The sequence below is a fragment of the Zeus faber genome (assembly GCF_960531495.2).
Source record: "Zeus faber genome assembly, chromosome: 8".
Classification (NCBI taxonomy): domain Eukaryota; kingdom Metazoa; phylum Chordata; class Actinopteri; order Zeiformes; family Zeidae; genus Zeus; species Zeus faber.
Window position 1 is genome coordinate 24,010,230 of NC_137195.1, and position 72,089 is coordinate 24,082,318.

A 72,089-nucleotide genomic window follows, 5' to 3' on the forward strand; every position below is an offset into this window, starting at 1 on the left:
GTGGGCCTTCGGGCCCGTAGGGTAGTCCGGTGCAAGTGTGAGCCGGACTGGTCGTTCCCCCGGCTTGACGTCGGGTACGAGCCGTGAGTCTGGCCTGTCGTCGGTTAGTATCAGTATCTTTGGGGCGCGGGGTGGGCATGTGTTTGTGCGACGTCCCAATCTTTTTTTCCAAGTCCGCTATTTCCCTTAACACCTTAGTTTCCTCGTCCTCTGTGTCATCATCGGAACTGCCCTCCTGGGAGGAGCCATCCGTCACTCTCACCACCCCTCTGTGGGTTCCAATCGTCCCTCCCTTTTTTTGCCTTCTCGGTTCCCCGTCGTCAGTGTCCTTTGAGTCGTCATAAATGCCTGTCAAAACTCCTCGAACAGTGACTTGACGGCCTCCTGTTTTAATCCCTCCCATCGGGCGATATTTGCGACACGCCTCCTCGCGGCCCGCAACTTCCTGTTGTTGTTCCCGTGTCTCATTGCTAATTCTGTGCAACGTCGTTTGCTCCCACGTCACAGTGCATGGCAGGGGCCCCTGGGGAAAAACTTCCCTGGGCGGCGCCTCCATTTCAGGGCCCAGCTGGTTTGCTGGCCTTGGCCCGCACGGAGGACAGTCCTCAGCCCTCATCGGTGGAGTCCCTGTCCCACACCCGTCAGACCCCCTTTCAGGACCATTCTCTACCTCTATTTGGAATCTGCCCGAGTCTATTTCCAATATTGGATACATCGCACTGGGCAACGGAGGCGCGGTCGGTGCCGCTTCGGCCTTCTGCTGCAAAGAGGCCTCTTCCTCCATTTTACTCTGTTTGTTCTTCAACTGATGAGCTATCCCCTGCCAAAACATGGCCCACGAAAACCACTTGCATCTGTGGCCCTCTTCCTCGTCTCTGACCTTATGCAACTTCTTTCGTGACAACCACAACTTGCCCTTGGCGGCCTCCTCCGCGTCTTCTACCGCTTTCTTATACTCTTTTTCCCTCTTCCACAACACTGGCCCCAACGGCAATTCGTCATCTTGGTTTACTCCCTGTCGCCCCAATGCGAGATTTAACTCGTCTTTCATGTCCTTCCTAGGACCCCATTCCGTCTTTTTGGCCCCTTCCAGAGCCGTCAACAACAACTTCACCTGTACACTAATCGGTTTATATCCTGCCGTCGACATATTGTCCAACTTTACCTCTCTGTCCTCACCACAGAAAAACCAGGGGTGCTCTACACACACACACACACACACAGGCCACACAGACACTCGGCCAAAACCAACCTCCCGGTCCACGTCACAGAAAAAACAGGAATCTCCTTAGCCTAATGGTTCAAATTTTAACAGTATAACGGTATCCGTTGTCCGCCTGTAACAGTATTTGGCCTGCTACAGTATAACGATTTCTGTTGTCCGCCTGTTTTATCGAAAGAATTTTAACAGTATAACGGTATCCGTTGTCCGCCTGCCACAGTATAACGGTGTCTTTGTTGTCCGCCTGTAACAGTATAACGATGTCTGTTGTCCGCCTGTTTTATCCAAACAATTTTGACAGTATAACGGTATCTGTTGTCCGCCTGCTACAGTATAACGGTGTCTCTGTTGTCCGCCTGTAACAGTATAACGATGTCTGTTGTCCGCCTGTTTTATCCAAACAATTTTGACAGTATAACGGTATCTGTTGTCCGCCTGCTACAGTATAACGGTGTCTCTGTTGTCCGCCTGTAACAGTATAACGATGTCTGTTGTCCGCCTGTTCTATTTAAACAATTTTGACAGTATAACGGTATCTGTTGTCCGCCTGCTATAGTATAACGGTGTCTTTGTTGTCCGCCTATAACAGTATAACGATGTCTGTTGTCCGCCTGTTCTATTTAAACAATTTTAACAGTATAACGGTATCTGTTGTCCGCCTGCTACAGTATAACGGTATCTAATGTCCGCCTGTAACAGTAAAACGATGTCTGTTGTCCGCCTGTTCTATTACCCGGCCAGGATTTCAGAGACCCCAAATTCTCCGTAACTCAGATCAAAAGGCCAAGTTCAACCACACGTCCGTGCTACGCCCATGCGCACATGCAGACGAGACCCCCCCAATCCTGCGCAACGCGGACAAAAAGGCCAAGTTCCTTGTTTCCCATATATGTTTTCATAAATGTCCTGAAAAACGACTCATATACTCATCAATTAAATTTATAAACGTCCTGGGCAAGGCTCATAGATTTTTATCAGTTGACTATGGGGCAATCTGATAAACGTCCTGGGGAAGGCTCATAGATTTATTATCAATCGATTAGGGGGCAAATTTATAAACGTCCTATAAAGGCTCATAGATTCTTATCAAAGTCCGTATACAGGCTCATACATGCATGTATTACCAGAGAGGCACGAGGGAACTAACCGCCACAAACTTCAAAATTCTTCCACGTGATCAACAGACCATGTATGGACGCAATGCCCTATTCTGGGACCTAATCGGCAAGCTTCTACAGCTTCCTGAGAAAACTGCGGCCGACTACTGGGGGTTCTATCCCAGTCCCACAAATAGTTTTAATACATGTCCGTGTGTTTCACAACCAGCGCACATCACTGCATAAAATCGTACATTGCAAACATTGCATTCACCTCAATCGTTGCTTAGCTTTAATTTCTCTCCCGGACCCCCTTTTACTTCCGACTCAAAATTTGACAAAGTCCAATTTGCACAGGTTCGATGTAACAGGCCAGTGCTTACCTTTTAGATGTGGTCGACCAGAGTCATCCGTAGGCAAAGGTCCGGGGCAACTTTCGGTCTGTCAATCTCTAAAATCTCCTCGACATCCCGGACGAGCCCCCAAAACCTTTTCGTTCTGAGTCCAAGATGGGAGTCGACATCAGACACAACAAGGACCGTAAGGTGCACCGAAAGGAGCCCAAGAGCCAAGATATCTACCTGAGGCTCCTGGTCAAGTTGTACAGGTTCCTGGCCCGTCGCTCCAATGCTCCCTTCAACAAAGTGGTCCTGAGGAGGCTCTTTATGAGCAAGACCAACAGGCCTCCCATCTCAATCTCCCGTCTGATCCGCAAAATGAGACTGTCTGGCCGTGAGAACAGGACTGCAGTGGTTGTGGGAACCGTGACTGATGATGTCAGGATTCAAGACATCCCCAAGCTCAAGATTTGTGCTTTGAGGGTTACTGATAGAGCCCGCAGCAGGATCCTGAAGGCAGGTGGTCAGGTCATGACTTTGGACCAGCTGGCTTTGGCTGCCCCCAAAGGACAGGGAACTGTGCTGCTGTCAGGATGCCGCAAGGCCAGGGAAGTGTACAGGCACTTTGGAAAAGCCCCTGGAACCCCTCACAGCCACACAAAGCCCTACATCCGCTCCAAGGGCAGGAAGTGCGAGAGGTCCCGGGTTCAAATCCCGGACAAGCCCCCAAACTGTTGGGATCTGGGAAACCGATCCCTCCCAGGTTTGTTGATGTCGAGAGATTCTTCAATCAGATGGAGACGGATGCGATGCAGAATGGATCCTTTATTGGCACAATGACAAAGACCAGGAGACGACCCCAAAGCAGGAGCGACCAAGCGAGAGAGAGCTCGAGTCTTTAGACACGCTCCTATATATACAGTGGGGCAAAAAAGTATTTAGTCAGCCACCAATTGTGCAAGTTCTCCCACTTAAAAAGATGAGAGAGGCCTGTAATTTTCATTATAGGTACACTTCGACTATGAGAGACAGAATGGGGGGAAAGAATCCAGGAAATGACATTGAAGGATTTTTAATGAATTCATTGGTAAATTCCTTGGTAAAATAAGTATTTGGTCACCTACAAACAAGCAAGATTTCTGGCTTTCACAGACCTGTAACTTTTTCTTTAAGAGGCTCCTCTGTCCTCCACTCGTTACCTGTATTAATGGCACCTGTTTGAACTCGTTATCAGTATAAAAGACACCTGTCCACAACCTCAAACAGTCACACTCCAAACTCCACTATGGCCAAGACCAAAGAGCTGTCAAAGGACACCAGAAACAAAATTGTAGACCTGCACCAGGCTGGGAAGACTGAATCTGCAATAGGTAAGCAGCTTGTTGTGAAGAAATCAACTGTGGGAGCAATTATTAGAAAATGGAAGACATGCAAGACCACTGATAATCTCCCTCGATCTGGGGCTCCAGGCAAGATCTCACCCCGTGGGGTCAAAATGATCACAAGAACGGTGAGCAAACATCCCAGAACCACACGGGGGGACCTAGTGAATGACCTGCAAAGAGCTGGGACCAAAGTAACAAAGGCTACCATCAGTAACACACTACGCCGCCAGGGACTCAAATCCTGCAGTGCCAGACGTGTCCCCCTGCTTAAGCCAGCTCATGTCCAGGCCCGTCTGAAGTTTGCTAGAGAGCATTTGTATGATCCAGAAGAGGATTGTGAGAATGTTATATGGTCAGATGAAACCAGAAATAGAACTTTTTCGTAAAAACTCAACTTTTCGTGTTTGGAGGAGAAGGAAAGCTGAGTTGCATCCAAAGAACACCATACCTACTGTGAAGCATGGGGGTGGAAACATCATGCTTTGGGGCTGTGTTTCTGCAAAGGGACCAGGACGACTGATCCGTGTAAAGGAAAGAATGAATGGGGCCATGTAACGTGAGATTTTGAGTGAAAACCTCCTTCAATCAGCAAGGGCATTGAAGATGAAACGTAGCTGGGTCTTTCAGCATGACAATGATCCCAAACACACCGCCTGGGCAATGAAGGAGTGGCTTCGTAAGAAGCATTTCAAGGTCCTGGAGTGGCTTAGCCAGTCTCCAGATCTCAACCCCATAGAAAATCTTTGGAGTGAGTTGAAAGTCTGTGTTGCCCAGCGACAGCCCCAAAACATCACTGCTCTAGAGGAGATCTGCATGGAGGAATGGGCCAAAATACCAGCAACAGTGTGAAAAAACCTTGTGAAGACTTACAGAAAACGTTTGACCTCTGTCATTGCAAACAAAGGGTATATAACAAAGTATTGAGATGAACTTTTGTTATTGACCAAATACTTATTTCCCACCATAATTTGCAAATAATTCTTTAAAAATCAGACAATGTGATTTTCTGGATTTTTTTTTCTCATTTTGTCTCTCATAGTCGAGGTGTACCTATGATAAAAATAACAGGCCTCTCTCATCTTTTTAAGTGGGAGAACTTGCACAATTGGTGGCTGATTAAATACTTTTTTGCCCCACTGTATATCCTCCTAGGCCAGTTGTCATAAAGGTTATTTGGCAAGTCGTCATAAAGGCTTTTTGGATGAGAGATGTCATAAAGAGACATTTTATATGTTGTATAATGGGAACAGCGTTGCGCTCAGTGGAAGCAGTGATGCTGTGCTTTGGACTGAAGGATGGCCGGCAGGTCAGGAGTAAATTTGGTGGTTGAGATGCGAAGGACATCGCAGAGATGGCCGTCGGTCATTTTGGTTCTCAATCTGCTTTTGTTCAGAGTTAAAAGAGAAAATGTTTGCTCACATATGTATGTTGAGCCGAACAGACTCATCATTCTTTTTGCGTGGCGTCTCATCGGAGGAAACTCGGCCTCTTCCAAGCTCCGGTAGAAGTCGGTAAGAGAGAGAAGCTGATGTTGCTTCTCCAGAGAATTATCACACTGCATTTCGATAAGTTCTAATTGCAGACTCTCTTCCACTTCTTCTGCATCCATCAGGAAGGGAGTCAAGAACAGCTTGATTTCTTTCTCGATGATAGAAAAATCTTGGATGCGCTGACTGAATTCTGTCATGAGAGATGTGATCACAGAAACACATTTCCGCTTTTTAGCAGAAAGCTTGGCCTTTTGGAAAAGCAAATTTGATTTCGGACAGCGTGGGGAAGTTTGCAACATTGAAGTTGCGTAGTTGTGTCTCAAAGAGACGGAGCTTCACACAGAATGCTTTCATGTGTGCATAAAGTTGTGGTACAAGCTGGTCTTTGCCTTGTAGGCTCTTGTTCAGTGTGTTTAGATGGTCAGTAAGATCAAGTAACAAAGCCAGGGCTGCCAACCATAGAGGGTCAGAATCAGAATCAGAATCAGAAATACTTTAATAATCCCAGGGGGAAATTACTTTTGTTACAGCTCCAAATCTACATACAACATATTTACATACAACATATAATAATTATTAAGAAACATATTTATATATAAATATATATATATAAACATATCTATATACACATGGTAAAGTGTAAAATGTGCAGTTAAAATGTGCAAAAAGAAGAAGGTGCAGAAGTGGAAGTCCGTGTTTTGAGGTCAGGTTACAGAGAGGGGGTGTCTGACTCTCTGAGGGAGGCTTTGTAGAGATTGATGCCCTCTGGCAGGAATGATTTCCTGTGGCGCTCTGTGGTGCATCTGGGTAAGAGGAGTCTTCTGCTGAAGGTGCTCCTCTGCTGGGCCAGTGTGTCGTAGAGAGGGTGTGAGACATTGTCCAAGATGGACTGAAGCCTGGACAGTATCCTCCTCTCTGCCACAGTCATCAGGGTGTCCTGCTCCTCTCCTACGACATCACCGGCCCTCCTGATTAGTTTGTTTAGTCTGTTGTTGTCTGCGACCCCCAGCCCACTGCCCCAGCATGTGACAGCGAAGAAGATCGTACTGGCCACAACAGACTCATAGAACATCCTCAGCATGGTCCGGCAGATGTTAAAGGACCTCAGCCTCCGTAGGAAATAGAGTCGGCTTTGGCCCTTTTTGTAGACTGCCTCGGTGTTTCTGGTCCAGTCCAACTTGTTATTGAAGTACACCCCCAGGTACTTGTACTCCTCCACAGTGTCCACAGGGACCCCCTGGATGGAAACAGGGGTCACGGGTGTTTTTGCCCTCCTCAGATCCACTATAAGCTCCTTTGTCTTACTCACATTGAGCAGCAGATGGTTCAACTCACTCCAAGTGACAAAGTTGCCCACAACAGTCCTGTATTCACTCTCATCACACTTTTTAATACAACCAACTATTGCTGAGTCATCAGAAAACTTCTGAAGGTGGCAGGACTCAGTGCAATAGTTGAAGTCTGAGGTGAAGAGGGTGAAGAGGAATGAAGAGAGGACAGTCCCCTGTGGGGCCCCAGTGTTGCTGACTACTCTGTCAGACACACAGTTCTGTAGGCGTACATACTGTGGTCTGCCCGTCAGGTAATCAACAATCCAGGACACGATGGGGGCCTCCACCAGCATCTCAGCCATCTTCTCACCCAGAAGAGCCGGACGGATGGTGTTGAAAGCCCTGGAGAAATCAAAGAACATGACTCTCACAGTGCTCGTCGGCTTGTCCAGATGAGTGTAGACTCTGTTCAGCAGGTAGATGATGCTGTCCTCAACTCCCAGGCGGGGCTGGTAGGCAAACTGCAGTGGATCAGTGAAAGGCCTGACCATAGGCCTTAGCTGCTCCAGGACGAGCCTCTCGAAGGTCTTCATGATGTGGGACATCACTCAGCTCTTTAGGAGGTCGCTCCTTCTCTTTCAAAAACTGGTCGATTTTCTGACCTCAGGGAATAAAACCGCTGCAGCACGGAGCCGCGACTTAGCCAGGGCACATCAGAATGGGATAGTAGGTCCCCGCATTCAGCATCGACATCAGATAGTAGAGGTTTTGCGGCAGATAGAAGATTTAAGTCTTGTCAAAGTGAAGAAATTTCAAGGCATTCTGTTGTTTTTCCTGGTGGTAAAACAATGTTCCGATCCTTTGATAAACAAGATAAAAATAAAAAATGAGAATGAAAATATGAATAAGGTAAATCATAAATACAAATCTATATAAAGCATCAAAAAGAAAAAGATACTGGATCCACTGCAACGATATGTATATAAATGTATATAATCATTTACATTGTGCAATATTTTTTGTGCAATGTTTGGGAACTGAGAATAATAATATAGAGGAATATAAATGTGTGCAAGTATTACAGCAGTGAGGTGGACACAGTATTTATGAGGTGAGTCCTAGTTTGTGACAGAGTTCATTGTGCTTATGGCTTGGGGGAAGAAGCTCTTTCTGAGTCTCTCTGCTCTGGTCTTGTGGCTGCGGAGGCGTTTGCCTGATCGTAGCCACTGGAACAGTCCATCGTTGGGATGGTGGGGATCCTTAATAATCTTCTTAGCCCTGGTCCTGCACTGCCTGCTGTGTGACGCTGCATTCACATGGAACCCAGCAGACGGGAGGCGGCAAACCGGAAGTCATATTAGTGGACGAGAGCATGACGGCAGACCGGTGTGGTGCCAAAAAGTGATTGCCGTCCACTGGGTGGCTGTAATCTGTCAAATATAACCCTTATGAATGACACCAAGTCATTTTGAGTCATAAACAACCTTTCAGTCACAAACTAGGAGCTGCAATCACTTTAAGACAAGTGCAAAACTGCATTTTGTGAGTTGTATTGGCCCTTCAAATGTATTTCAACTGGTAAAAAGGACTCTTCATCTTCATCTTCATCTTCTTTGTTTGATGGTGGATTGTGATCTTTGACTTTGAAGGTGCATATCGCCACCTACTGTACCGTTGTATGTCGAAATTATATTGACATTACATTATGAAGTGGAGAAATAGTGTACACCTCAACAAGATAAGATAAACCTTTATTATTCCCACAATGGGGAAATTTCCACAGTTACAGCAGCAAAAACCTTGTATCCTTAAAAAATTAAATCCCAGCTTTCCAGTTGTTCCCAGTATTCCCTCTCGGTTCCATTCTCTACCTGTCTCCCTAATCCTTACTGCAGGAGGAGCCGTTCCCTCTCTTCCTTGTACGTATTGCATTCCATGAGTATATGTTTGACATTGTCTGTGCTTTTGCAATGAGAGCATTCTTCTGACATATTTCTCCAAACCAGGAACAGTGTCTTGTTGAGTCCTGTGTGATCAAACCTTAACCTCGTTCAACTGACTTCCTCCCTCCTGTTTCCCCTCCTTACATCCTGGGCCTTTATGGATTTCACAACTTTGTAGTGTGTTCGTCCCTTATTGGCCTCATGCCATCTTTGCTGCCATTTCCTCATTGTCCTTTTTTCTTCCCCTTTCTCAAAAGGAATATCCAAAATGCTTGTCACTTGTGAGCGATGAAGCCTTTTAGAGACGCTGCTTCCTGCCCCGAGCCTCGCTGCAAACTCGCTGCCGCCACCGCGTGGTAAAGACAAAGCACTGCACCTTCCGCCATAACTAAAAACAACAACTGCACCCGTTGTTGTTCAAATGCAAACGAAACTGGAACCTGAGAAAACGTCAAACAAAACAACAAACTGCTTCTATCTCACGTCCCACCTTAAACTGGACAGCAAAATGATGATTTATTTATTTTATTCGTTTAGGTTTATTGTATTTTGTGTGCAACGGAAAAGGAGAACGATGGCGGCTTGTTTACGGTGAAAATGTCATTAACCCTCTGAAGACCAAGCTGTAGTCAGAGAAGCGTGATGAGTGTGATTTTGGTGTGGTCTGATATTTATCTAAATATAATCAACTTAACACACTCTGACTCCAAAGTGCTTGATATATCTATTTGAGGGAAAAACACAGCTGCATTGATGTGCCATCAATAGTTTTGTCAGTATCATTATGCAGCTTTTAGATAGATCTAAAACACACAAGACATAAAGAGAATGTTTTTGTATTTTGTGTTGCCGCCAGAAATGTTGTCATAGCAACACACGAGAATATATTAACAAACTGTTTTGTCAACACAAAAGTTGTTCATGTTGTTCAATGAAGTCAAAATAGTTGATCAAATCTAATTTCTAAATAGTTAAAAACAAGGTTTTATCACAACTGTTCACAACTTTATTTTATTTGACCCAAGGTGTGAAATGAGCCACGAGCTGAAAATGCACGACCCCCTGGTGGGGGCCATTAGAGGTGTGGCTCTGCAGCAGGCTGGGCCCTCTCTCTGGCACACTCTCAAAGGAATGAGGCTGTAGGCGAGTGGGAGTGGGGCAATTCAAGAAATGTAAGCAATGTTTTTTCTTTTGAAAGATTTATTGAAGACGTCACACAAACTATATACAAAAACCCCCAAAAATGGTTTTAGGTGAGAAGAGCAACTCTAGAACCAACAATCACAGAGAGAGAGAGAGAGACTGACTGACTGACTGACTGACCATCACACCTGGCAGGGCAATGCCACATATGACATACAGCTCACCAGCTTATGGACTGCACTCACACCTGGACGTGCTGTACAATGCTCAGCTTGCTCAGCAAAAGAAAAACTGAAGAGAAGAAAAGACGTTGCCGCCGCCAACATGTTTTTCTTTTTTGGTCAATTTGATTGACAAAAATTGTCTCTTAACTGGTGAACTTGCCAGAAAGGAGGCGGGGCCATGTGGGCGAGGCGTTTCCCAGTATCACAGACCTGAAACTAACCCCCGTCGCCCTTCATCCACTCCCATGCACTAGATTTGTAACAGCTGTTGCCATGCAAGCAGCACACACTCAGGCACAAGTAAGTGAGTCATCAATTTATTGACAATTGACGTCAACTGTGTCCAAATAAAGAGTTCCGGAAGTGATTTCCCTGTCGCAAAAATGAAAAGGCTTTCAACATCATTCCTTCTTTCTGTCACTGTTGCGATCATCGCAGACTTTTCAAACTGAAATCTGTCACTTTTTGCAGGCAAAATCAATACATTTGTCACTCCAACTTTGTTGACCTTGTTTAGCAACTCTTGAACAATGATCTGAACCAAGATGTTGCCAGAACAACTTGGTTAAGATTTAACCACAACAATGCAAGGGAATGGAGGGCAGGCCATCTGTCAGAAAATATGATTTCATTGAAGTTATTTCATGCTATTCATAGGGAGTGTGGTCAGGCCGGAGGATGAGTTTATAGACAGTTCATATTGATTTGCGTCTAATGCACAACTGCAAGCAAGACAGCTAGAACTAATACCCCTTTCCCACTGCACCAAAAACCTGGTAACACCTGCTAACATCTGCCATTTGTCATCAGTGGGAAAGGAAAATCCCTGGTCTCAGTCCCGGGTCTAATGACCCTGCGATAGACACAGGTTTCAATCGGTTCCACCTCTGATCGGCTCTGATGTGAGTAGGACACCCGGGTCCAGACGCTCATTTTGGCCCCTTTAGCTGCACGATGTGACGCACGTTGAAATTCTGGACGCTGGCACATAAATAGACAGGAGTATCTGTGTATCATTCCATCATTTAATATCCCTTTAAGAATCCAAAATCAAAATCAGAAGTTGGACTTTTTTTCCGCATGGGGGACCATGAAATGTTTTGAGTGAGGTGATCGCACCGTGGGGAGGACAGCGGAGAACCCCTATGCCCCCCGCCAGGCTCCTAGTCACTCCAGCACCGCTCCAAGCCGCTCCCCGGCGTCGAAGGACCGGTGTGCGAGTGCCCACCGGCAGCATGGAGCATCTGAAATAAACACCATTTCTCCTAGCAACGGGAAAGGGTTTACCCGGGTTAAAAAAAAAAAAATTGGTGTGAAAACGGTTTAAGCTGCTATGTTGAATGTGGTGGTTCTATATACAGTCAATAATTGTGAAAAAGTGGTTCTTTTTCCACCAGCGTTAGAAGCGCTGACATATAATAATAATAGACTAGGTTTTGGGCAGGTCGCCCGGGGACATGGCCCGGGACCTCCGTGGACATTGATGGGAAGCAGCGGCCCGGCCCCGGGGGCTAGGGCCTCCAAACTCGGGGTGTGTAACGGCCGGGGCTTCCCCCCGAATTGGAATTCCAAATTTATTCTCGAAAGGTTCTTTCGAGTTTATTCTCGAGTCGGCTACCAACTCGGAATTACGAGTTTATTCTCGAAATACAGGCCCATTTTTTGCGTTCTCTGCAAAGTCAGTTCTTCTAACTTTATTTATATCAGTGGTTTTAACTCCGACCGCTGTTTGAATTAAGTACATCTTTGTGTGAAGGTTTACATTTGTAATTGACAACAACGCTCTTGTCTTTGCATTGTGGAAAATGACATTATACGGTGAAAATGTGTCATTCCTGTCATTCAAATCTAAATGCCTCCATTCCTGGCTTTAGCGTAGGTAAAGTCTGCAGTATTTCCAAGAGTATTTTAATGAACATATGCAAGTGATATAAGCCTCTAACAAAGGATTTATGTTCTATGGAGAAAATGTTTTAGTTACTGTGAAATACTTGTTTGAACGTTACCTGTAGCGGGGAAATAATTGTTGTTGTGTAGTTATGTCTTTTATACTTACCGTGTCACCCTGAAAATAACTAACATCATACTTACCTTTATTACCTTCCTGTTGGAATCCAATTCCTATGGTGATTGATGTGTTTTTTACCTTGTATGTTTTCCCTTTCACCTTCCTGCATTGAAAAGCTGCCAGATGCAACAATCTGCCTGTTCCTTGGAGGGTTGAGTGGAGAACAGTTGAACTTGCTGTGAGGCCTCAGTGCAGCTCATCGTGACAACACAGAGACAACAGTTCACTTGGATGGAGTCCATGTATTTTCTAAAGCATCTGCTCTTTGTCTAAATGTCAATAAGTGTGAATTACTAGGTAACATGCATTCAATTTGTTCTATTCCAGTCAAAGATTGAGTTACCCACCTGCGAATGTTTTATTACTAAAGACCAAACAAGAAGGTGTTCTTTGAATTTCACTCTTATTCTAGAAAAAAACTCTGGAAAAAGTCAATGGCTGCAAAGAGCCTTGCCTTTAAAAGATCAAGATAAATACAAATATCTATTGAACCTTTATGTAAAAACAGCAAAGTTGGTTCCTTGTTCCAGAATGACATTGTGTCCGTCCCGTATGGACATGCATTCCGGAACACTGGGATAGATACTTGCCGGAAGAGAGTTTGGACTCCAACTGAAAAATACTCATTAACCAATAAGATGAAAGAGGTTTCATTTAACATCATCCACAGATGGTACCACTTCCATCTGTTCTTGTCACATTTAAAGGAAATTTGATCACATCCAAAGCCCAATTTTTAGTTGGAGAAAAAGAAATGGAATCATATATTAAATGTATTTGGGAAGAACCAAAAAGCATTAAAGAGCCAAAGAATATGCCTGACCCTAAATGTTGTTTTGTAGACTTACTGCACTTTACTGTCACCTGCTGGATTGTTAAGATAATTGATATGACTTTGTCCTTTTACTCTATGAATGTAGCCCTGGCCAAACAAAAACATGTCATTAATCTCACACCTGTCATCGCTGTCAATGATTTTAATCGTTTGACAGCTCTAGTGATGATCAATGATGATGTCAGTGATGTTTGCTAAAGAATTTGTCATTTCTCTAATACTTTTTTATTTAACAGTTTACTGATAGTAGTTTTATAAGTAAATATATAAGTATTGCAATAATAATAAAATGATAATGATAAGAATAATAATAATAAGCATAATCATAATAAGAAATACAAATGACTAATAAAAATAATGAAATTATAATTAAATAATAATCGTAATAATACATTGAAATAATAATACATTGTAATAATAAGAACAACTTTGATATATTAAATCAATCTTATTTGTTTTTTGGCTGCTGGGGTGGGCTGACTGTCAGTAAAAGGCGGAGCTATGTAGGTGGTGCTTCTCACTTTCAAGGAAATGAAACCTAAAAGAATCCAGTTTGTCTTTCACAGTCACACGAAGGATACAGGTCAGTTCTGTCTTAATTGTCTGATTCTTGGTCGGTTGTCACAGAAATTGAACTTAAAATAATTCAATATGATCCAATATTGATATGACTTCGTCCTCTTACTCTATGAATGTAGCCCTGGCCAAACAAAAACATGTCATTAATCTCATACCTGTCATCGCTGTCAATGATTTTAATCGTTTGACAGCTCTAGTTATGATCAATGATGATGTCAGTGATGTTTGCTAAAGAATTTGTCATTTCTCTAATACTTTTTTATTTACCAGTTTACCGATAGTAGTATTATTTTAAGTTAATATATAAGTATTGTAATAATAATAATAATAAAAAAGCATAAGCATAATAATAAATTCAAATTACTAATAACAATAATGAAATCATAATAATAATAATATTGATAATACATTGTAATAATAAGAACAACTTTGATATATGAAATCAATCTTATTTGTTTTTTGGCTGCTGGGGTGGGCTGACTGTCAGTAAAAGGTGGAGCTATGTAGGTGGTGCTTCTCACTTTCAAGGAAATTAAACTTAAAAGAATCCAGTTTGTCTTTCACAGTCACACGAAGGATACAGGTCAGTTCTGTCTTGAATGTCTGTGATTCTTGGTCGGTCGTTGTTTTTTTTTAATGAAAATATTTGATCAAGTGACGTGTTGAGCAGAGGGTTTTTGGGAGCTTTGTGGAGCATAAACTTGTGACGTTCATTGAGATCATCAACAGAAACAAGCAGTAGGGTGGAGGGGGAAGTGTTTTATTTTTGCAGTCATTTTAGTAAAATGGTCAAATCCTGTTGCATTTCATGTCAGTCATCATGTAGTTTGAGTATTTTTTGAAAAAAGACTGTTCTGACAACACAATTCACCACCAAATATATGTTTGAAAGGTTGAAGTTGGTGACCTTGTGAATGAGCTCCTGGTTCTAAACCACGGAAACAAAAATAAGCTTTGCTGTTGTTGTCATCTGCTCCCCATGTCTCTGTGTCATTCTCTCCTCTCTCCTCTCCTCCAGCCATGGCCTCAGCCACCGATCTCCTGGACCCGGAACAGTTCATATGTTCCATCTGTCTGGACGTGTTTGCCGAACCTGTTTCACTTTCATGTGGACACAACTTCTGCAAGGCCTGTGTCACCAAATATTGGGACGAATGTGAACAGTATAATTGCCCAATGTGTAAAAAGTCATTTGAAAAAAGACCCGATGTCTGTGTCAATACTTTAATATCTGAGGTGGTGGCTGCTCATTTCAAGATGGCTGTTCATGTTAAAGCTGCCGGTTCCAACCACCACAACCAAGAGGAAGGGGCGGTGCTCTGTGACTTCTGTCCAGGCACCAGCTCAAGGCCCTGAAGTCCTGCCTGGTGTGTTCAGCCTCTTTTTGTGAGACTCACCTGGAGCCCCATCAGAGGGTGGCAGCCCTGAAGAGACACAAGCTGATCAACCCTGTAGAGAACCTGGAGGACAGGATCTGTAAGAAACACGATAAGCTTTTAGATCTCTACTGCAGGACTGAGCAGCTCTGTGTCTGCGTCATGTGCACGGAACACAAGGGTCACGAAACGGTGCCCGTAGAGGAAGAGTACGAGCGCCGCAAGGTCCAGCTGGGGAAGAGGATACCGGAATATCAGGAGATGATAGAAGAACGACGACGGAAGGTGAAAGAGATCGAGCGCTCGGTGGAGGAGGGTAAGACAGTCGCAGAGAAAGAGATAGCGGAGTGTGCGGAGGCCGTCGCCGCTTTGATGGCCTCCGTCCGGACGAAGCAGGATGAGCTGATCTCAGCCATCGAGGAGAAGCAAAAAGCAGCAGAGAAACAGGCTGAAGAGTGCATCACAGAGCTGGAGCAGGAAATCACAGAGCTCCAGCGGAGGAGCAGCGAGATGGAGCATCTCTCACACGCTGAGGACCACCTCCAGCTCCTCCAGCGCCTCCCATCCGTCTTCTCCTCTCCACATGCCAAGGACTTGTCTGATATACCCGTACGCACTCATCTCCATCGGCCGAGGCTTGGATTGGCCGTAGCACAGTTGGAGAAGACAATCACTCAGGAGGTGCAGAGAATTCTGGTCCAGGAAGATCTGGAAAACTCAGCGATAGATGTCAGACTGAGGCTGATGCAGCAGCTGTACACAGTGGATGTGACCCTGGACCCTGAAACAGCACAACCACTGCTGATAGTGTCTGGTGATGGCAAACAAGTGACACGTGGAGACAAACCTCAGCAGCTCCCTGATAATCCAAAACGATTTGATTATTATAGTTTTGTTCTGGGAAAAGAAGGTTTCACTTCAGGGAGATTCTATTATGAGGTTGAGGTGGAAGGGGAGGACTGGCGTTTAGGAGTGTTGAAAGAGTCAATCAACAGGAAGGGACGTTTATCTCTCAGCACTGAAGATGGCTACTGGATTATACGTGGAAATAAAAGAACTTGTTCTGGTGTTAAACTATCCTGGAAACAAAATATGTCCAAAGTTGGGGTGTTTGTAGACTATGAGGAAGGGCTAGTTTCCTTCTACCATGTGGAGGCAAAGGATCATATCTACTCCTTCACAGGCTGCACATTCACCGAGAAGATCTATCCAGCGTTTAACATATTAACCACTAAAGCGTCACTGAGGATCACAGCTCTGAGGTGAAAACAATGAGCTCTCATCCAGCCACAGCACATTTGTATCTTTACACTTTGATCTCCATTGTTCAGATGCTTTCATCCAGAGCCACTTGCAGCCACAACAATGAGTGAGTGACATGACAAACATTTACAACATGTTGTGTGAGGTGTTCTTTACTTTGATGTCATCACTTATAATGTTTGTAAAAATAACATGGACATCATTCTTTTTTTCCTCCATTTCTCCCTTTTTTGGTGTTTTTCTCTTGTTTCCATCGTAAAAGCTTCTTTTTAAATGTTTAGTTTGATGTGAACAGAACTGTTTTTGGACTTGATGACGTTGGTTTCTTTGTGCTTCACTGTGGACATTTGCTTTTTGGTTTGAACAATAAAGGCTTCAAACTACGAATGGAATCGTCTCCTCATCTCACCTAATGCTAATGCTAATTCAGCTCATGGTTAGACGGCTAATGCTAAGACGGCTAATGCTAATACGGCTAATGCTAATTCAGCCCAAGGTTAGGCTGCTAATGTTAAAGCAACTAATACTAATACGGCTAATGCTAATTCAGCTCATGGTTACCCGGCTAATGCTAAGACGGCTAATGCTAATACGGCTAATGCTAATTCAGCCCATGGTTAGACTGCTAATGCTAAAACAACTAATGCTAATTCAGCTCATGGTTAGACGGCTAATGCCAAGACGGCTAATGATAATATGGCTAATGCTAATTCAGCTCACGGTTAGACCGCTAATGCTAAAACAACTAATGCTAATTCCAAGACGGCTCATGCTAAGACGGCTCTTTCTCAAACGGCTCATGCTAATACGGCTCATGCTTATACGGCTAATGCTAATACGGCAAATGCTAATACAGCTCATGTTAGACGGCTAATTCTAAGACAGCTCATGCTAATACGACTCATGCTTATACGGCTAATGCTAATACGGCAAATGCTAATACAGCTCATGCTAATTTGGCTAACGCTAGGACAGCCCATGGTTAGACGGCTAATGCAAAGACAACTAATTTTAATACGGCTCATGCTAATACAGCTAATGCTAATTCGGCTAATGCTAGGACAGCTGATGCTAAGACGGCTAATTCTAAGACAGCTCATGCTAATACGGCTCATGCGTATACGGCTATTGCTAATACGGCTAATGATAATACGGCTAATGCTAATTCAGCTCACGGTTAGACCGCTAATGCTAAAACAGCTCATGTTAGACGGCTAATTCTAAGACAGCTCATGCTAATACGGCTCATGCTTATACGGCTAATGCTAATACGGCAAATGCTAATACAGCTCATGCTAATTTGGCTAACGCTAGGACAGCCCATGGTTAGACGGCTAATGCAAAGACAACTAATTTTAATACGGCTCATGCTAATACGGCTAATGCTAGGACAGCTGATGCTAAGACGGCTAATTCTAAGACAGCTCATGCTAATACGGCTCATGCTTATACGGCTATTGCTAATACGGCTAATGATAATACGGCTAATGCTAATTCAGCTCACGGTTAGACCGCTAATGCTAATTCAGCTCATGTTAGACGGCTAATTCTAAGACAGCTCATGCTAATACGGCTCATGCTTATACGGCTATTGCTAATACGGCAAATGCTAATACAGCTCATGCTAATTTGGCTAACGCTAGGACAGCCCATGGTTAGACGGCTAATGCTAATACGGCTAATGCTAATTCAGCCCAAGGTTAGACTGCTAATGTTAAAGCAACTAATGCTAATACGGCTAATGCTAATTCAGCTCATGGTTACCCGGCTAATGCTAAGACGGCTAATGCTAATTCAGCCCATGGTTAGACTGCTAATGCTAAAACAACTAATGCTAATTCAGCTCATGGTTAGACGGCTAATGCCCAGACGGCTAATGCTAATACGGCTAATGCTTATTCAGCTCATGGTAAGACGGCTACTGTTAAAGCAACCAATGCTTATACGGCTAATGCTAATTCAGCTCATGGTTACCCGGTTAATGCTAAGACGCCTAATGCTAATACGGCTGATGCTAATTAAGCTCATGGTTAGACTGCTAATGCTAATACCGCTCATGTTAGACGGCTAATTCTAAGACAGCTCATGCTAATACGGCTCATGCTTATACGGCTAATGCTAATACGGCAAATGCTAATACAGCTCATGCTAAGACGGCTAATGCTAGGACAGCTGTGCTAGTGTTAGTGTTCGGAGAAAAAGATATATCCTCCTCGAAGCATCACCAAGTTGTTCAGTTGTCTTAACCTGTTTTAATCAATTACTATGGATTCAAGTATGATAATTACCTTCGAGGTTCTCCGCGTGCTCGTTGATGGGTTGGAGCGTCAATCAGAAGACGTAACAGGACTCTAGGAGTCGGTCATATTTATTGTCAAGCAGAATCAAAAAGTATAACAGAGTCTCTGGGTCTAATCCCTTGTCTCCCTGACAGAGCTATCGAGCAGGGTCAGTTCGCTAGGTCTCAACCCCCTCTCTCTCTTTTCTCGACCCTTATGAAGTCTCCCCTCAGCGGGTCCTCAAAGGATAAATGGATCACAAAGACCTATGTGCGTGCAAACAGCATGAGCAACATGCACGCAATAGGAAACGTACTGGAAACAATGTGTGAGCGACTGGTCACAAAGAACTGTTTCCAACCAGAGGCGTCATATTATTTCTAACAACGGCTAATTCTAAGACGGCTCATGCTAGGACAGCTAATGCTAAGGTGGCTCATGCTAAGGTGGCTCATGCTAAGACGGCTAATGTTAATACGGCTCAGGCTAATACGGCTAATGCTAGGAGGGCTCAAAGTTAGTTGGCTAATTCTAAGAGGGCTCATGCTTAGACGGCTAATGCTAATACGGCTAATGCTAAGACGGCTAAGACTAAGAAGGCTTATGCTAATATGGCTAATGCTAAGGCGGCTTTTGCTAAGACGGCTAATGCTAATGCGGCTAATTCTAACACGGCTCATGCTAATACGGCTAATGCTAGGACAGCTCATGGTTAGTAAGTAAGTAAAAATGTATTTATATCGCACCTTTCCAACAATAAATGCAACTCAAAGTGCTGTACAACAGCGCATTACAGAGTAAAAGATTTAACCAACAATGAAACTCAAAAACATTAATCAGATAATAATAAGGAATAAAAGATTCAAATCAAGCCATTAATCATAAGAATTAGAAGATTGAAAATCAAAAACATTAATAAGAATTAGAAGATTAAAATCAAGCCAAAGCACAGTTTCCGCAGTCGATGTCTACTGGCCCTGTCTCTCCACAGCTGCGACACAAGGTGATGACACACGTTTGGGAAAAACAACTAGAGAACCGTAGGGTTACAAAGTGCTGATAAAACAATAAAAGTCTAGGTAGGCCTACTAGGTACAGTAGGTACAGCAGTAAAAGAGTCGGTACGGCCGGTAGGAAGTAGCAGTGCAGTGGACGTAGCAGTGCAGGAGAGCTCTAGTTGTACGCCAGAGTGAATACATGCGTTTTTAGTTTTCTTTTAAAGATGGCAAACGAGCCGGCTTTCCTAAAATCTAAAGGTAGTGCATTCCAAAGCTTTGGGGCATAAGTTTGGAAGGCTGCACTCCCGATTCTCTTCTGTGTATTACTCGGTGCTTCTAACAGGCCAGCAGTAGATGAGCTGCAGCCTTCCAGTAGTTACTTTGGGAAGGCCAGTGAGAAGTGCATTACAGTAGTCAAGCCGGCTTGATACAAAGGCGTGAATCAGCTTTTCAGCATCCTTTTGGCTCTTGCTATATTTCTAAGGTGAAAAAATGAAACTTTCCTCACCTTGTTAATAGGGGACTTGAAGCTTTGGTCAGAGTCTAGAATGACACCCAAACTTGTAACCTCAGGTTTGACCCAGGGTGCCAGTTTCCCCAGGTTTTTAAGTAGCATGTCCCTTTTTGGGTGGGGGGGCAATCAGAAGGATTTCAGTTTTGTTTTCATTTAGCTTCAGGAAGTTATTGCTCATCATTTGGTTCTGCCGAGATGTATAGCTGTGTGTCATCGGCATAGCTATGGAAGCGTACATCGTGCTCTCTAATGGTGTGCCCAAGTGGCAGCATGTATAGTGAGAAAAGCAAAGGGCCAAGGTACCTTCCTTGCGCCACTCCCAAGCTGCTGTCATGTTTCTCTGATACTTGATCTCCCAGCTTAACGTAGAACTTCCTCCCTATAATGAATGTTCTGAACCAATTGAGCACGTTGCCGGAGAGACCAACCAGCCTTTCAAAACTATTGATTGGGATGTCATGGTCAGTTGTATCAAATGCTGCGCTCAGGTCTAGCAGGACAAGGATCGAGACCTTGTTTGCATCAGCGTTCAGCCTGAGATCACTAACTATTTTAGTGAGGGCAGTTTGTGTGCTGTGATTTGTTCTAAAGCCTGACTGTAATTCTTCCATTATGTTATGTTCTTTGAGAAAAGAGTTTATTTGTACTGAAACTATCTTCTCGAGTACCTTACTGACGAAGGGAAGATTGGATATTGGCCTATAGTTTTTCAATTCGTTCACATCTAGATTGGCCTTCTTTAGTAGCGGTTTCACCACAGCTGTTTTGAAGGCGTCTGGAAAGATGCCAGTTTGAAGTGACATGTTTATGATCATCAGGATGTGACTCGCGACACTATCAAATACCCGCTTTAAGAATGCCGTTGGTACAGGGTCAAGGCAGGAGGTGGCTGAGCTACATTCGTCAACAGTCTTGCAGAGGTCTGACAGTGTAATGCAGGCGAAATCCTTCATGGTTACTTCTTTTCTGTGAGATTGACTGATCTCGTCTAAGTTTACGTCAGGGGTGATGCTCGCTCTGATCATGGTTATTTTATCCTCAAAGAAGAGCGCAAACGACTCACACTTCCCGGCTGACTGCTGTGGTGGAGATGGGGGGGGCGCATTTATCAGCCGATCGATAGTGGAGAAAAGCACTCTGTGGTTACCTGTATTTTCTGAAATTATTTTGGAGAAATAAGTTTTGTCTCATAGAACACGCAATAATGGTCGGGAAATGGGCATTTGTTGCACCGGCACGTTCTCAATATCTAACCCTGCTGTTATCAGTAGGTCTAATGTGTTCCCATATCGGTGGGTGGGTTCGTGTATATGCTGCGTCAGCCCATATCCTTGATCAAATGTACAAAACGTCCTTGAAAGAAAAAGGCTCATATATATTTATCAAACGTCCTTAAAGAAAAAGGCTCATAATCCTTATCATCAGCTTTACAAAGTCCGTAAACAGGCTCATATATATTTATCACTTAAGGGGCAAGAAATGTTTCTCTTTATGTTTTATTATTCAACTGCTCACCACATATGTATACCTATTTAATAACCCATATATTCTATATATCATTTATACATATACACAAACAATACACAAATTTCTTCACACCTCTTTAGCCGCGGCACACTCACACCCCTAATGGAAAAAGCCATGTCTCCCCGGCAGCACATCTGATTCTCCAATAACTTCAACAGCGCTTAACTTTATACTTTTAACGTCGACTCATTTATACTTTTCTAATTTCATCAAGATTTTCACTTTGGCCAGACTTTTAAATTTTCGCTTTGGCCAAACTTTTAAGAAATTATCTTTTTAATCAGATTCTTTCAGCATGCATGTTCAATGTGCACTCATTCTCCTAGGCTGGTTCAGCCCTGCTTTTCCCCATTTTTTCTCAAACTTTATTTTTCATCTTTTAAGCCTTTAACTTGTAACTCTTTACTTCACAACTTAATTCTCTTTCTCTTCGTTTATTATTCTCTTATTCCCCTTATTTACGTTTTTTACAACTTAATAAACCCAAATTTAGAAACTCACTTCACACATCAACACATCATCTCTATCTCCGCTCAATCTGCTCTTGTCAGTGCAGCCTGTCTGCACAAAACACTACCGCTCCAAGAACCACACACAGCTCAATTTTTGAGATAGCACTCACCCTAAGGTTTTAAAGTGGAAATTCGCTGGAGCAGGCAGCATCAGCAGGTGAGGCCCAACAGATCCTGTTTGTGATGTCACTTTGTAGCTTCTTGATGAATTTGATGTGTTGATGAAGAAGGAGTGACCGCTGACGCTGACTTGAGTGAAATAATAGATTCATTACAAAAGAACAGCATTAGACCAGACTTGCCATGGACGTCCAGGAGACAAACCGAGCCGGATGGATTCTCTGTCGAATGAAATTCGGGCAGGTGCTGTTATGCTTGACCAGAGACAATGTTGACCATCTGATTCCCCTACATAGGTCACCCTTCACATTTCACCTCCCTTATCACTGGGACCCCTGACAATGGTCTCTCTCTCTCTCTTGTGACCCCTGGCACCGTCTGTTAATCATTATCTTATACAATGGGTACTGTCTTGGGACGCCACACATTCCAAGACACCTCAGTGGCTAAAACAGTTTACAGTTTTATATACCTTTATCAGATGCTTTAATCCAGAGCGACTTACAGCCACTGAAATGAGTTAATGAAATTACAAACATTTAAAACATACTGTGTGAGGTACTCTTTAAACAACATTTTTCAACAGTTTTTGTGTCTGTGAAAACTGCTCGATATTTTCAAAGGTACGTTTTGTAAAGATAACACTGACATCATTCTATCTTTCCCATTTCTCCCTTTCTGTGATTTTCTCTTTTTTCCATCGTAAAAGCTTATTTTTAAATGTTTTGTTTGATGTGAACAGAACTGTTTTTGGACTTTATGCCGCTGGTTTCTTTGTGCTTTACCTGTCGCTTCCACATATTAGCTTCACTGTGGAGATTTGGTTTTTGAACAATAAAGGCTTCAAACTATGAATAGAATTGTCTTTGATCCTCATCTCACCTCCCAATTTCTTAAAATCCTTGTTTTTCATCTTTATTATTTTTACCCCATAAGTTCAGCATGCTTCCTGGGTTTTGGGGGAAGCAGGAAAGACTGAACAAGGGGGATAAAGAAGATCAAAAGGGCAGAAGGAAGAGAGATTTCTGACTGTGTGGGGTCGGGATCAATGAGATCAAGGCATTTATCTCTTGAATTGGAAATGACAAATGGACAAAACCCTCTTCACTGGCTGGGTGGCGTCTCCAAGAACAGTAAAAGGGTGTAATTGTCAGGATGCCATTTGGTACAGTTGCAGTAAAACAACCGTGTGTTGTGGTCCGACCTAGCCAGTGAATGAAGGCTTTAAAAAAACAATTCATTAACAACCTTGCTTCCATCCGCATTAGTAATATTGCAGTCTTTCTTTGAAGGCCATGACCACAACAAAGAATGCACATTTCATCTGATGAAGAATTTGCATATGAAAGTAAAACTTTGCTGTAATCCCTATACCTCATTAAGCCAAAATGGTTATTCTTGGAATCACCCCCCCTCTTTGGTATTGTGTATTGCTAATTATCTTTAATGCATAACGGTAACAATGTTCTTGAAAAAGTGAGACTGGGATGAAGCGGCCCTAATATTTAATACATGTTTATGGTAATCAAGCCGGCCATTTTAAATCCCATGATTTCTGGCTTTCAAAGATAAGGCAACTGTGGCAGACGAGATGGCGTGGTTGAGCCACGCCTGCAAGGGGCGGGGCTGGCTTGGCTCCGTGACGGCGCAGCTTTACCGACCCGTCTGCACTAAAGAGGCCGATGGGTCGGACCCGGCTGGGAGAGTTTTCATACATGTTGTTTTGTCTTTCGGGGGTAGTGTGTGGTGCATGACGCCAAACAGACTCCAATCATGCCCTCCATTTGATCTTCCTGTTTTGCCAGCAAGCCTTTGTGTTTTCATTATTAATTCAATCCTCGCCATGTCGGCGCTCCACTGCCAGAACGACCACGTCTCCCTCCCTAAACCCGTACATGTGGATAGAGACACTCACAGCAAGGTATTTAAAAATATATTTTCTGTCATAATTCTCCCATACTATTCTCAAAACAACATGGTCAAGCGGCATAATTGCAATTGGCTATTTGTTGTCAAATCCAGCAAGTCTGGAGCTGAATATGGTGAGAAAAAGCGATGACTGTTACCTTGAATGCAGGATTCTTTGTGTGGCCTGATGCATTAAGACATGTGATTTAAAATGAATCACGCCCCACCCTGCTTTGGTGAGAGGGGGGTGGAGGCTGTAAAAGTTCTCTCCAGTAGATGGAGGGAACTACTCCACTGATGGCTCAGTGCGTGGGAAGGCGAAGGTGAGTGGATTCTGGCAGCTTGTGGCCTATTGCAGGGTTCCCAAATGGGGGTCCGTGGTTCCCCTAGGCCCAGGAGGTCGGCAGCAGAAGTTATTATTATTATTATAATATATATATTTTTTATTATTATTATTAGTAGTAGTAGTAGTAGTAGTAGTAGTAGTAGTTGTAATAATTTATTTTTATTTTTGTTGTTGTTATTATGATTGTTATTATTATTATTATTATAATTATTTATTGTTATTGTTGTTATTATTTTTATTATTATTATTATTATTATTGTTTCATATGTTTTAACATAGACCCCCCCATATATTTACTCTACTACACTAATGATGATTGATTGTGTGATATTTGCCACTTTTTACTCAGTTTAAGTTCAATAAATGTTAAACCATGAACTTTTTTTGTTCATTTCAACTGTGCAGATAAGGAAGAAAAGGTTGCACTGTGTTGTTGTGTACGATCACAAGAACAACTGATCCTTTATTGTTTGTAGACACTTGCGCCGCGCTTTAAAAGCAATGCAGCCACTGTCACTTGATTTTTGGAATTCACTGATTGACACGGAGAGGAGCAGCAAACTCAAATGAATGTTAACAGTGTTATAAATACAATTATGATAGAAAATACGATTTCAAAAAACAACCTTTATTAACCCCTGGAGGTCAAGCTCAACCCCAACTGTGCAAATACAGTAAGATAAGAAATCCTTCTCATCCTTGTAATAATAATGATAACCGTTGACTGCACAGCAGAGAGATATTAGTTTGAAATGATAATAAAGGTCAAAGGTCAGGGGCATTGCCCGGCGGGGGTGGGGGCTTCTCTCCACCTCAAAAGTTTCTGAAACGTGGAGGCCGCTCCAAACCTGCACGGGCACGTTCCTTCGAGCGCGCCCCCGATCGCACTCCACGGCGTGAATGGATGAGCGTGGGCCCGCAACACAACACCGCCCTGGATGTGGATATTTACAGACCTTCTGTCATCTGGTCATATTGGCTTTCAATTACGAAGTTCAAACGATTCTTTAGTTGAATCGCGTCAACGCACTCGATCTATTGTATGTCACGGGTGAGTCAATATACCGTGTGACGTCACATGCGGAGATTTGTAAAAAAAAATAAATAAATACAATGAGTTAAAAAAAAAAGGAAATTTGTAAAAAGCGAATATTTATTTGTAAATATTTCCAGATACAATAAGAGACGATTTGTTAAAAAAAAAAAAAATCGATGTTGTTTGTTGTAATTGTTTGGAGCCTGGTGACATAAAAGCAGGTGTGACCAGCAAAACCCGCCTCAAGCTGCGTCCACACTCAGTCTGGATCCATGTGCATTCACCACGTCTGGACAGGGCGCTCATTGCTGCTTCCAGCTGCGGTGTGGCCGGAATAGCAGAACAAAGTCACAATATTAGGAGGTGAGATGGAGTAAAACTCCACCCAGCGCGGACGAGGGTGTAGAGTCCGGGGGAGGCGGAGCCGGAGCGGCGGAGTCTCAGTCCCGGTCCCGGAGCCGGAGCCGGAGCCGGAGCCCGGACAAGTCCCTCAGCAAACTTGTGAGTGGGGCGGTGGGGGGCGAAGTCCGAGTCCGAGTGGCGGCGGCCCAGATGGCGGTTGTGGTCACGGCGGCCGGTGTGGCCGCGGTGCGGAAAAGTGGCTCCGTGGAGGTGTGGGTGCGGGAGCGGTGGCACAAAGTTTTGGCCGAGCTGAGCGAGGACTCGCTGACGGTGAGCTGCGAGGACGGGGCGCTCAACGGCTCGTACAACGGCAACAACAACACCGCCGGTCACCCCGGAGAACAGCACCCCGGAGCCGGTCCATTCGCCGACTCCCCGGAGCCGGTACCGGAGGCGATCGCCAACCGCAAGCGCTGCGTCCGGGTGTCGAAGCAGGAGGTCGGCGGGCTCGGGGTGAGCATCAAGGGCGGCAGGGAGAACAAGATGCCGATCCTCATCAGTAAGATCTTCAGGGGGCTGGCCGCTGACCGAACCCAGGCGCTGTACGTGGGAGACGCCGTACGGCAATGAGGTGACCCTGTAATGTGTGTGTGTGTGCGTGTGTGTGTGTAAAGATAAAGATACTTAATTAATCCCCAAAGGGAAATTCCAGTGTTGCAGCAGCAATGACATACATGACAAAACACACATAAGGTACAAAAACATACATTTTATTTTATTTGATTTATTTGTATTTTTTTTCAAGAGAACTTACCTTTTTGTTTGCACATTTTCAATTTCTAAGTCATCATCATCATCATCATCATCAGGTCTCTTGCTCGGCGACGGGGGCGACGCCATGAGTAGAGCCAATCGGTTTCACCAATCTTCTCCATTTGGGTCGGTCCAGTGCGAGACTCAGCTTCAGCAAGCGACAGGTCCATTTGGTGTAGGTCCCTAGTGATGGCATCAATCCATCGGGTGCGGGGGCCACCGCGGGGGCGTTTCCAGCCGGCAGCTTTAGGTTGGAAGTGGAGGATAGCGTGAGTAGGCTGTTCCAAGGGGAGCCTTTTGACATGGCCATACCAGCGCATCCGACGCTGTGCTGCCAGGTGGGACGCAGGGGGCTGTTGGGTGCGTTCCTGCAGCATGATGTTGGAAACCCTATCTTGCCATTTTATCCCCTCTATTGAGCGCAGTGCTCTGGTGTCAAAGCCATCGATTCTGGCAGCAAGGGTCTTGTTGAGAGGCTAGGTATCTGCTCCGTAGAGGAGGATGGAGAGGACTCAGGTGTTATAAATCCTTAGTTTGGTCGCTCTTGATATGGAGTGGTGTCTCCACAGCGGCTTCCAAAGTGTTTTCATGGCACTGGCTGCCAGGACACGTCTCCGGTTTATCTCTGGTGAAATGTTTCCATCGTTGGTGATGATGGACCCGAGGTAGGTGAAGGAGGTCACAAACCCAACCTCCTCTCCACTGATATGCAGCGGAGGGGGGACCTCTAATGTGCATTAATTTTGTTTTGGGCCAGCTTACCTTCAGACCCAGTTTGTTGGCTTCCTCTTGGTAGGTTTCCAAGGCTTCTTTTATCTGGTCAAGAGTGGAGCAGAATAGTGTGGTGTCGTCCGCGTATTCCAGATCTGTGAGGGTGTAACTGCCTTGGGTGTAACGTGCACCTATCCGTTCCATCAGGGGGTCGATGATGCAGTTAAAAAGGTCTGGTGCAGCTACGCATCCCTGCCTCACTCAGCTGTTGATTGGGGACCAGGTAGAGTTTGTGCCATTGACACGCACACAGCTTTCGGCATCGCTGTAGAGCTTTTGGAAGAGAGAGGTAATCTTTCTTGGAGCTCCCAGGATGGTGAGGATCTTCCAGAGGGAGGAGTGGTCCACAGTGTCAAAAGCTGCCTTAAGTTCAAGAAAGGCAATGTAGAGGTGTCTGTTTTGGCGGAACTCGTGTACATTCTCAATGATGAGGCGGAGGGCAGAGATCTGGTCCGTTGTGGAGCGGTTTGGCATGAAGCCCGCCTGTTGGGGCCGTCTTTCGTCTTTCTGAGATAGACAGGAGTGTGATGCCTCTGTGGTTGCTGCAGACCATGTTATCACCCTTATGTTTCCAAAAGGGGAGGATGATACCCCTGGTCCAGTCTTCCGGGGGGTGCTCAGTTATCCAGACATGATTGATGATTTCGGTCAGCCAGTCAATGGTGTTGTCACCGCTCAATGTCATTATTTCAGCTGTGATGTTGCAGATACCAGGGGCTCTGTCCTTTCTCAGTTTGGTCAGAGCTTGCACGACCTCTACTTTGGTGACGGGGTCTATGCTGCAGTTGTCATTTGCGCTGGCATTTTCAGATGAAATGGTGAGAGTGGGGTCGGTTTGGGGTGCGGGGTGATGCAGAAGGTCACTGAAGTGTTCCTTCCAGCGGCTGATGCATTCATCCTCGGAGTTCAATATGATACCCTGTGCGTCTTTTACCTGGACTGCCTTCTGTTGGGGGCCTGATTTCACTCGCCTCAGGGTTCGATACACTTGGGTGAAGTTGTTATTTTCGGCGGCAGACTTCAGGCATTCTGCTTCTCCTTGCCAGAATCTCTCCCTGTCTTCTCGTATCGTGGTGTTGCGTATGCAATTTCGGCCACGGTATTTAGTCACGTCGCCACTAAGACGTACTGCTCTACGGAGCTCTATGATTTCTAGCGTTGTTGGTGTTATCCAAGGGCGCCTAGGTGTATGGTGAGGGCGTCGGATGGAGTCAGCAGCTGCCTGGTTAATTGTGGACACGAAAAGGTTCCAGTTGGTGAGTTCTTCTTTGGCCAGGGCATTATACCGGTTGGAGATGGAGCGGGTAAACACTGAGGTGATGGTTGGATCCTGGAGATGAGAGGATCTCAGTCGAGGTGGTGCCCGTGATGATGGAACAGCCTTTAACTTCAGTCTCAACTGGGCAACCAATAATCGGTGGTCCGTGTTGCCTAGCTGGGCTCCACGATACACACGGCAGTTGGTGACACTGAATTTCCAGCGACTGGAGATGATGACGTGATCTAAGGCCTTGCGGGTTTTGCCATCATTGCTATACCATGTCCATTTGTGTATGTTCTTCCTGGGGAACCACGTGTCTACAATAGATAGGGCCCCAGCACTGCATAGATGCTGGAAGCGGTCACCGTTGTTGTTGGTGATGGGATCTGGAGATTCTGGGCCAATGATGTTTTTGGTCTGCGAGTCCTGTGAAGCAGAGGAGACAGTGGCGTTAAAGACTGCTAGCACAATAGTGATGTCATGAGGGGGTATCTGCTGGATGGCCAGATGTAGTTGATCAAAGAAAGCGTTCTTTGCCCGGTCGTCTGCGACCTCTGTTGGTGCATAGGCAACAATGACTTAACTTGCCGTGTGTTCGCTGACTGGGGTCCATCCTATTAGGTATTTCCTAACATAGCATGGCATTGCTAGGGCGACACCATATAGCCCTCTGTTATCATTTCAGCCGCTCCAGATGTAGCTGTGGTCTCCCTCTTTCTTCTCACCGCTATCGCACCAGCGTGATTTGCAGAGTCCCGCGATGGAGATGTTGTAACGAGACAGTTCACGATACAGAAGAGTAGCGTGTCCTGTGCGTCGAAGTGTTTGCACATTCCATGTAGCAACACGGAAGGGATGTCGGAGATTAATTGTTCGTGAGTCAGGGGCGTGCAAGGGTCGATACCAAGGGTCTGTCCGGCTATTTCTGATTGGTTTCGTAACAAGGAGAGGTTCTCTGGAGTAGGTTGTTAGCCCACTGCCAGATAGCCAGCTGGGGGGGCTGCCCCCTTTAGGGCCTGCTGGCCTGCCCTGAACCATTCTTCGTCAGGCCCCTCGCCTGAGACCGGTTTGCCATGGGAAACCCTACCAGGAGCACAAGGCTCCAGACAACATAGCTCCCAGGGTCACGGAGACGCACAAACCTCTCCACCACGGTAAAGTGATGGTTCCCGGAGAGGTGATGGTTCCCGGAGAGGGGATGGTTCCCGGAGAGGAAGTGCATTTTGAAATACGGCTAATAAAATTCATAACTTTTGATTTGCGTAAGCTTTACATTTACATTATTTACATTTAAGTGACATTTACCTCTGAGTAAGTGTTAATGGTGGATGTAGAGGGTTTATTTATAATTGACATTTTCTATTTGCAAATTGAGACAGTGTAAAGCAGTTATTTAAAAATATCAGAGCCCAGTGAGTCTACAACTGCGGTAAGGGACAGTGTCAGGGATAGTGCAAATTCTCAAGACCAACCTGACGATGGTCAAGTAGGTGATACTGAAGCATACTGGTAGCAAAACTTTAAGTCACCTCACCAGGATGAACCCCAGCTTCTGTCTACCGCAAGAAACTTACCTCACTGCATCCGAGCACCTCAAACTCAAAGCTAAATGGGTTAATCAGATGTTTTCTGCATCATACAACTAAAAAAAAGAGGTGTTTCGATATTGATCAATAAAATGTATCCCATATCAAAATAAAACCACAATATCAGACCCAGAAGGGCGTTACATAATGATTAATGGAATTTTAGGTAACATCGAATTAACCATAGCTAATATTTATATCCCCAATGAGGATGACCCAAATTTCTTTCACAATATATTTTCAAAACTCTTAGAATTATCTGAATCAATTTTCATATTTGGAGGAGACTTCAACACAGTACTGGATCCAGGTTTAGACCGTTCTCAAACCAGAAATATTCACAAATCCTGGCGTTCGTCGGACACTATAAAACAATATATGAGTGATCTTGCTCTTGGGGATCGTTGGCGATCAAGTAACCCACAGCGAATTAGCAAATACACATATTATTCACCACCCCACCAAAGTTTTCTCTAGAATCGACCTTTTCTTGACAAGTAACTCTGCAATGTCCAAAATCACTAATCTTGAAATCCACCCCATTGTAATTTCCGATCACAGGCCGATTAGTTTCAACCTCATAAATGACTCAAACTGGAACCCTCCCGGAAGGTGGCGGTTTAACGCCTCACTTTTGACAGATAAAGAATTTAACCTTTTTTTTTTTCCAGAGAATGGACTTCCGTCATTGAACCCAATGACTCCCCTGAAATATCACCATCCTTACTCTGGGAAACGGCTAAGGCAGTTCCAAGGTGTCGTATTATTTCATTGTCCACTCACAAGAAAAAGAAAGGACAAGAATGCCAAAATAAACTCAAACAACGACTAAAGGAATTGCACTCCCAACAAGCCCACTCATCCACTGAGCAAATCCGAAATGAGATCCGGACAATTACATCTCAACTTGATAATATCATCCATCAAAAGACACAATTCCTCATGCAACAAACAAGAGCAAATTATTTTGAATTCAATGACAAATCATGTACATTTCTTGCCAATCAGTTGAACTAGATAGAGAAAAAACACTTATGCCATCAAAGATCCACAGGGTAGGATAACATACTCCCCGCAAGACATCAATAACATATTAAGAGAGTTATAATTAGCTGTATTACTCAGATAATGAATCTAATATATCAAACATTCACTAATTTCTTGATGATATTGACCTTCCTAAACTTTCGATAGAGCAAGCAACCACCTACTCTAGGAGAACTCAAGACTCTAGAAGAACTCAGGAACGCTCTCTTCTCTATCCCCAACAATTCTCTTTTTTTTAAATTTTACCTTTATTTAACCAGGAAGTCCCATTGAGATCAAAAATCTCTTTTACAGGGGAGACTTAGCCAAGGTAGCAGCGATACAAAATAAACAATATAAAACACGTACATGATATACAAATGAACAATAAAACAGAATGATAGCGATTCAAGCACAATGGCCTCAAGAAAAACAATGACATTCCTCCGTCACGGCATTCTTTACGATACTCTTAAAATCATTAATAGATATGAATGTTTTTAGTTTTAGAGCTTTTTGGAGATTATTCCATGACCATGGCGCATGGTAAGAAAATGCTGTTTTGCCAAAGTCTGTCAAAGCCAGAGGAACCTTCAAGAGCAGCCACTTGGAGGCTGCAGATAGTAACTACTAGAGCTGACAGAGAGAAGGGTACTGAGGTATTCTGGGAGCTTACCCAGGAGAGCTTTATAGATGAACATATACCAGTGTTGCTGTCTATGAATAGTTAATGATGTCTAACCCTAACCCTAACCCGAACCGCATGCATGTACAGTATATCACCATAATCCAACACAGACAGAAAGGTGGCTTCCACAGGTTTTTTCTTTGCGGAGAATGTGAAACATGATTTATTTCTAAAATAAAAGCCAATCTTCATTTTTAGTTTCTTGACTCGATTAGAAATATGTACATTAAATGAGAGCTTTTCATCAATCCATATTACCAGGTACTTATAAGAAGACACCCTTTCAATCAATGTACCATCAGATGTAAAGATTCCTAGATTGTTAAAGTTTTGCAAGCGAGCTTTTGATAAAATCATAAACTTTGTTTTCTGGGCATTTAAAGCCAATTTTAGACCCTTCAAAGCTCTTTGTAATGACTGAAATACAGTCTGAAGTTCTTCAATCGCCTTTGCTGCAGAGGGAGCAGATGTATAGACGATTGTGTCATCCGCATACAGATGAAATTTAGCTTGAATGTCCTTACCTAAATCATTTATAAAAAATAGAAAATAAAATAGGAGCCAAAAAGGAACCTTGGGGCACACCTTTAGTTAGCTTAAGAAAGTCTGATTTATGGCCCTCTGCCTGGACACACTAAATCCTAGTCCAGTGCGAGACTCAGCTTCAGCAAGCGACAGGTCCATTTGGTGTAGGTCCCTAGTGACGGCATCAATCCATCGGGTGCGGGGGGCAACGCGGGGGCGTTTCCAGCCGGCAGCTTTAGGTTGGAAGTGGAGGATAGCGTGAGTAGACTGTTCTGAGGAGAGCCTTTTGACATGGCCATACCAGCGCATCCGACGCTGTGCTGCCAGGTGGGACGCAGGGGGCTGTTGGGTGCATTCACGCAGCATGATGTTGGAAACCCTATCTTGCCATTTTATCCCCTCTATTGAGCGCAGTGCTCTGGTGTCAAAGCCATCGATTCTGGCAGCCAGGGTCTTGTTGAGAGGCCCGGTTTCTGCTCCGTGGAGAGGATGGAGAGGACTCAGGTGTTATAGATCCTTAGTTTGGTCGCTCTTGATATGGAGTGGTGTCTCCACAGCGGCTTCCAAAGTGTTTTCATGGCACTGGCTGCCAGGGCACGTCTCCGGAGTGGTCCACGGTGTCGAAAGCTGCCTTAAGTTCAAGAAAGGCAATGTAGAGGTGTCTGTTTTGGCGGAACTCGTGTACATTCTCAATGATGAGGCGGAGGGCAGAGATCTGGTCCGTTGTGGAGCGGTTTGGCATGAAGCCCGCCTGTTGGGGGCGTCTTTCGTCTTTCTGGGATAGACAGGAGTGTGATGCCTCTGTGGTTGCTGCAGACCATGTTATCACCCTTATGTTTCCAAAAGGGGAGGATGATACCCCTGGTCCAGTCTTCCGGGGGGTGCTCAGTTATCCCGACATGATTGATGATTTCGGTCAGCCAGTCAATGGTGTTGTCACCGCCCAATTTCATTATTTCAGCTGTGATGTTGCAGATACCAGGGGCTCTGTCCTTTCTCAGTTTGGTCAGAGCTTGCACGACCTCTACTTTGGTGACGGGGTCTATGCTGCAGTTGTCATTTGCGCTGGCATTTTCAGATGAAATGGTGAGAGTGGGGTCGGTTTGGGGTGCGGGGTAATGCAGAAGGTCACTGAAGTGCTCCTTCCAGCGGCTGATGCATTCATCCTCGGAGTTCAATATGATACCCTGTGCGTCTTTTACCTGGACTGCCTTCTGTTGGGGGCTTGATTTCACTCGCCTCAGGGTTCGATACACTTGGGTGAAGTTGTTATTTTCGGCGGCAGACTTCAGGCATTCTGCTTCTCCTTGCCAGAATCTCTCCCTGTCTTCTCGTATCGTGGTGTTGCGTATGCAATTTCGGCCACGGTATTTAGTCACGTCGCCAGTACGACGTACTGCTCTATGGAGCTCTATGATTTCTAGCGTTGTTGGTGTTATCCAGGGGCGCCTAGGTGTATGGTGAGGGCGTCAGATGGAGTCAGCAGCTGCCTGGTTAATTGTGAACACGAAAAGGTTCCAGTTGGTGAGTTCTTCTTTGGCCAGGGCATTATACCGGTTGGAGATGGAGCGGGTAAACACTGAGGTGATGGTTGGATCCTGGAGATGAGAGGATCTCAGTCGAGGTGGTGCCCGTGATGATGGAACAGCCTTTAACTTCAGTCTCAACAAGGGTACCTGTTAAGTAATTTTTAAACCATTTAAGAGCCTTAGGCCTTAGGCTCTTAGCCTTTGGACAGAGCAGGCTACCACCTTAGATCAGCCACCTACTCTAGAAGAACTCAGGAACGCTCTCTTCTCTATGCCCAACAATAAATCACCTGGATCAGATGGCTACCCAGTGGAATTCGATAAACACTTCTGGCCACTTATATCCCCATTATACATCAGAATGCTTACAGAGATTTAGTCAACCTCCACCATGCCTCCGCACATGAAGACCACTCTCATTTTTTTGTTTTGCTCAAACCCAATAAGGACCCAACCCTCACCTCCAGTGATAGACCCATTAGCCTTATTAATTGCGACCTTAAGATTATAAGTAAATCACTAACCAACGGAATTCAAAAAAGTGATTCCATTTATAATTCTCCCAGACCAAACAGTGTTTGTCAAAAGCAGACACTCAATCCAGCAATATGCATCATTTATTCAATCTGATCAGCATATCTCAAAGGAACTACTTAAATACTATTATTGCCCATTTAGATGCCGAAAAAGCATTTGACAGAGTTAATTGGACATATCTCATTTCAATCCTCAACAAATTTGGTTTTGGAGAGTCACTCATTCAATGGATCAGAGTCCTCTTCAACTCCCCATCTGCTTCTGTCCTCACTAATGGTTACACTTCACAGCGTTTCAATCTACAATGCGGCACAAGACAAGGATGTCCGCTCTCCCCTTTACTATTCGCCATCTTTATTGAACCCCTCGCAGCGGCCATCCATTAAAACAGTACTATCGTAGGCATACAAACAGGAAACTCTGTTCACAAAATCAGTTTGAATGCAAACAATGTCTTGTTGTACGTACGGAACCCAATATCATCCCAACCGGAGTTGTTCAATCTTATATCTAAATTCTCAGCTATCTCAGACTATTCAATAAATTTGACTAAAGCCACGGACTTACCACTAAGTGGGGGGGACTGCAATGCTGCAACTCAGAAACTTCCCTTAACCATCACAACGGGCAATATTAGATACCTTGATATTGATATGTCTGCCAATCTGTCAGATTCGTTTACCCTTAACTTCACTCCATTGCTCAAATCTATTGAAGAAGACCTCATTCGATGGAACAACCTACCCATCTCACTAATTGGTAGGATAGCAGCAGTGAAAATGAATATACTCCCAAAAATAAACTCTATATTTTCAATGACCCCAGTGCAACCAACAGTACATTGGTTTAATACTCTAGATTCAATAGTCAATACGTTTTATTGGGTATACAAGAAACCGAGAATTAAACTAGCAACACTACAGAAAAACAAAGACTGTGGAGGCCTAGCAGCCCCAAACTTTAGATACTACTATCTAGCAAACCATCGTCAATTTAAAATTAAGAGGTTACAACCAGAGCAACGACTGGGCCATGGATGGCATGACATTGAACAAACAGAATGTCAGGAGTTATAATATCTGATCTAGCATTCCTTACTGAATCAATAAGGAAACATAATTGCTGTAAAAACCCATTTATCGCAACAACTCTGTGAGCCTGGTGGAAATTCCTCAAACTCAGTGGTCGCTCTCTATCTCCAACCAAATTCACGCCAATCTGGCACAACCAGGATTTTCTGGTTAAAAACAGACCAATAATCTTTAGGTCTTGGAAAAGACAAGGAATTACTTATCTGGAACACATTTTTAAAAACAATTTGCTTTGTGCTTGCAATCAGATCAAAAACCTTCACAGCAGCTCTCTAAGGACATTCCTGTATGAGGTAATGGCCATCATTAACCGCTGAACATTTGAATGACCCATCCTGACCAGAACCTTTATCTCCGAATCACATTCTTATAAAAAAGTCCACAAACGTTCTGCCCCCTCCAGGACAATTTGTCAGAGAACATCTTTATCTCCAAAAGAGGCGGCGCCGAGTACAGTGTTTGGCTAATGAATTTTGGACTCGATGGAAGAAAGAATATCTTTTGAACTTACAACCAAGACAAAAGTGGCACAAGAATAGAAGGAACTTGAAGGTGAATGACATCGTCCGGTTAATAACAGGAAATGTTTTATTGAAAAGTTGAAGTGTTTACATGCGACAACATTTCATTTAGGGAAATCCCACATTAAGCCTTGTATGATTTGGTGGGAGTGTAATTGTTGACATTATATTGGTTACATTTGTCATAGTTTGTATGCCTACAATATTTGTTCACTTTTTTAAACCAATTTGTAATTGAGTATTGATTTAAGTTGCTGTCATTTATTTATATATTGCCTAATTTAGTATTACTTTTATTTTGAAGGCGACGTGCGACGCTTACTCTATTGCAGTCAGAAGCAGCGAGCACGAACTTGGTGTATGTGTGGGTGAAAAGTTAACTGGTTGGAAGGACTTGAATATAAGATGGGAATCGTCAGGGGAGGATGTCAATGGTTTCAAGGAAGATTCAAAGTCTACTTCCCTCCTTGTAGCATGCAGCCAAAAAGGTATTTTGTTTGTTTGTTGGTATTTTGCTTTAGTGAAATGTTAATCCACATGCTGTGCATGCTATTATTTGATGTTAAGCTGACATGGTGTTTATAATGCAACGCTATGTGTGTTTCTAACTGTGGTGAAAGTCGCTGGAGGGGGGGGGGGGGTTCAGGTTTATTGGGTGGTTGTTGTGTTCTTGGCTTCGTTTGATTGGTGGGGAGGTGTCCAGGATGTACTAAGTAGTTGGTAACTGGGCGAGGTGTCGGAACAAAGGGGCTGGAACAAAGAGAGGAAGTGGTCGAGGGGAAGAATAGATGCAACAGGGCCAAACAAAGTGGATTATTTCGTTCTCTCTGGACGCCTCAAACCTCGGGATTAGTTGTACGCCTCGCGGCAGGGAATAAAGACTGTTCAGCTTCCCACAACAATGCGATCTGCTTCTCCTTCATTGGGTCCATCTGGTTAATACCGCTGAGCATCACATAGGTGTCAGAAGCGGGATTAGCGCCACGTCGCCATTGGCCAGATTACCATGGAGGAGATGCGGATGCTCACCCCCTCACAGTCGGGAAGCCGGGGGGCAATGAAAGCTGCGGAACAGAGGTGTGCCGAGATGGAGCTGCGAACTGAAAACAGCCGAACGCACATGGTCTCCCAAGTCGCCACAGCGTCACCGTCGTATTGCTTTGAGGTAAAACCAGCGTTAAAGTACAACCCGCTGAAAGACAAAAGTTGCCGCCAAACTGGACAGAAAGATGTTTAGGGAGTGGCTCATGGCAACATAGGGTGAAATGGTAACCAAAGAGAGAAAGACGGTGACTGATAGTTAACCCCCGTGCGTGGGGGGCCCTCAGACGCTGGTGCCGCTAAGGTTAGTTCCCCCCAGCTAATACGGCCAAATGAGCCCCTATAGCAGCCTACCTGCCCCGCGCCGCACGGTTATGACGTACAACCTGACCCCAGCCCAGCTGTCCTACAGTGCTCTAACCCCCTCGCCATGCAGAGCCCAAGCCTCGTTACTCCACACCAGCTTTCTTCAACTACGCTAACAGGTCTCATGCAGTGCTCGTTAGCCCTGTGGCGTACCCCCTTGTTCCCGGAAGTGTAAGCAGTGAGCCCACTAGCCCCAGCCCTGAAGGAGTCCAGATGTGGAACACTGCTGAGTGAGCGCGCCCAAGAGGTGGAGCGGAATTTCTGTGATGGAACAGGGCTTCGGATGGAGCGGAGAGCTCTGCAACCCTGCGTCTGGGCGGCCACAGGTTCTACCCCCCGCCTCTGTCTGCCCCCAGGCTCCCAGTTGATCCACAGACCCAGAGCTGTTGGAGGTGTGGTCAGAGAGCCCCCCCCCCACCCCACCTACCTGCATGGAGTGTGGCTGGCTGATATTCTGGAGGCATGCCTGCTTGGTCTAGACCAGGAGTGTCCAAACTTTTTTCACTGAGGGCCACATACAGAAAAATAGGCAAAGGGCTGGGCCACTCACTAGAGGTGAGCTGTATCGCCTCACCTCTAGTGTATTGAAGTTAGAAAAATCAATCAAATGTAGGTACATTATGCTTGATAATTGAATATGCTTAAAGAAAAAAAACAGCCTACATCTCAGCTTTCTATTAATGACTTTTCATTCATTTAGTTACAAAAATGATTGGCAGCACATTCTCAACAGCAGCCTCAGATCGCTTGTTAGTCAGGATGGTGATCCCCCTTCACATCCCTGTATAAAGGGGGACAAATAAGGGGAAAAGGGGATGGGTATATTTCAAGCTTGTTATGCAAATAAGTTATTGGGCTTGTTAACACATCAACTAATGTTTGTTGGAAAATGTTATCAACTTTAATTGACTGAATTGATGAAGTAATTGGGATTATTAACACATGAATACTGTGTCATATATTTTTAACTCACCTATAATGGGAACAGCGTTGCGCTCAGTGGAAGCAGTGATGCTGTGTTTTGATCTGAAGGATGGCCGGCAGGTCAGGAGTAAGTTTGGTGGTTGAGATGCGAAGGACATCGCAGAGATGGGCGTCGGTCATTTTGGTTCTCAATCTGCTTTTGTTCAGAGTTAAAAGAGAAAATGTTTGCTCACATATGTATGTTGAGCCGAACAGACTCATCATTCTTTTTGCGTGGCGTCTCATCGGAGGAAACTCGGCCTCTTCCAAGCTCCGGTAGAAGTCGGCAAGAGAGAGAAGCTGATGTTGCTTCTCCAGAGAATTATCACACTGCATTTCGATAAGTTCTAATTGCAGACTCTCTTCCACTTCTTCTGCATCCATCAGGAAGGGAGTCAAGAACAGCTTGATTTCTTTCTCGATGATAGAAAAATCTTGGATGCGCTGACTGAATTCTGTCATGAGAGATGTGATCACAGAAACACATTTCCGCTTTTTAGCAGAAAGCTTGGCCTTTTGGAAAAGCAAATTTGATTTCGGACAGCGTGGGGAAGTTTGCAACATTGAAGTTGCGTAGTTGTGTCTCAAAGAGACGGAGCTTCACACAGAATGCTTTCATGTGCGCATAAAGTTGTGGTACAAGCTGGTCTTTGCCTTGTAGGCTCTTGTTCAGTGTGTTAAGATGATCAGTAAGATCAAGTAACAAAGCCAGGGCTGCCAACCATAGAGGGTCAGAATCAGAATCAGAATCAGAAATACTTTAATAATCCCAGGGGGAAATTACTTTTGTTACAGCTCCAAATCTACATACAACATATTTACATACAACATATAATAATTATTAAGAAACATATTTATATATAAATATATATATAAACATATCTATATACACATGATAAAGTGTAAAATGTGCAGTTAAAATGTGCAAAAAGAAGAAGGTGCAGAAGTGGAAGTCCGTGTTTTGAGGTCAGGTTACAGAGAGGGGGTGTCTGACTCTCTGAGGGAGGCTTTGTAGAGATTGATGCCCTCTGGCAGGAATGATTTCCTGTGGCGCTCTGTGGTGCATCTGGGTAAGAGGAGTCTTCTGCGGAAGGTGCTCCTCTGCTGGGCCAGTGTGTCGTAGAGAGGGTGTGAGACATTGTCCAAGATGGTCTGAAGCCTGGACAGTATCCTCCTCTCTGCCACAGTCATCAGGGTGTCCAGCTCCTCTCCTACGACATCACCGGCCCTCCTGATTAGTTTGTTTAGTCTGTTGTTGTCTGCGACCCCCAGCCCACTGCCCCAGCATGTGACAGCGAAGAAGATCGTACTGGCCACAACAGACTCATAGAACATCCTCAGCATGGTCCGGCAGATGTTAAAGGACCTCAGCCTCCGTAGGAAATAGAGTCGGCTTTGGCCCTTTTTGTAGACTGTCTCGGTGTTTCTGGTCCAGTCCAACTTGTTATTGAAGTACACCCCCAGGTACTTGTACTCCTCCACAGTGTCCACAGGGACCCCCTGGATGGAAACAGGGGTCACAGGTGTTTTTGCCCTCCTCAGATCCATTATGAGCTCCTTTGTCTTACTCACATTGAGCAGCAGATGGTTCAGCTCACTCCAAGTGACAAAGTTGCCCACAACAGTCCTGTATTCACTCTCATCACACTTTTTAATACAACCAACTATTGCTGAGTCATCAGAAAACTTCTGAAGGTGGCAGGACTCAGTGCAATAGTTGAAGTCTGAGGTGAAGAGGGTGAAGAGGAATGAAGAGAGGACAGTCCCCTGTGGGGCCCCAGTGTTGCTGACTACTCTGTCAGACACACAGTTCTGTAGGCGTACATACTGTGGTCTGCCCGTCAGGTAATCAACAATCCAGGACACGATGGGGGCCTCCACCAGCATCTCAGCCATCTTCTCACCCAGAAGAGCCGGACGGATGGTGTTGAAAGCCCTGGAGAAATCAAAGAACATGACTCTCACAGTGCTCGCCGGCTTGTCCAGATGAGTGTAGACTCTGTTCAGCAGGTAGATGATGCTGTCCTCAACTCCCAGGCGGGGCTGGTAGGCAAACTGCAGTGGATCAGTGAAAGGCCTGACCATAGGCCTTAGCTGCTCCAGGACGAGCCTCTCGAAGGTCTTCATGATGTGGGACATCACTCAGCTCTTTAGGAGGTCGCTCCTTCTCTTTCAAAAACTGGTCGATTTTCTGACCTCAGGGAATAAAACCGCTGCAGCACGGAGCCGCGACTTAGCCAGGGCACATCAGAATGGGAGAGTAGGTCCCCGCATTCACCATCGACATCAGATAGTAGAGGTTTTGCGGCAGATAGAAGATTTAAGTCTTGTCAAAGTGAAGAAATTTCAAGGCATTCTGTTGTTTTTCCTGGTGGTAAAACAATGTTCCAATCCTTTGATAAACAAGATAAAAATTAAAAATGAGAATGAAAATATGAATAAGGTAAATCATAAATACAAATCTATATAAAGCATCAAAAAGAAAAAGATACTGGATCCACTGCAACGATATGTATATAAATGTATATAATCATTTACATTGTGCAATATTTTTTGTGCAATGTTTGGGAACTGAGAATAATAATATAGAGGAATATAAATGTGTGCAAGTATTACAGCAGTGAGGTGGACACAGTATTTATGAGGTGAGTCCTAGTTTGTGACAGAGTTCAGTGTGCTTATGGCTTGGAGGAAGAAGCTCTTTCTGAGTCTCTCTGCTCTGGTCTTGTGGCTGCGGAGGCGTTTGCCTGATCGTAGCCACTGGAACAGTCCATCGTTGGGATGGTGGGGATCCTTAATAATCTTCTTAGCCCTGGTCCTGCACTGCCTGCTGTGTGACGCTGCATTCACATGGAACCCAGCAGACGGGAGGCGGCAAACCGGAAGTCATATTAGTGGACGAGAGCATGACGGCAGACCGGTGTGGTGCCAAAAAGTGATTGCCGTCCACTGGGTGGCTGTAATCTGTCAAATATAACCCTTATGAATGACACCAAGTCATTCTGAGTCATAAACAACCTTTCAGTCACAAACTAGGAGCTGCAATCACTTTAAGACAAGTGCAAAACTGCATTTTGTGAGTTGTATTGGCCCTTCAAATGTATTTCAACTGGTAAAAAGGACTCTTCATCTTCATCTTCATCTTCTTTGTTTGATGGTGGATTGTGATCTTTGACTTTGAAGGTGCATATCGCCACCTACTGTACCGTTGTATGTCGAAATTATATTGACATTACATTATGAAGTGGATAAATAGTGTACACCTCAACAAGATAAGATAAACCTTTATTATTCCCACAATGGGGAAATTTCCACAGTTACAGCAGCAAAAACCTTGTATCCTTAAAAAATTAAATCCCAGCTTTCCAGTTGTTCCCAGTATTCCCTCTCGGTTCCATTCTCTACCTGTCTCCCTAATCCTTACTGCAGGAGGAGCCGTTCCCTCTCTTCCTTGTACGTATTGCATTCCATGAGTATATGTTTGACATTGTCTGTGCTTTTGCAATGAGAGCATTCTTCTGACATATTCTCCAAACCAGGAACAGTGTCTTGTTGAGTCCTGTGTGATCAAACCTTAACCTCGTTCAACTGACTTCCTCCCTCCTGTTTCCCCTCCTTACATCCTGGGCCTTTATGGATTTCACAACTTTGTAGTGTGTTCGTCCCTTATTGGCCTCATGCCATCTTTGCTGCCATTTCCTCATTGTCCTTTTTTCTTCCCCTTTCTCAAAAGGAATATCCAAAATGCTTGTCACTTGTGATCGATGAAGCCTTTCAGAGACGCTGCTTCCTGCCCCGAGCCTCGCTGCAAACTCGCTGCCGCCACCGCGTGGTAAAGACAAAGCACTGCACCTTCCGCCATAACTAAAAACAACAACTGCACCCGTTGTTGTTCAAATGCAAACGAAACTGGAACCTGAGAAAACGTCAAACAAAACAACAAACTGCTTCTATCTCACGTCCCACCTTTAACTGGACAGCAAAATGATGATTTATTTATTTTATTCGTTTAGGTTTATTGTATTTTGTGTGCAAAGGAAAAGGAGAACGATGGCGGCTTGTTTACGGTGAAAATGCCATTAACCCTCTGAAGACCAAGCTGTAGTCAGAGAAGCGTGATGAGTGTGATTTTGGTGTGGTCTGATATTTATCTAAATATAATCAACTTAACACACTCTGACTCCAAAGTGCTTGATATATCTATTTGAGGGAAAAACACAGCTGCATTGATGTGCCATCAATAGTTTTGTCAGTATCATTATGCAGCTTTTAGATAGATCTAAAACACACAAGACATAAAGAGAATGTTTTTGTATTTTGTGTTGCCGCCAGAAATGTTGTCATAGCAACACACGAGAATATATTAACAAACTGTTTTGTCAACACAAAAGTTGTTCATGTTGTTCAATGAAGTCAAAATAGTTGATCAAATCTAATTTCTAAATAGTTAAAAACAAGGTTTTATCACAACTGTTCACAACTTTATTTTATTTGACCCAAGGTGTGAAATGAGCCACGAGCTGAAAATGCACGACCCCCTGGTGGGGGCCATTAGAGGTGTGGCTCTGCAGCAGGCTGGGCCCTCTCTCTGGCACACTCTCAAAGGAATGAGGCTGTAGGCGAGTGGGAGTGGGGCAATTCAAGAAATGTAAGCAATGTTTTTTCTTTTGAAAGATTTATTGAAGACGTCACACAAACTATATACAAAAACCCCCAAAAATGGTTTTAGGTGAGAAGAGCAACTCTAGAACCAACAATCACAGAGAGAGAGAGAGAGACTGACTGACTGACTGACTGACCATCACACCTGGCAGGGCAATGCCACATATGACATACAGCTCACCAGCTTATGGACTGCACCCACACCTGGACGTGCTGTACAATGCTCAGCTTGCTCAGCAAAAGAAAAACTGAAGAGAAGAAAAGACGTCGCCGCCGCCAACATGTTTTTCTTTTTTGGTCAATTTGATTGACAAAAATTGTCTCTTAACTGGTGAACTTGCCAGAAAGGAGGCGGGGCCATGTGGGCGAGGCGTTTCCCAGTATCACAGACCTGAAACTAACCCCCGTCGCCCTTCATCCACTCCCATGCACTAGATTTGTAACAGCTGTTGCCATGCAAGCAGCACACACTCAGGCACAAGTAAGTGAGTCATCAATTTATTGACAATTGACGTCAACTGTGTCCAAATAAAGAGTTCCGGAAGTGATTTCCCTGTCGCAAAAATGAAAAGGCTTTCAACATCATTCCTTCTTTCTGTCACTGTTGCGATCATCGCAGACTTTTCAAACTGAAATCTGTCACTTTTTGCAGGCAAAATCAATACATTTGTCACTCCAACTTTGTTGACCTTGTTTAGCAACTCTTGAACAATGATCTGAACCAAGATGTTGCCAGAACAACTTGGTTAAGATTTAACCACAACAATGCAAGGGAATGGAGGGCAGGCCATCTGTCAGAAAATATGATTTCATTGAAGTTATTTCATGCTATTCATAGGGAGTGTGGTCAGGCCGGAGGATGAGTTTATAGACAGTTCATATTGATTTGCGTCTAATGCACAACTGCAAGCAAGACAGCTAGAACTAATACCCCTTTCCCACTGCACCAAAAACCTGGTAACACCTGCCAACATCTGCCATTTGTCATCAGTGGGAAAGGAAAATCCCTGGTCTCAGTCCCGGGTCTAATGACCCTGCGATAGACACAGGTTTCAATCGGTTCCACCTCTGATCGGCTCTGATGTGAGTAGGACACCCGGGTCCACACGCTCATTTTGGCCCCTTTAGCTGCACGATGTGACGCACGTTGAAATTCTGGACGCTGGCACATAAATAGACAGGAGTATCTGTGTATCATTCCATCATTTAATATCCCTTTAAGAATCCAAAATCAAAATCAGAAGTTGGACTTTTTTTCCGCATGGGGGACCATGAAATGTTTTGAGTGAGGTGATCGCACCGTGGGGAGGACAGCGGAGAACCCCTATGCCCCCCGCCGGGCTCCTAGTCACTCCAGCACCGCCCCAAGCCGCTCCCCGGCATCGAAGGACCGGTGTGCGAGTGCCCACCGGCAGCACGGAGCATCTGAAATAAACAGCATTTCTCCTAGCAACGGGAAAGGGTTTACCCGGGTTAAAAAAAAAAAAATTGGTGTGAAAACGGTTTAAGCCGCCATGTTGAATGCGGTGGTTCTATATACAGTCAATAATTGTGAAAAAGTGGTTCTTTTTCCACCAGCGTTAGAAGCACTGACATATAATAATAATAGACTAGGTTTTGGGCCGGTCGCCTGGGGACATGGCCCGGGACCTCCGTGGACATTGATGGGAAGCAGCGGCCCGGCCCTGGGGGCTAGGGCCTCCAAACTCAGGGTGTGGAATGGCCGGGGCTTCCCCCCGAATTGGAATTCCGAATTTATTCTCGAAAGGTTCTTTCGAGTTTATTCTCGAGTCGGCTACCAACTCGGAATTACGAGTTTATTCTCGAAATACAGGCCCATTTTTTGCGTTCTCTGCAAAGTCAGTTCTTCTAACTTTATTTATATCAGTGGTTTTAACTCCGACCGCTGTTTGAATTAAGTACATCTTTGTGTGAAGGTTTACATTTGTAATTGACAACAACGCTCTTGTCTTTGCATTGTGGAAAATGACATTATACGGTGAAAATGTGTCATTCCTGTCATTCAAATCTAAATGCCTCCATTCCTGGCTTTAGCGTAGGTAAAGTCTGCAGTATTTCCAAGAGTATTTTAATGAACATATGCAAGTGATATAAGCCTCTGACAAAGGATTTATGTTCTATGGAGAAAATGTTTTAGTTACTGTGAAATACTTGTTTGAACGTTACCTGTAGCGGGGAAATAATTGTTGTTGTGTAGTTATGTCTTTTATACTTACCGTGTCACCCTGAAAATAACTAACATCATACTTACCTTTATTACCTTCCTGTTGGAATCCAATTCCTATGGTGATTGATGTGTTTTTTACCTTGTATGTTTTCCCTTTCACCTTCCTGCATTGAAAAGCTGCCAGATGCAACAATCTGCCTGTTCCTTGGAGGGTTGAGTGGAGAACAGTTGAACTTGCTGTGAGGCCTCAGTGCAGCTCATCGTGACAACACAGAGACAACAGTTCACTTGATGGAGTCCATGTATTTTCTAAAGCATCTGCTCTTTGTCTAAATGTCAATAAGTGTGAATTACTAGGTAACATGCATTCAATTTGTTCTATTCCAGTCAAAGATTGAGTTACCCACCTGCGAATGTTTTATTACTAAAGACCAAACAAGAAGGTGTTCTTTGAATTTCACTCGTATTCTAGAAAAAAACTCTGGAAAAGTCAATGGCTGCAAAGAGCCTTGCCTTTAAAAGATCAAGATAAATACAAATATCTATTGAACCTTTATGTAAAAACAGCAAAGTTGGTTCCTTGTTCCAGAATGACATTGTGTCCGTCCCGTATGGACATGCATTCCGGAACACTGGGATAGATACTTGCCGGAAGAGAGTTTGGACTCCAACTGAAAAATACTCATTAACCAATAAAATGAAAGAGGTTTCATTTAACATCATCCACAGATGGTACCACTTCCATCTGTTCTTGTCACATTTAAAGGAAATTTGATCACATCCAAAGCCCAATTTTTAGTTGGAGAAAAAGAAATGGAATCATATATTAAATGTATTTGGGAAGAACCAAAAAGCATTAAAGAGCCAAAGAATATGCCTGACCCTAAATGTTGTTTTGTAGACTTACTGCACTTTACTGTCACCTGCTGGATTGTTAAGATAATTGATATGACTTTGTCCTTTTACTCTATGAATGTAGCCCTGGCCAAACAAAAACATGTCATTAATCTCACACCTGTCATCGCTGTCAATGATTTTAATCGTTTGACAGCTCTAGTGATGATCAATGATGATGTCAGTGTTATTTGCTAAAGAATTTGTCATTTCTCTAATACTTTTTTATTTAACAGTTTACTGATAGTAGTTTTATAAGTAAATATATAAGTATTGCAATAATAATAAAATGATAATGATAAGAATAATATTAATAAGCATAATCATAATAAGAAATACAAATGACTAATAAAAATAATGAAATTATAATTAAATAATAATCGTAATAATACATTGAAATAATAATACATTGTAATAATAAGAACAACTTTGATATATTAAATCAATCTTATTTGTTTTTTGGCTGCTGGGGTGGGCTGACTGTCAGTAAAAGGCGGAGCTATGTAGGTGGTGCTTCTCACTTTCAAGGAAATGAAACTTAAAAGAATCCAGTTTGTCTTTCACAGTCACACGAAGGATACAGGTCAGTTCTGTCTTAATTGTCTGATTCTTGGTCGGTTGTCACAGAAATTGAACTTAAAATAATTCAATATGATCCAATATTGATATGACTTTGTCCTCTTACTCTATGAATGTAGCCCTGGCCAAACAAAAACATGTCATTAATCTCATACCTGTCATCGCTGTCAATGATTTTAATCGTTTGACAGCTCTAGTTATGATCAATGATGATGTCAGTGATGTTTGCTAAAGAATTTGTTATTTCTCTTATAATTTTATTTACCAGTTTACCGATAGTAGTATTATTTTAAGTTAATATATAAGTATTGTAATAATAATAATAATAAAAAAGCATAAGCATAATAATAAATTCAAATTACTAATAACAATAATGAAATCATAATAATAATAATATTGATAATACATTGTAATAATAATAACTTTGATATATTAAATCAATCTTATTTGTTTTTTGGCTGCTGGGGTGGGCTGACTGTCAGTAAAAGGTGGAGCTATGTAGGTGGTGCTTCTCACTTTCAAGGAAATGAAACTTAAAAGAATCCAGTTTCTCTTTCACAGTCACACGAAGGATACAGGTCAGTTCTGTCTTGAATGTCTGTGATTCTTGGTCGGTCGTTGTTTTTTTTTAATGAAAATATTTGATCAAGTGACGTGTTGAGCAGAGGGTTTTTGGGAGCTTTGTGGAGCATAAACTTGTGACGTTCATTGAGATCATCAACAGAAACAAGCAGTAGGGTGGAGGGGGAAGTGTTTTATTTTTGCAGTCATTTTAGTAAAATGGTCCAATCCTTTTGCATTTCATGTCAGTCATCATGTAGTTTGAGTATTTTTTGAAAAAAGACTGTTCTGACAACACAATTCACCACCAAATATATGTTTGAAAGGTTGAAGTTGGTGACCTTGTGAATGAGCTCCTGGTTCTAAACCACGGAAACAAAAATAAGCTTTGCTCTTGTTGTCATCTGCTCCCCATGTCTCTGTGTCATTCTCTCCTCTCTCCTCTCCTCCAGCCATGGCCTCAGCCACCGATCTCCTGGACCCGGAACAGTTCATATGTTCCATCTGTCTGGACGTGTTTGCCGAACCTGTTACCATTTCATGTGGACACAACTTCTGCAAGGCCTGTGTCACCAAATATTGGGACGAATGTGAACAGTATAATTGCCCAATGTGTAAAAAGTCATTTGAAAAAAGACCCGATGTCTGTGTCAATACTTTAATATCTGAGGTGGTGGCTGCTCATTTCAAGATGGCTGTTCATGTTAAAGCTGCCGGTTCCAACCACCACAACCAAGAGGAAGGGGCGGTGCTCTGTGACATCTGTCCAGGCACCAAGCTCAAGGCCCTGAAGTCCTGCCTGGTGTGTTCAGCCTCTTTTTGTGAGACTCACCTGGAGCCCCATCAGAGGGTGGCAGCCCTGAAGAGACACAAGCTGATCAACCCTGTAGAGAACCTGGAGGACAGGATCTGTAAGAAACACGATAAGCTTTTAGATCTCTACTGCAGGACTGAGCAGCTCTGTGTCTGCGTCATGTGCACGGAACACAAGGGTCACGAAACGGTGCCCGTAGAGGAAGAGTACGAGCGCCGCAAGGTCCAGCTGGGGAAGAGGATACCGGAATATCAGGAGATGATAGAAGAACGACGACGGAAGGTGGAAGAGATCGAGCGCTCGGTGGAGGAGGGTAAGACAGTCGCAGAGAAAGAGATAGCGGAGTGGGCGGAGGCCGTCGCCGCTTTGATGGCCTCCGTCCGGACGAAGCAGGATGAGCTGATCTCAGCCATCGAGGAGAAGCAAAAAGCAGCAGAGAAACAGGCTGAAGAGTGCATCACAGAGCTGGAGCAGGAAATCACAGAGCTCCAGCGGAGGAGCAGCGAGATGGAGCATCTCTCACACGCTGAGGACCACCTCCAGCTCCTCCAGCGCCTCCCATCCGTCTTCTCCTCTCCACATGCCAAGGACTTGTCTGATATACCCGTACGCACTCATCTCCATCGGCCGAGGCTTGGATTGGCCGTAGCACAGTTGGAGAAGACAATCGCTCAGGAAATGGAGAGAATTCTGGTCAGAACGTCCTTGGTCGAGGAAGATCTGGAAAACTTAGCGATAGATGTCAGACTGAGGCTGATGCAGCAGCTGTACACAGTGGATGTGACCCTGGACCCTGATACAGCACATCCACTGCTGATAGTGTCTGGTGATGGCAAACAAGTGACACTTGGAGACAAATATCAGCAGCTCCCTGATAATCCAAAACGATTTGATTATTATAGATTTGTTCTGGGAAGAGAAGGTTTCACTTCAGGGATATTTTATTTTGAGGTTGAGGTGGAAGGGGAGGACTGGTGTTTAGGAGTGTTCAAAGAGTCAGTCAACAGGAAGGAAGGTTTATCTCTCAGCACTAAAGATGGCTGCTGGTTTATATATGGAGATAAAATAACTTCTTCTGGGGTTAAACTATCCTGTAAACAAAATATGTCCAAAGTTGGGGTGTTTGTAGACTATGAGGAAGGGCTAGTTTCCTTCTACCATGTGGAGGCAAAGGATCATATCTACTCCTTCACAGGCTGCACATTCACCGAGAAGATCTATCCAGCGTTTAACCCAAGTTTAGTTTATTCCAATAAAGTGTCACTGAGGATCACAGCTCTGAGGTGAAAACAATGAGCTCTCATCCAGCCACAGCACATTTGTATCTTTACACTTTGATCTCCATTGTTCAGATGCTTTCATCCAGAGCCACTTGCAGCCACTACAATGAGTGAGTGACATGACAAACATTTACAACATGTTGTGTGAGGTGTTCTTTACTTTGATGTCATCACTTATAATGTTTGTAAAAATAACATGGACATCATTCTTTTTTTCCTCCATTTCTCCCTTTTTTGGTGTTTTTCTCTTGTTTCCATCGTAAAAGCTTCTTTTTAAATGTTTAGTTTGATGTGAACAGAACTGTTTTTGGACTTGATGACGTTGGTTTCTTTGTGCTTCACTGAGGACATTTGCTTTTTGGTTTGAACAATAAAGGCTTCAAACTACGAATGGAATCGTCTCCTCATCTCACCTAATGCTAATGCTAATTCAGCTCATGGTTAGACGGCTAATGCTAAGACGGCTAATGCTAATACGGCTAATGCTAATTCAGCCCAAGGTTAGACTGCTAATGTTAAAGCAACTAATGCTAATACGGCTAATGCTAATTCAGCTCATGGTTACCCGGCTAATGCTAAGACGGCTAATGCTAATTCAGCCCATGGTTCGACTGCTAATGCTAAAACAACTGATGCTAATTGAGCTCATGGTTAGACGGCTAATGCCCAGACGGCTAATGCTAATTCAGCTCATGGTAAGACTGCTAATGCTAAAACAACTAATGCTAATTCAGCTCATGGTTAGACGGCTAATGTTAAAGCAACCAATGCTAATACGGCTAATGCTAATTCAGCTCATGGTTACCCGGCTAATGCTAGGACGCCTAATGCTAATACGGCTAATGCTAATTAAGCTCATGGTCAGACTGCTAATGCTAAAACAACTAATGCTAATTCAGCTCATGGTCAGACTACTAATGCTAAAACAACTGATGCTAATTGAGCTCATGGTTAGACGGCTAATGCCCAGACGGCTAATGCTAATTCAGCTCATGGTAAGACTGCTAATGCTAAAACAACTAATGCTAATTGAGCTCATGGTTAGACGGCTAATGCCCAGACGGCTAATGCTAATTCAGCTCATGGTAAGACTGCTAATGCTAAAACAACTAATGCTAATTCAGCTCATGGTTAGACGGCTAATGTTAAAGCAACCAATGCTAATACGGCTAATGCTAATTCAGCTCATGGTTACCCGGCTAATGCTAGGACGCCTAATGCTAATACGGCTAATGCTAATTAAGCTCATGGTCAGACTGCTAATGCTAAAACAACTAATGCTAATTCAGCTCATGGTTAGACGGCTAATGCCAAGACGGCTAATGATAATACGGCTAATGCTAATTCAGCTCACGGTTAGACCGCTAATGCTAAACAACTAATGCTAATTCTAAGACGGCTCATGCTAAGACGGCTCTTTCTAAAACGGCTAATGCTAATACGGCTCATGCTTATACGGCTAATGCTAATACAGCTCATGTTAGACGGCAAATTCTAAGACAGCTCATGCTAATACGGCTCATGCTTATACGGCTATTGCTAATACGGCAAATGCTAATACAGCTCATGCTAATTTGGCTAACGCTAGGACAGCCCATGGTGAGACGGCTAATGCTAATACGGCTAATGCTAAATCAGCCCAAGGTTAGACTGCTAATGTTAAAGCAACTAATGCTAATACGGCTAATGCTAATTCAGCTCATGGTTACCCGGCTAATGCTAAGACGGCTAATGCTAATACGGCTAATGCTAATTCAGCTCATGGTTCGACGGCTAATGTTAAAGCAACCAATGCTAATACGGCTAATGCTAATTCAGCTCATGGTTACCCGGTTAATGCTAAGACGCCTAATGCTAATTAAGCTCATGGTTAGACTGCTAATGCTAAAACAACTAATGCTAATTCAGCTCATGGTTAGACGGCTAATGCCCAGACGGCTAATGATAATATTGCAAATGCTAATTCAGCTCACGGTTAGACCGCTAATGCTAAAACAACTAATGCTAATTCTAAGACGGCTCATGCTAAGACGGCTCTTTCTAAAACGGCTCATGCTTATACGGCTAATGCTAATACGGCAAATGCTAATACAGCTCATGTTAGACGGCTAATTCTAAGACAGCTCATGCTAATACGGCTCATGCTTATACGGCTAATGCTAATACGGGAAATGCTAATACAGCTCATGCTAATTTGGCTAACGCTAGGACAGCCCATGGTTAGACGGCTAATGCAAAGACAACTAATTTTAATACGGCTAATGCTAATACAGCTAATGGTAATTCGGCTAATGCTAGGACAGCTGATGCTAAGACGGCTAATTCTAAGACAGCTCATGCTAATACGGCTCATGCTTATACGGCTATTGCTAATACGGCTAATGATAATACGGCTATTGCTAATTCAGCTCACGGATAGACCGCTAATGCTAAAACAGCTCTGTTAGACGGCTAATTCTAAGACAGCTCATGCTAATACGGCTCATGCTTATACGGCTAATGCTAATACGGCAAATGCTAATACAGCTCATGCTAATTTGGCTAACGCTAGGACAGCCCATGGTTAGACGGCTAATGCTAATCCGGCTCATGCTAACACGGCTAATGCTAAGACGGCTCTTTCTAAAACGGCTAATGCTAATTCGGCTCATTCTAATACGGCTAATGCTAGGACAGCTCATGGTAGCATTGCTACTGCTTAAATGGCTAATGCTAAGATTGCTCATGCTGGGATGTCTCATGGTGAGACGGCTAATGCTAAGACGGCTCTTAATAAGACGGTTAACGCTACTACGGCTAATGCTAATACGGTTCATGCTAACACGGCTAATGCTAGGACAACTCATGGTTTGACGGCTCATGCTAATACGGCCAATGCTAACACGGCTCATCCTAAAATGGCTAATGCTAATTAGGCTCAATCTAATACGGCTTATGCTAGGGTAGCTCATGGTAATGCTAATATGGCTCATTCTAGGATGTCTTATGGTGAGACGGCTAACGCTACTACGGCTAATGCTAACACGGCTAATGCTAGGACAGCTCATGGTTAGACGGCTCAGGCTAGGACGGCTAATGCTAGGACAGCTCATGGTTAGAAGGCTAATTCTAAGAGAGCTAATGCTAAGAGAGCTAATGCTAAGACGGCTCATGCTAATACGGCTAATACGGCTAATGCTAATACAGCTAATGCTAAGACGGCTAATGCTAGGACAGCTGTGCTAGTGTTAGTGTTCGGAGAAAAAGATATATCCTCCTCGAAGCATCACCAAGTTGTTCAGTTGTCTTAACCTGTTTTAATCAATTACTATGGATTCAAGTATGATAATTACCTTCGAGGTTCTCCGCGTGCTCGTTGATGGGTTGGAGCGTCAATCAGAAGACGTAACAGGACTCTAGGAGTCGGTCATATTTATTGTCAAGCAGAATCAAAAAGTATAACAGAGTCTCTGGGTCTAATCCCTTGTCTCCCTGACAGAGCTATCGAGCAGGGTCAGTTCGCTAGGTCTCAACCCCCTCTCTCTCTTTTCTCGACCCTTATGAAGTCTCCCCTCAGCGGGTCCTCAAAGGATAAATGGATCACAAAGACCTATGTACGTGCAAACAGCATGAGCAACATGCACGCAATAGGAAACGTACTGGAAACAATGTGTGAGCGACTGGTCACAAAGAACTGTTTCCAACCAGAGGCGTCATATTATTTCTAACAACGGCTAATTCTAAGACGGCTCATGCTAGGACAGCTAATGCTAAGGTGGCTCATGCTAAGGTGGCTCATGCTAAGACATTTACATTTACATTTACATTTAGTCATTTGGCAGACGCTTTTATCCAAAGCGACTTACAAGGGAGAATAACATTCAGCTACATTGCGACAGAGATTAGTGTAACAACAACATTGGTGTAACAATAAATACTGCTAGGTGGTGCTGAGTAGTTGTAGGTTAGGACAGGAGGTACTCACTGAAGAGCTGGCTCTTCAGGTGCTTCTTAAAGACAGAGAGGGAGGTCCCCGCTCTGGTCATTTTTGGCAGCTCGTTCCACCAACGTGGAACTACAAATGAGAATAGCCTGGATTGCCGTGGCTGTATGGCCGGCAGAGCCAGGCGACGCTCATTTGACGAGCGCAGCATCCGGGGGGCAACATGTGCTCTTACAAGAGCATTTAAGTAGGCGGGAGCGTTCCCAGCAATCACTCTGTAGGCCAGCGTAAGAGACTTGAACTTGATGCGGGCGGCTACAGGTAACCAGTGGAGCTCGATGAGCAGCGGAGTGACATGTGCCCTCTTTGGCTGGTTGAACACCAGTCGGGCCGCCGCATTCTGTATCATCTGAAGTGGCTTCACCGCACAGGCCGGCAAGCCTGTTAAGAGGGCGTTGCAGTAGTCGAGACGGGACATCACCAAGGTTTGTACCAGCAGTTGAGTGGCATATTGGGTCAGGTACGGCCTGACTTTTCGGATGTTGAGTAGTGCGAAGCGGCAGGACCGGGAGACTGCGGCAACATGGTCCGAGAATGTCAGTTGGTCATCAATAATGACACCAAGATTCCTTGCAGCCTTGGTAGGAACAAGAGATAGAGAGTCGATTTTAATATCAATGTTGTGATAAATACCTTGTTTGGCCGGGAAGACCAGCAGTTCCGTTTTCGCCAGATTTAGTTGAAGATGATAATCCTTCATCCATGTGGATATGTCAGCGAGACAATCCGAGATCCGCGTCGAGATAGTAGGGTCGTCTGGCGGGAAGGACAGATAGAGTTGAGTATCATCCGCATAGCAGTGATATGAAAAGCCATGTGAGCGGATGATCGGGCCCAGTGAGGTGGTGTATATGGCAAAGAGGAGGGGTCCTAGCACCGAGCCTTGGGGCACCCCTGTGGTGAGGTTGTGAGGCACAGACAGCTGGCCTCGCCATGTCACACTGAACGAGCGCCCAGTTAGGTAAGATTCGAACCAGGAAAGTGCACTGCCCGTTATGCCCATGCTTGAGAGTATGGACAGGAGTATGCAATGATTGACAGTGTCAAAAGCAGCTGATAAGTCTAGCAGAATGAGGACCGAGGATTTGGCAGCAGCTCTAGCAGTTTTTAAGGCCTCTGTCACAGACAACAGGGATGTTTCAGTGGAGTGACCACTTTTGAAGCCAGATTGAAGTGTATCAAGAAGGTTGTTTCTTGACAGGTACTCTGTAACCTGTCTAGAGACCGCCCTCTCTAAGGTTTTGGAAAGGAATGGGAGGAGAGAGACCGGCCGATAGTTTCCTACTTGATTGGGATCGAGTGAGGGTTTTTTGAGCAGTGGTGCGACCCGAGCCGCTTTGAAAGCGGAAGGGAAAGTGCCGGAAGTTAGGGAAGAATTAATCACATGTGTGATTGCCGGGGTGATAGTCGGTGATATGGCTTGAAGGAGGTTGGATGGGATCGGATCTAGCGGACAGGTAGTGGGACGGCTACATGTTAGTAGTTTAGATACCTCACTTTCAGCGAGGGGGGTGAAACCAGGGAACGATGAGCCTAGGGCTGGAGAAGACAGGTTGTGAGTAAGTTGTTTAGTGAATTGGCTGCTGATGGCTGCCACTTTGTGAGTAAAAAAGGAGGCAAGGCAGTCGGCAGTGAGGTTAGTAGCTGGGGGAGGTGGTGGAGGGTAAAGCAGAGACTTGAAGGTGGCGAATAACTTACGTGAGTCTGTGGCACCGTTGATCCTATCGTTGAAGAAGGCCTTCTTGGCAGCAGTGATGCTGGAGGAGAAGGAGGACAGCAGTGTCTGGTAGCTAGCAAGATCCTCAGTTGTTTTGGATTTGTGCCATTTCCTCTCGGCTGCTCTGAGGTCGGTGCGCGTTGTCCGGAGGGTGTCAGTCAGCCAAGGGTGCGACTGGGTTGAACGAGCAGGTCTGGTGGATAGTGGACACAGGCTATACAGACATGAGCTCAAGGTGGAGCAGAGGGAGTCAGTGGCATCATTAACCTGCAGAGAGGAGAAAGTGCCGTGGGGTGGAAGAGAAGAGGAGAGCACAGAGGAGAAGTGGGTGGGAGACAAGTTGCGGAGATTGCTGCGGATAGTAACCATGGGTGGGGAGGTGGGGGGTTGTTTTGGTAGCTGGACATTGAAGTGGATGAAGAAGTGGTCAGAGAGATGAAGAGGAGTGACCCATAGGTTGTCGGTGGTACAGCTCCGAGCAAGAATGAGATCAAGCACTTTGCCAGCCTTGTGAGTCGGTGGAGTCGGGATCTGTCTTAGGTCGAACGAGCGAACCAAAGACAGGAAGTCAGCCGAGCTCGCACTGTCCAAGTGGATGTTCATGTCTCCGAGGACGAGCATGGGACACTCGTGCTCAGGGATTGATGACAGCAGGGTGTCAAGCTCATGTAGGAAGTCACCTAGTTGTCCTGGTGGACGGTAGATGACGACCACATAGGCTTTCACCGGAGCAGTCACCAAGACGGCGTGATATTCAAAGGAGGCAAAGTTGTTTAAAGGCAGCAGTGGATTAAATTTCCATGTGTTGGAAATTAGCAGGCCAGTCCCACCACCACGGCCAGATGGTCTGGATGTGTGGGAGAATGTGTAGTTAGTGGAGAGTGCAGCCGGGGTTGCGCTATCTTCCGGTTTAATCCATGTCTCAGTGAGAGCAAGGAGCTCCGAGGAGAGGTGGTTGGCATGACCAGAAATGAAGTCTGCCTTGTTAACTGCAGATCGACAATTCCACAAGCCAACAGAGAAGGAGGTCTTTGCAGAAGATGTTTGCTGCAGGGACCTGAGGTTACCCGGATTGCATCGGCGTATGGTATAACGACGCTTTCTGGGTGACCTTGAAGTTGTAGGGATGCGGTAGTAGCACATTTTGTATGGAGTGAGAGAAAGAAGGCAGGTTTGCCTTGTTCGGTGTCCTTGCTTCGGTTGACGTGCAGAGGTAGACGTGCGTCTTTACACAGAGCGACTACAAATGGGCCAACGCTTGAAGCTAACGCTTCAAGGGCAGGACCATAAATAGGTGATAGAATACAGCTGCTCGTGTGATTAGGGTTGCACCTGGCTAAGAGCACGCCCACATAAGAGAGGACTTACCTGAATAGGGGGTGTGTCTGGAACACAAGCTTGTTGGCAGATCAGCAAATAGCAGTGAAATGTACAGAGTCAATCCAGTAGTCCAAGTTGCAATATTACAATACGAGCAGTGATACACTACACAGCAACCTCAGCTGTGTGCTAAGACGGCTAATGTTAATACGGCTCAGGCTAATACGGCTAATGCTAGGAGGGCTCAAAGTTAGTTGGCTAATTCTAAGAGGGCTCATGCTTAGACGGCTAATGCTAATACGGCTAATGCTAAGACGGCTAAGACTAAGAAGGCTTATGCTAATATGGCTAATGCTAAGGCGGCTTTTGCTAAGACGGCTAATGCTAATGCGGCTAATTCTAACACGGCTCATGCTAATACGGCTAATGCTAGGACAGCTCATGGTTAGTAAGTAAGTAAAAATGTATTTATATCGCACCTTTCCAACAATAAATGCAACTCAACGTGCTGTACAACAGCGCATTACAGAGTAAAAGATTTAACCAACAATGAAACTCAAAAACATTAATCAGATAATAATAAGGAATAAAAGATTCAAATCAAGCCATTAATCATAAGAATTAGAAGATTGAAAATCAAAAACATTAATAAGAATTAGAAGATTAAAAACAAGCCAAAGCACAGTTTCCGCAGTCGATGTCTACTGGCCCTGTCTCTCCACAGCTGCGACACAAGGTGATGACACACGTTAGGGAAAAACAACTAGAGAACCGTAGGGTTACAAAGTGCTGATAAAACAATAAAAGTCTAGGTAGGCCTACTAGGTACAGTAGGTACAGCAGTAAAACAGTAGGTACGGCCGGTAGGAAGTAGCAGTGCAGTGGACGTAGCAGTGCAGGAGCGCTCTAGTTGTACGCCAGAGTGAATACATGCGTTTTTAGTTTTCTTTTAAAGATGGCAAACAAGCCGGCTTTCCTAAAATCTATAGGTAGTGCATTCCAAAGCTTTGGGGCATAAGTTTGGAAGGCTGCACTCCCGATTCTCTTCTGTGTATTACTTGGTGCTTCTAACAGGCCAGCAGTAGATGAGCTGCAGCCTTTCAGTAGTTACTTTGGGAAGGCCAGTGAGAAGTGCATTACAGTAGTCAAGCCGGCTTGATACAAAGGCGTGAATCAGCTTTTCAGCATCCTTTTGGCTCTTGTATATTTCTAAGGTGAAAAAATGAAACTTTCCTCACCTTGTTAATAGGGGACTTGAAGCTTTGGTCAGAGTCTAGAATGACACCCAAACTTGTAGCCTCAGGTTTGACCCAGGGTGCCAATTTCCCCAGGTTTTTAAGTAGCATGTCCCTTTTTGGGTGGGGGGGCAATCAGAAGGATTTCAGTTTTGTTTTCATTTAGCTTCAGGAAGTTATTGCTCATCATTTGGTTCTGCCGAGATGTATAGCTGTGTGTCATCGGCATAGCTATGGAAGCGTACATCGTGCTCTCTAATGGTGTGCCCAAGTGGCAGCATGTATAGTGAGAAAAGCAAAGGGCCAAGGTACCTTCCTTGCGCCACTCCCAAGCTGCTGTCATGTTTCTCTGATACTTGATCTCCCAGCTTAACGTAGAACTTCCTCCCTATAATGAATGTTCTGAACCAATTGAGCACGTTGCCGGAGAGACCAACCAGCCTTTCAAAACGATTGATTGGGATGTCATGGTCAGTTGTATCAAATGCTGCGCTCAGGTCTAGCAGGACAAGGATCGAGACCTTGTTTGCATCAGCGTTCAGCCTGAGATCACTAACTATTTTAGTGAGGGCAGTTTGTGTGCTGTGATTTGTTCTAAAGCCTGACTGTAATTCTTCCATTATGTTATGTTCTTTGAGAAAAGAGTTTATTTGTACTGAAACTATCTTCTCGAGTACCTTACTGACGAAGGGAAGATTGGATATTGGCCTATAGTTTTTCAATTCGTTCACATCTAGATTGGCCTTCTTTAGTAGCGGTTTCACCACAGCTGTTTTGAAGGCGTCTGGAAAGATGCCAGTTTGAAGTGACATGTTTATGATCATCAGGATGTGACTCGCGACACTATCAAATACCCGCTTTAAGAATGCCGTTGGTACAGGGTCAAGGCAGGAGGTGGCTGAGCTACATTCGTCAACAGTCTTGCAGAGGTCTGACAGTGTAATGCAGGCGAAATCCTTCATGGTTACTTCTTTTCTGTGAGATTGACTGATCTCGTCTAAGTTTACGTCAGGGGTGATGCTCGCTCTGATCATGGTTATTTTATCCTCAAAGAAGAGCGCAAACTCCTCACACTTCCCGGCTGACTGCTGTGGTGGAGATGGGGGGGGCGCATTTATCAGCCGATTGATAGTGGAGAAAAGCACTCTGTGGTTACCTGTATTTTCTGAAATTATTTTGGAGAAATAAGTTTTGTCTCATAGAACACGCAATAATGGTCGGGAAATGGGCATTTGTTGCACCGGCACGTTCTCAATATCTAACCCTGCTGTTATCGGTAGGTCTAATGTGTTCCCATATCGGTGGGTGGGTTCGTGTATATGCTGCGTCAGCCCATATCCTTGATCAAATGTACAAAACGTCCTTGAAAGAAAAAGGCTCATATATATTTATCAAACGTCCTTAAAGAAAAAGGCTCATAATCCTTATCATCAGCTTTACAAAGTCCGTAAACAGGCTCATATATATTTATCACTTAAGGGGCAAGAAATGTTTCTCTTTATGTTTTATTATTCAACTGCTCACCACATATGTATACCTATTTAATAACCCATATATTCTATATATCATTTATACATATACACAAACAATACACAAATTTCTTCACACATCTTTAGCCGCGGCACACTCACACCCCTAATGGAAAAAGCCATGTCTCCCCGGCAGCACATCTGATTCTCCAATAACTTCAACAGCGCTTAACTTTATACTTTTAACGTCGACTCATTTATACTTTTCTAATTTCATCAAGATTTTCACTTTGGCCAGACTTTTAAATTTTCGCTTTGGCCAAACTTTTAAGAAATTATCTTTTTAATCAGATTCTTTCAGCATGCATGTTCAATGTGCACTCATTCTCCTAGGCTGGTTCAGCCCTGCTTTTCCCCATTTTTTCTCAAACTTTATTTTTCATCTTTTAAGCCTTTAACTTGTAACTCTTTACTTCACAACTTAATTCTCTTTCTCTTCGTTTATTATTCTCTTATTCCCCTTATTTACGTTTTTTACAACTTAATAAACCCAAATTTAGAAACTCACTTCACACATCAACACATCATCTCTATCTCCGCACAATCTGCTCTTGTCAGTGCAGCCTGTCTGCACAAAACACTACCGCTCCAAGAACCACACACAGCTCAATTTTTGAGATAGCACTCACCCTAAGGTTTTAAAGTGGAAATTCGCTGGAGCAGGCAGCATCAGCAGGTGAGGCCCAACAGATCCTGTTTGTGATGTCACTTTGTAGCTTCTTGATGAATTTGATGTGTTGATGAAGAAGGAGTGACCGCTGACGCTGACTTGAGTGAAATAATAGATTCATTACAAAAGAACAGCATTAGACCAGACTTGCCATGGACGTCCAGGAGACAAACCGAGCCGGATGGATTCTCTGTCGAATGAAACTCGGGCAGGTGCTGTTATGCTTGACCAGAGACAATGTTGACCATCTGATTCCCCTACATAGGTCACCCTTCACATTTCACCTCCCTTATCACTGGGACCCCTGACAATGGTCTCTCTCTCTCTCTTGTGACCCCTGGCACCGTCTGTTAATCATTATCTTATACAATGGGTACTGTCTTGGGACGCCACACATTCCAAGACACCTCAGTGGCTAAAACAGTTTACAGTTTTATATACCTTTATCAGATGCTTTAATCCAGAGCGACTTACAGCCACTGAAATGAGTTAATGAAATTACAAACATTTAAAACATACTGTGTGAGGTACTCTTTAAACAACATTTTTCAACAGTTTTTGTGTCTGTGAAAACTGCTCGATATTTTCAAAGGTACGTTTTGTAAAGATAACACTGACATCATTCTATCTTTCCCATTTCTCCCTTTCTGTGATTTTCTCTTTTTTCCATCGTAAAAGCTTATTTTTAAATGTTTTGTTTGATGTGAACAGAACTGTTTTTGGACTTTATGCCGCTGGTTTCTTTGTGCTTTACCTGTCGCTTCCACATATTAGCTTCACTGTGGAGATTTGGTTTTTGAACAATAAAGGCTTCAAACTATGAATAGAATTGTCTTTGATCCTCATCTCACCTCCCAATTTCTTAAAATCCTTGTTTTTCATCTTTATTATTTTTACCCCATAAGTTCAGCATGCTTCCTGGGTTTTGGGGGAAGCAGGAAAGACTGAACAAGGGGGATAAAGAAGATCAAAAGGGCAGAAGGAAGAGAGATTTCTGACTGTGTGGGGTCGGGATCAATGAGATCAAGGCATTTATCTCTTGAATTGGAAATGACAAATGGACAAAACCCTCTTCACTGGCTGGGTGGCGTCTCCAAGAACAGTAAAAGGGTGTAATTGTCAGGATGCCATTTGGTACAGTTGCAGTAAAACAACCGTGTGTTGTGGTCCGACCTAGCCAGTGAATGAAGGCATTAACAAAAACAATTCATTAACAACCTTGCTTCCATCCGCATTAGTAATATTGCAGTCTTTCTTTGAAGGCCATGACCACAACAAAGAATGCACATTTCATCTGATGAAGAATTTGCATATGAAAGTAAAACTTTGCTGTAATCCCTACACCTCATTAAGCCAAAATGGTTATTCTTGGAATCACCCCCCCTCTTTGGTATTGTTTATTGCTAATTATCTTTAATGCATAACGGTAACAATGTTCTTGAAAAAGTGAGACTGGGATGAAGCGGCCCTAATATTTAATACATGTTCATGGTAATCAAGCCAGCCATTTTAAATCCCATGATTTCTGGCTTTCAAAGATAAGGCAACTGTGGCAGACGAGATGGCGTGGTTGAGCCACGCCTGCAAGGGGCGGGGCTGGCTTGGCTCCGTGACGGCGCAGCTTTACCGACCCGTCGGCGCTAAAGAGGCCGACTCTTCCGGCTGGGAGAGTTTTCATACATGTTGTTTTGTCTTTCGGGGGTAGTGTGTGGTGCATGACGCCAAACAGACTCCAATCATGCCCTCCATTTGATCTTCCTGTTTTGCCAGCGAGCCTTTGTGTTTTCATTATTAATTCAATCCTCGCCATGTCGGCGCTCCACTGCCAGAACGACCACGTCTCCCTCCCTAAACCCGTACATGTGGATAGAGACACTCACAGCAAGGTATTTAAAAATATATTTTCTGTCATAATTCTCCCATACTATTCTCAAAACAACATGGTCAAGCGGCATAATTGCAATTGACTATTTGTTGTCAAATCCAGCAAGTCTGGAGCTGAATATGGTGAGAAAAAGCGATGACTGTTACCTTGAATGCAGGATTCTTTGTGTGGCCTGATGCATTAAGACATGTGATTTAAAATGAATCACGCCCCACCCTGCTTTGGTGAGAGGGGGGTGGAGGCTGTAAAAGTTCTCTCCAGTAGATGGAGGGAACTACTCCACTGATGGCTCAGTGCGTGGGAAGGCGAAGGTGAGTGGATTCTGGCAGCTTGTGGCCTATTGCAGGGTTCCCAAATGGGGGTCCGTGGTTCCCCTAGGCCCAGGAGGTCGGCAGCAGAAGTTATTATTATTATTATAATATATATTTTTTTTATTATTATTATTATTAGTAGTAGTAGTAGTAGTAGTAGTAGTAGTAGTAGTTGTAATAATTTATTTTTATTTTTTTGTTGTTATTATGATTGTTATTATTATTATTATTATAATTATTTATTGTTATTGTTGTTATTATTTTTATTATTATTATTATTATTATTGTTTCATATGTTTTAACATAGACCCCCCCATATATTTACTCTACTACACTAATGATGATTGATTGTGTGATATTTGCCACTTTTTACTCAGTTTAAGTTCAATAAATGTTAAACCATGAACTTTTTTTGTTAATTTCAACTGTGCAGATAAGGAAGAAAAGGTTGCACTGTGTTGTTGTGTACGATCACAAGAACAACTGATCCTTTATTGTTTGTAGACACTTGCGCCGCGCTTTAAAAGCAATGCAGCCACTGTCACTTGATTTTTGGAATTCACTGATTGACACGGAGAGGAGCAGCAAACTCAAATGAATGTTAACAGTGTTATAAATACAATTATGATAGAAAATACGATTTCAAAAAACAACCTTTATTAACCCCTGGAGGTCAAGCTCAACCCCAACTGTGCAAATACAGTAAGATAAGAAATCCTTCTCATCCTTGTGATAATAATGATAACCGTTGACTGCACAGCAGAGAGATATTAGTTTGAAATGATAATAAAGGTCAAAGGTCAGGGGCATTGCCCGGCGGGGGTGGGGGCTTCTCTCCACCTCAAAAGTTTCTGAAACGTGGAGGCCGCTCCAAACCTGCACGGGCACGTTCCTTCGAGCGCGCCCCCGATCGCACTCCACGGCGTGAATGGATGAGCGTGGGCCCGCAACACAACACCGCCCTGGATGTGGATATTTACAGACCTTCTGTCATCTGGTCATATTGGCTTTCAATTACGAAGTTCAAACGATTCTTTAGTTGAATCGCGTCAACGCACTCGATCTATTGTATGTCACGGGTGAGTCAATATACCGTGTGACGTCACATGCGGAGATTTGTAAAAAAAAAAAAATAAATACAATGAGTTAAAAAAAAAAGGAAATTTGTAAAAAGCGAATATTTATTTGTAAATATTTCCAGATACAATAAGAGACGATTTGTTAAAAAAAAAAAATCGATGCTGTTTGTTGTAATTGTTTGGAGCCTGGTGACATAAAAGCAGGTGTGACCAGCAAAACCCGCCTCAAGCTGCGTCCACACTCAGTCTGGATCCATGTGCATTCACCACGTCTGGACAGGGCGCTCATTGCTGCTTCCAGCTGCGGTGTGGCCGGAATAGCAGAACAAAGTCACAATATTAGGAGGTGAGATGGAGTAAAACTCCACCCAGCGCGGACGAGGGTGTAGAGTCCGGGGGAGGCGGAGCCGGAGCGGCGGAGTCTCAGTCCCGGTCCCGGAGCCGGAGCCGGAGCCCGGACAAGTCCCTCAGCAAACTTGTGAGTGGGGCGGTGGGGGGCGACGTCCGAGTCCGGGTGGCGGCGGCCCAGATGGCGGTTGTGGTCACGGCGGCCGGTGTGGCCGCGGTGCGGAAAAGTGGCTCCGTGGAGGTGTGGGTGCGGGAGCGGTGGCACAAAGTTTTGGCCGAGCTGAGCGAGGACTCGCTGACGGTGAGCTGCGAGGACGGGGCGCTCAACGGCTCGTACAACGGCAACAACAACACCGCCGGTCACCCCGGAGAACAGCACCCCGGAGCCGGTCCATTCGCCGACTCCCCGGAGCCGGTACCGGAGGCGATCGCCAACCGCAAGCGCTGCGTCCGGGTGTCGAAGCAGGAGGTCGGCGGGCTCGGGGTGAGCATCAAGGGCGGCAGGGAGAACAAGATGCCGATCCTCATCAGTAAGATCTTCAGGGGGCTGGCCGCTGACCGAACCCAGGCGCTGTACGTGGGCGACGCCGTACTGTCGGTCAACGGCGTCAATCTGCGGGACGCGACCCACGACGAGGCCGTGCAGGCGCTGAAGCGGGCCGGCAGAGAGGTGACCCTGGAAGGTAAAGGTGTGTGTGTGTGTGTGTGTGTGTGTGTGTGTGTGTGTGTGTGTGTGTGTGTGTGTGTGTGTGTGTGTGTGTGTGTGTGTGTGTGTGTGTGTGTGTGTGCGCGCACAAGGAATACAGTTGGTTGGAAAGGATGTGTGTGTGCATACGTCTTAAAAGAAGGGACAAAATACCTGAATACCCACCAGCATTGGACACTTGAGATATGTGTCCTCATTATTCGAAAGGCCATTAAAGCTGTGTTTCTGCAGTGTAAAAAGTATTTTTTTTAAATATTTTACATGCGTCTTCCTGATTTTTAAATTATCCATAGTCATTGACGAAATATCGTCAAATGAGCAATATTGAGGTATTAATAAAAAATCTCTGGTTTTCCTTCCTTCCGCCCTTCTTTAATCACATTAAGTTACAGTTCACATTGTGACAATTCAAGTCAAGTTGACTTCTATACTCCTGAATCACGGTACAACCTCAAAGGGCCTCACAAGCTTCACATTCCACATCGAAATAAAAAACAAAACTCCACGGTGCAAGACACCTTGAAAGAAAGGGGAGAGCAGGGTGAGGTAGGAATGAGGGAGGTAAAGAGGATGTACCAACATACAGTAGTTAGAATTTAAGATTTAGGTCTTGTCAAAGTGAAGACATTTCAAGGCATTCTGTTTTTGTTCCTTGTGGTAAAAAAAAAAGGTCTTATCCTTGGATCGAAGATTAAAAAGAATTTTGTCACATACAGATAGAAAAAAAAAAACATGATCAAAATAAAAAATGAGAATGAAAATACTATTAAGGTTAATAAGAAATACAAATCTATATATAGCATCAAAAAGAAAAAAAATACTGGATCCACTAAAATGATGACTATAATCATGTACATTGTGCAATATTTTTTGTGCTTAGTTGTGAACTGAGAATAATAATAAATATCGAGGAATATAAATGTGTGCAACTATTACAGCAGTGAGGTGGACACAGTATTTATGAGGTGAGTCCTAGTTTGTGACAGAGTTCATTGTGCTTATGGCTTGGGGGAAGAAGCTCTTTCTGAGTCCCTCTGCTCTGGTCTTGTGGCTGCGGAGGCGTTTGCCTGATCGTAGCCACTGGAACAGTGTAAATAGGACTGGGTGGTCTATATTCTGTGAAATATAACAATCAAGAGTAAAATTAAACCATTTGAGGCAGAAACAACCTTTTAGTCACAAGGTCGGAGCTGCAATCAAGTTTTGTCGTGAAAAACTAAACGTTACTGGCTTTGGCCCTTTTATAGGCATTTCAACGGGTGAGAAGGACAGTGGGCTTTTAAAACTTTCAAATATAACTCTCATGAATGAAACCAAGTCATTTTGAGGCATAAATAAGGTTTCTGTGACAGGGTTGATGCTGCAATCACTTTTTGGCAATCTGTTTTTGGCGGACGATCTCTTTTTGGCACGACACCGGCAGAGAAGACCGGTAAACGTCAACGGTACACAGCATTTACCGTCCGGGTTAAAATATTTTAACTTTCTGCCGTCCTGTGTGACGGCATTGCAACCGGATGTTACACAGGCGAGAAGCAGACTCTACTGCTCATGTCTACTGCAGCTGCCGGAGACCCGGAGTTTTGGAATCTGATCCGGTAGATGCCGTTTTTGTTTTTTTTTCCTGGAATGTCGCACTTAAATGGCTTAAATAAAAACCGTGGAATGATTTGAAAGTTTATTAATTTTTTTTTTTCCAATTTATAAATTGCATGGAGGCTGTTTGGTGCTTGTAGCGAGGAAGCAGATGGAGGATTTGGACGTGGTAGTCTCGCGTGGCGCAATTTGTCTGGTAAAGTTGCGGCTCCACATTATTACTTATATAATAATATAATATTATGCCGTTATGCCGTCTCCGTGTTCCATGTGAATGCAGTATTGGTACTGTAGGGGGGTGAGTGCCATCCTCATGGTACGTTCAGCCAGGCGTACCACTCTCTGCAGGCCTTTGTGGTCCTGAGAGGAACAGTTCCCACACCAGGCGGTTATGGACTCTAACAGAATGATCTCGTTGGCATCAGTTTAAAAGGTTTCCTGGATCTGTGGGGGAGACTCTGAACTTCCTCATTTGTCTGAGGTGATAAAGGGGCTTCCTTGCCTTTTTCACCTGTATCTGTGTGAAATGTCCTTGTCAGGTCCTCGGTGATATTTATACTGAGGCACCTCAAGCTGCTCATCCTCTCACCTGGGGCCCCGTTGATGGTGAGGGGGGTGTATATCCTCAGTTGCGTCCTTCTGAAGGCCACGTTTTGTTCCTTGTTTTTTTTTTGCCATTCAAGTAGAAGCTGTTGGCCTGGCACCACCGTGTCAGGTCCTCCACCTCTCCCCGGAAGACCTCATCTTTGTTTGAGATCAGACCCACCACAACTGTGTCGTCAGCTAACTTTACAACGGTGTTGGAGCTACTCTTGGCTACATGGTCATGAGTGTACAGATAATGCAGCAGAGGACTTATGACGCAGCCTTGGGGGGCTCTTGTGATGGTGGTGCGGAGGATTGAGGTGTCTGAGTACTGCCTTCAAGCGAAAACAGTGACGATTTTGAATCGAGCGGCATCCGTTTTAAGCGACAATTCCTTGTGATATGAATCTGCGATTGAGCAGATGCAGGAACAACAACGTGTGTGTGTGTGTGTGTGTGTGTGTGTGTGTGTGTGTGTGTGTGTGTGTGTGTGTGTGTGTGTGTGTGTGTGTGTGTGTGTGTGTGTGTGTGTGTGTGTGTGTGTGTGTGTGTGTGTGTGTGTGTGTGTGTGTGTGTGTGTCCGTGCACGCTAAGAATTATGGGCCCCGGGAACTCACACTGTCTGTTCTACTGTTACCACTCCACCTGACACAAAAACCTTGAGAATTTTCATTTGCGATGACAGAACAACCCCCAATTTGTTTGTTTAAAAACCGGTCTGCTGCTCCTCCTCAGGTCCACATGCAGAATTCACACGTTCACAGAGGGATAAGGAGGGCTCACTGGTAACAGGGAAGGTGGAGACAGTTCTTTTAGACGTGAGGTTTCAACTGACAAAGTTCCTATTCGCCATTGATCAATCGGAAGAAACATTTTAAATATTGTCAACTAAACAGTAAAAATGATTAGAAACCAAGGGAGATGTTCAAGGTCAGGGTCCCTGACCTGACCTGCTGTTATAAGTTAATTCTAAGTGCCACCACTGCCTCGAGGGTAGTCATTTACTCTTGGAAACCGACAGAATTGATGAGAGTCAGGACAGAAGCACATGTCAGTGCACAACAGGAAAGGAGTCAGTGCACGGTTACCCCTCGTTGACCTCCGACATGCCTCGCCTGCCATCACCTTGCGCGTGTGCGTGTGTGTGTGTGTGGTAGACATTGGCAGTGCCCTCTTCTAGACTCTGATGCTATAATCTGTGTATTTGATGTGTGTTTTGTAATGTGAGTGAAAAACAGACTGTTTGCCAAACTTAATGTTTATGTCCTCATCCAAGCTATCATCACCTGTACTACTGTTTGCAGAGTGTCTCTTTGTGAGCACATGATAGCACAGACAGTACCGACTGGGTTGGTATTGCTGGCGGTGATGACCGGAGGGAAGATGACAAATGACGCCAGCCTGATCCTGTCATCATTTACCATTTGTCTGGCCCGGCCTGCCCACTTCAGCCACCGCTCTATTATTTTCTGTTGTTATCAGTGTTTCACAACAATCCAGAGTGAAAATCTGCTGCTTTCCTCATTGCAGGCATCGTGTCAGGGTCTCTTCTATTTCTCCCTTACAAGTTTGTCTGGAATTCCCATCTGACGGTTATTGTGCCAGCCTGATATATATTTGAATGGATATTATTTTGGTGGCTGATTTTAATGAAACTTGAAACTGGCTGCAATTCTTAATATCTTTGCTTACCACCTACAGCAGTAGGCAATCCATGGTGGAAATGATGCCAAAGCTATTACGGAAATTATTTTATACTGTAGCTACTTTAGTTTCCTCCATAAATCCTTGGAAGAGAGAGAGAATTATGCAAACATCCTCCCAGCACCGTTTGAACACATATTTAGGTTAAGCTCAATATTCATGATGTAAAGATACACTGATCAGCCACAACATTTAAACCACTGACAGGTGGAGGTGGTTGTGAATGAATTGAACATTGCTCATCTCGTTCCAATGGCATCTGTCAATGGGTGGTATATATTAGGCAGCAAGTGAACAGTCAGTTCTTGAAGTTGATGTGTTGGAAGCAGGAAAAATGTGCAAGTGTAAGGATCTGAGCGACTTTGACAGGGCCAAATTGTGGAGCGAAAAGCCTAGACCGCCTGGTCTGATCCCACAGAAGAGCTACTGTAGCACAAATTGCTGAAAAAGTTAATGCTGCTATGATAGAAAGATGTCAGAGCACACTGTACATCGCAGCTTGCTGCGTATGGGGCTGTGTAGCCACAGATCGGTCAGAGTGCCCATGCTGACCCCTGTCCACCGCTGAAAGCACCTACAATGGGCACGTGAGTGTAGGAACTGGACCATGGAGCAATGGAAGAAGGTCGCCTGGTCTGATGAATCATGTTTTCTTCTACATCATGTGTATGTTCGGGACTGATCCGATCGAGCACCTGTGGGATGTGCTGGAACAACAAGCCCGATCCATGGGGGCCCCACCTCGCAACTTACAGGACTTAAAGGATCTGCTGCTAACGTCTTGGTGCCAGATACCACAGGACACCTTCAGAGGTCATGTGGAGTCCATGCCTCTACGGGTCAGAGCTGTTTTGGAGGCACGGGGGGGAGCTACACAATACCAATGGTTATAAGTGGTGGTTTTTATGTTGTGGCTGATCAGTGTATATTCTAGGGTCAATTCTTTTGAATTCATGTGACGAGATGGAACAGGAGACAGAACAAAACATTTGCTTTCTGGCCCCTCTGAAACAGCAGTAATCACTGGAAATGGCAAAAGTCTAATTTAAGCTCTTTTCCTCTGCTACTTAGCAATCAACTGTATAGCCCCTTTACCACATGGAATGAAAGCTGTAAATCAACTGGCAAAGTACCCTATTGGAGTAATGTATGAACACAACCTGGTGTTGATGTTCCGCAAAAGTAAAATCATTCATTCCGTAAAATTTCCCACTCTCGACCGAGTATCATTTCCGAGAAAATGCCGTAACGGCTGTGAATGGAAGCGGTAACATTGCCGCTACAAGCACTGAAAGTAGGCATGGAGGCAAATACTGGATAAGCAAAAGCAGTGGGTTTTTACGAATATTTATTTCGTACACATAATTCAAATATTATTTGTTTTCCGAAAGAAAAATAAAACATTCAGGCAAAAAAGCTAGTCGGTTCTGAACTGTGGAGCTCAGTCAGCTGCAAAGACTTTTATTTATTTTTATTCTTAAATGTTATAATTCTTCTTCTTAAAAATGCTACTCACATCCTAGACGTGTCTTTTAGAATTAGGGACATCCGGCACAAGTACCTTCTTGCCCGCCGGCTGCACCGGAGCGTGGAGATGGAGCAAGCGGACAGGGAGAGGTTGAACGGGTGGAGAACGTTCCTTCTCCGAGGTAGAGAGTGTAGGACAGGTTGATAAAGATCACACTGATTTAATAACATTGGGGTAAGCTTATTTCATCCAGGGGCTCTGTCTCCTCTCCGACAGCGGAGGGAACAGAGTCCGTCCTGGAGGGCGGGGAGACGGGGAGGTGGAAACCGAAGCGCTGGTCTCTGAGAGCCAGGAAAAAAAGGAAACCGATTGAGATTGTACGTCTTTGCCGACAGATTGTCCAAGCGATCGCATCTACACTGGACATAACGTACTAAACCTAACCCATTACATACTGTATCTGTAACTGTATCTGTCATCTAATGTTGGAACAGACTCCATACGGAACTTTTCCGTAAAGGAGGCCAATGTGTGAATGACTACCTATTGCCTTTGGCGGATATTTTTTATCCAGCAATGTTATGGATTCCATGTGGGAAAGGGGCTTAAGTCACTTACATACCTGTGCTACGTGTGTTTTTATGAGGGCAGTTTGTATGTATCCTGGCCCATTGGCAAGGATTTGTACTACACATTGATTTTGTCGCGAAACTGTGCTGAAAGCACCAGTAAATGTGAAAAGAGGGATCCAGGGCTCCAGACTAACTAGTAACTAACTCCACTAGTAGCACTGGTACTCCCTACTGAAAATCTCATGAGCACCAGCGCAAAATTTAAGAGCGCCACTGAAATTCCACATGCAACGCAAGACATTTGTATTGTTTTCCATTTTAACTGTATTACTGATGGGTGCTTTGGTAATAAATAGACAAATTACAGAAATAACAATGTGCTGTTTTATTTTAAAGGAAAAAGTCACATAGTGAAGTACAGTAGTGCTTTTACAGAAAGGTTATTTTATTTTATGTCTCTTCATGGAACGAAACAAGCACCATACGTAATTGAGACACCTTCTCAGTGACTCCTACTGATTATATGATGACGATTAAAACCCCCCCATAAAAACAGTCGGCATATTTACCAGTCGCGCTGGTGCTCCTAGTTATAAAATTTAGTGGCACTGTCTCCAAAAATGGTCGCAAAATGCGACTCAACGGTCGTAATGTTCACTGTAGCCCTGGGATCTGATTCTGCATTGATTCTGGGTTTGGGTGCATTCGCTGATGACTGAACGGATGAGTTTTGTGTGCCTGTATCTGGAGGATTCTTTCAATCGTTTTTGCTCGGAATGTTGAAGTTTGAGAGAAGGTTTACCATATACATTAGCAAACATTTACCAAAGAGAGAGAATATTGAAGCATGACATGCCGGAGAGACACTTTTCTTGCTATGTAGGTGAGGGGTCATTCAAGGAATTTCACTTGGTTCAAGATGCAACATGTAAACTCATAAGAAAACTTCTTGAAAAATTGTTGAGAACTAGAAAACCCAATGAACAGAATGTGAAAATTGCAGGTGTCAAACAGAAAACACACATGGTCGGCCACTAACTTTGTGCGGGGTTTAAGTTTGTAAGTTGGTCAGAACGATAGTGTGGTCCGGTACATTGGGGTAAAACCACAATTATCCACGGGAGCTCTTTTTTGGTCAAAGAGTTACTGTCATAAGGTTTAAAAATAAGTGTAAATATTGTTGCTGGTTTATTTTACTGAAGCTGCCAAAATTGGCCTACTTTTGTTGGCTCCAAATTCAAAGGCAGTGACATGCTTTATTGAACCAGGCCATCATCATAAATTGAAACAAGAGATTTTTCTGGATGGATGGAATCTATTGCAATGATATGATGATCCATGGAGTGTAATGTCTCTGTTTCAATGTCTGAAAGTTATTTATAGAAGGGAACCAACCACTGGCTTGCAGTGGATATTAAAATAAGTTTGTAGGATAAGGTGCTATTCTGAAAGAAATGAACTATTTGGAGTTCACCAATACAAAAGACAAACAGGCTTGCTTTTAATGCACAAAACACGCAAGTCATTTATAAACTGCAAGGTACAGCACAAGTATGAATCTCTGTTTTGTGAACGTGAGCCAAGAAGATAAAGGGATATTTATTGATAATTGCACTTTTCATCCAAGAGATCAAATGTATTCTCATTCTTCAAAGAAAAGAGAATGGCCATGCACTGAGTTTGCCCAAACTGAGTTTGGCTCAATTGACAGTCAATGATCGGCAATATGTTTCCTATGAACATGCCAAGTTCAATATAGATGATGTAGACAGAACGCTGTTGTCAAGAAGCTAGATAGATTGCAAACACAATATTCTAATGGGTAGTAAAAGGTAGAACGGAAGATAGACTAATCATTTGTATCATGACA

At 44.1% G+C, this 72,089-nt stretch overlaps 4 protein-coding genes across 4 annotated transcripts in view; all 4 read left to right on the forward strand.

Moving 5' to 3' along the window:
• Positions 1-2,813: 2,813 nt before the first annotated feature.
• On the forward strand, positions 2,814-9,889 carry LOC307233521 (large ribosomal subunit protein eL18-like; the record flags this gene model as incomplete). The annotated part of the gene is made up of 2 exons (XM_080004859.1): positions 2,814-3,430; positions 9,772-9,889. The coding sequence occupies exons 1-2, from the start codon at positions 2,829-2,831 to the stop codon at positions 9,887-9,889; spliced, it is 720 nt and encodes a 239-aa protein (XP_079860985.1). The 5' UTR covers positions 2,814-2,828.
• A 4,726-nt stretch (positions 9,890-14,615) lies between these two features.
• LOC307234457 (E3 ubiquitin-protein ligase TRIM39-like) lies at positions 14,616-16,570 on the forward strand (the record flags this gene model as incomplete). The annotated part of the gene is given in 2 exon segments (XM_080006177.1): positions 14,616-14,931; positions 14,934-16,570. Coding segments are annotated over 2 exon segments (1,620 nt in total). The 3' UTR covers positions 16,238-16,570.
• A 31,302-nt stretch (positions 16,571-47,872) lies between these two features.
• Positions 47,873-49,765, forward strand: LOC307233599 (E3 ubiquitin-protein ligase TRIM39-like; the record flags this gene model as incomplete). The annotated part of the gene is made up of 1 exon (XM_080004949.1): positions 47,873-49,765. The coding sequence occupies one exon, from the start codon at positions 47,873-47,875 to the stop codon at positions 49,517-49,519; it is 1,647 nt and encodes a 548-aa protein (XP_079861075.1). The 3' UTR covers positions 49,520-49,765.
• A 13,966-nt stretch (positions 49,766-63,731) lies between these two features.
• sntb1 (syntrophin, basic 1) overlaps positions 63,732-72,089 on the forward strand; it is a 44,242-nt gene continuing 35,884 nt past the window's right edge. The window contains exon 1 of the mRNA XM_080006186.1: positions 63,732-64,271. Within this exon, the coding sequence (XP_079862312.1) occupies positions 63,770-64,271 (502 nt within the window). The 5' untranslated portion in view covers positions 63,732-63,769. The remainder of the gene's footprint in view (positions 64,272-72,089) is intronic.